The sequence below is a fragment of the Cebus imitator genome, unplaced genomic scaffold (genome assembly GCF_001604975.1).
Source record: "Cebus imitator isolate Cc_AM_T3 unplaced genomic scaffold, Cebus_imitator-1.0 Scaffold719, whole genome shotgun sequence".
NCBI lineage: Eukaryota > Metazoa > Chordata > Mammalia > Primates > Cebidae > Cebus > Cebus imitator.
The window spans coordinates 365229-437317 of record NW_016108034.1 but is presented as its reverse complement, the minus strand read 5'-3'; the positions used below and the strand labels follow the sequence as shown (position 1 = coordinate 437317).

The window sequence follows — 72089 nt, the reverse complement described above, 5'->3', positions numbered from 1 at the left end:
AAGGAAGGAAGAGAAAGAAGGAAAGAAGAAGGAGAGAAAGAAGAAGGAGGAGGAGAAAGAAAAAGAAGAGGAAAGAGAGGAAGAAGAAGAGGAAAAGAGGAAGAAGGAAGAGGAGGAGGAGGAAAGAAGAAGGAGGAAGGAAGGAAAGAAGGAAGGAAGGAGGGAGGGAGGAAGGGTGGGCTGCCAGTGCTCTGCAACAGTATGTATTTTTCATGGAGTATATAAAGTTATATTTTGGAAAAATAAGTGGTATATGTAGGTTATGGGAAATACAATGCATGCTTATTCTTCCTAATAGTATGAATGTGGCCAAAAACAAGAAAAAAACCTGTATTTAGCTAATAAGTATTTTTTCATGTTTCTCACTTGAGTTTTGCTAGTGTACTTATCATACAAGATTATTTATTTATTAACTGAAGAATTAGTAGAAATAATAATATTTAAATTATGAGTACAAAATAAAATAGGAGTTACCCAATACCTGTTTCCCACATATGTTCTTCCTTTCTTCTCTTGCACTCCTAGTCAGCCTTCTGGCTCCTACATCACAAACTCGTTCAGTAGTTTTTTCCATCTGAAAATTCAACTCCGACTCAATTCCTCTTCCAAGTTATATTATATGTTAATTACACATTCTTTCCCCTCACTTCTAGTATCTCACTTTCATATATCAAGTTTTGTTAGTCATGTCATAAGTCTACAAATTACATTGCAGTAAATTGACAATTTTGAGGTGAATTAATATCCAACATGCTATGAAGTCATTTTAGTAATTTCGGATAAAGCAGAAAAGGCAGTAAGTAACCAGTGTCAGACATTTGGATTTAAATAACAAAATTTGATTAAATTTCATTTTCTTAGCATTTTATAACTTAATGCTTCTTCCCACATATTACCCCTTTATTTAGTTAGAAAATAGTTATCTTTGTCATAGATATCTTATCTAAGCAGAACTGTAAGAAAAGCATTACATTAAAATGTGATTAGAGATATTTTGGCTGCAGCAAATAAAATTCCAGGCACAACAAAAATAAAAAACAAATAAAATGTTCCTGTGTAAACTGTATTTTTAAACTGTTTCTGTTGTCGTTGTTTTGTTTTCAGTGTGTATATAATTTTGCTAATATGGTATGAACGAGAAAGTTCTATTTACTAACGTATGAGAAATTCTCATCAGCATATTTGTCTTAAGCATGAAGATTAAGTTTAGTTCTCTAATAATGCCAGATGGTCTGCTATCCCTCTATATTAGCTCATAGTCTGAGGAGAATTCTAACACGTGGCAGACTCAGTGAAGAGATGAATTCCAAATTCTTAGCAGAGATCTGAAAGATGGCAATAACACTGACAAGGAAAATAATACACATATTCTCAGGCTCCCCCTGGTTCCTCCCTCTTTCTTCACCCACGTTTCCAACTCTTTTTCAAATTGGAGTTTTGGTTTTGAGAAAAGTGCAGAAACAAAAAGTCTCTTATTGGTCTACACATCCTCGAGAGTCCACACCACCCTATCTGTATCACTCTAAGGAGCCATTTCTGTTCCATTTAAAATAGCATATTCTTACCATCCCTCTAGCTTCTCTTTACTGCTTTATTTTTCTTTTCCCCAGTTATGACCCTTTGATATACTATCTATTTTACCTGTTTAATGTTACTGTCCTTATAAATGGAGATGTCAGGTGCATGCAGGACTTCCAGGTCCATGTGTACCAGGAACATTTGCCTCTGTTTCCTTGAAAGGCAAAAGCAAATAAGAAATTTGGGCAAACTTAAGGAAAACAAGAGGAGAGGCTAAGCCTTTGGTGGTTTGGAGTAGTTTGGGAAGTCCAAAAATATTAGAAGTATCCCAGAGAGCTTGAATAGATAGTTTTAGAACAATTGAGAACATTTATTTAACACAGTGACTGATAACTTGATTGCCCAAGAGTTGATGCTGCCTGAAGATGTAAGCAATTTAATAGTAATTCTTATAGTAAGAAAATTAAGGTAAACATACAGTTCACTTAAAATTACTTGATTAAAACATCATATTGAGACAACCTTTGAGAATCAATACATCCATTTCTAGCTATGGTGTCATTGTCAGTCTCTTGGTGAATACAAGTCTGGCTGTACCATGTTCTGGCCTGGAGGGCATTTTGAATACTCTCACTAGAATATAGTAAATGTATTGAACAAACAATCTATGTGCATTCACAGAGTTTGCCTCTATCTGTCTTTTGTATTAATTTTCAGATATTTATTTAGCACCTGTTATGGGCTAGGGAGAAAATTGGTTATTTAAACAAAAGAATGACTTAAAGATAACTGTTGAAATACTCTTTGCTGCATTTTAGACATGTTTTTATTATCCAATAAAAAACTTTAAGAAAAATTATTTCCATGGGTAATCTAAGCTTACCTTCTTTTAAAACAATAAAATCTAATTCCACATCCTCCCTTCCATTCATTCTTACTCTTACTTTCTTTTCCTTTCAATAAATATCAAACACATACTAGAAGCTAGGAGCTATGCTACCTTTTAGGGATCCAGGTGTGAGTGAAACAAACAAGATGATTATCTGCTTGATTCTTAGACTGTATTACAATTAACACAGAAATCATCAATTTAAATAACATGATAACTGATTTGACAAAATGTAGGTACTTATGGAAAACAACTGACTTTTCTATGCTTCAGAGAAAACTCACAGACTATCACCATCTGACAATGAAAAATGGTTAGGATATAGTCTGATAAAGTGGGTTGTGGGAAGAAAGTCAGGTAGAATGTATTTGACAATCTGGAGATTAAGAAAGAAGGTGACTAGTTTTGAGGAACGCAAGCAGGTTCAGCATGATCAGAATGAAGACTAGCATGTTGAGACCTGAGACAAGAAAGTGAGTTGAGGAAGAATTAGGAAATTCTTCTTAAGGTGTAAGATTTTATACTATGAGTGGTGAAATGCCATTGACAATTTATGAGTTGGAGAGTAGAAGGATGAGATTTGGATTTTAGAACAATTTCTCAAGAAAGTAAATAAAATAAATATTTTTTAAAAACTGGAAATAGGGCTAGAAACTTGGAGGATGTTACATAAATCTAGGCAAGAGATAGATTATAGTGATGATCTCTGGGTTAGTGATGTGCATAGATTTGAAATAATAAATTACAATGTTTAGAACATGGAATTTAAGTTGCCCATGAGATCTTCAAGTGGATGTATTTAATAAACAGTTGGATATGTGGCTTAGCAAGTGGAAAAGAAATCAGAGGTGAAGTCAATGTTTGAGTTTATTTTGTGATTCATTTATTTTAAAAGTATTTGTTTATGACTTACCATGTTCCATACTGGGGACTGAAACTAGCCATTGGTGCTGCAAAAGAGAACAAAGTAAACAATGATTATAAGTTTTTACAAGCCAGCTGGAAAGAGAACAACATAAAAAAATGTTAAAATAGATAGTATATCAAAGAATCACATGTAGTGAGAAGAAAAATAAAGCAGGACAGAGAAGGAAGAGTGCTGAAAAGAATATGCTATTTTAAATGAATGAGAAAAGTACTCACTAGAATTATGTTTGAGTGAAGACCTGAAGAAGATGAGGAAGCAACCCATGAATCCATTGGGAAGGAAGAATCCAGGTAACAAACGAGCAAGTGCAAAGCCTTAGGCAGGGATATGCCCGGCAAGTGCAAAGCCCTAGGCAGGGATATGCCCAATATATACATAAGGATACACTGGTAATTAAAATAATAGGATATGGTTTCAGGTCTTAGATTTAAGTCTTTGACCCATCTTGAGTTGATTTTCGTATAAGGTTAGAGATGAGAATCCAGTATCATTCTTCTACATGTGGCTTGCCAATTATCCCAGCAACATGTGTTGAATGAGGTGTCTTTTCCCCACTTTAGGTTTTTGTTTGCTGTTGAAGATCATTGACTGAAAGTATTTGGGTTTATTTCTAGGTTCTCTATTCTATTCCATTGGTCTATGTGCCTATTTTTATACCAATACCATGCTGTTTTGGTGACTGTGGCCTTATAGTATAGTTTGAAGTCAGGTGGTGTGATGCCTGCAGACTTGTTCTTTTTGCTTAGTCTTGCTTTGGTTATCTGGGCTGTTTTTTGGTTCCATATGAATTTTAGGATTGTTTTTTCTAGTTCTCTGAGAATGATGGTGGTATTTTGATGGGAATTGCATTGAATTTGCATATTGCTTTGGCGGTATGATCATTTTCACAATATTGATTTTACCATCCATGAGCATGGGTTGTTCCATTTGTTTGTGTCATCTACTATTTCTTTCTGTAGTGTTTTGTAGTTTTCCTTGCAGAGGTCTTTCACCTCCTTGGTTAGGTATATTCGCAAGTATTTTATTTTATTTTTTGCAGCTGTTGTAGAAGGATTTGAGTTATTTATTTGATTCTTAGCTCTGTCATTGTTGGTGTATAACAGAGCTACTAATTTGCATACATTAATTTTGTATTCTGAAACTTTGGTGAATTAATTTACCAGTTCTAGGAGCTTTTTGATGAGTCTTTAGGGTTTTCTAGATATACAATCATATCATCAGCAAACAGCAGTAATTTGACTTCCTCTTTATCAATTTGGATGCCTTTGATTTCTTTCTTTTGTCTGATTGCTCTGGCTAGAACTTCCAGTACTTTGTTGAATAGAAATGGTGAAAGTGGGCAGCCTTGTCCGGTTCCAGTTCTCAACTTTATCCGCATTCAGTATAATGTTGGCTGTGGGTTTGTCATAGATGGCTTTTATCACCTTAAGTTATATCCCTTCTCTGTCAATTTTGCTGAGGATTTTAATCATAAAGCATTGCTGGATTTTGTCGAATGCTTTTTTCTGCATCTACTGAGATGATCAAGTGATTTTTGTTTTTAATTCTGTTTATGTGGTGTATCACATTATTTATTGACTTGCAGATGTTAAACCATCTCTGCATCCCTGGTATGAAAACCACTTGATCTTAGTGGATTATCTTTTTAATATGCTGTTGGATTCAGTTAGCTAGTAATTTATTGAAGATTTTTGCATCAGTGTTCATCAGGGATATTGGTCTGCAGTTTTCTTTTTTTGTTATGTTTTTCTCTGATTTTGGTATTAGGGTTATAGTGGGTTCATAGAATGATTTAGGGAGGATTCTCTCTTTCCTTATCTTGTGAGATAGTGTCTTAGACAAAGACTTCATGATCAAGAACCCAAAAGCAAATGCAACAAAAACAAAGATAAAAAATAGGACTTAAGCTAAAAAGTTTATGCAAAGAAAAAGAAATAATCAGCAGAGTTAACAGACAACCCACAGAGTGGGAGAAAAATCTTCACAATCTATAGATCTGGCAAAGGACTAATATCCAGAATCTACAAAGATCTCAAATAAATCAGCAAGAAAACAAACAATCCCATCAAAAGTAGGCTAAGAATGAATAGACGATTCTCAAATGGCCAAAAAGCATACGGAAGACTGCTCAACAACGCTAATTATCAGGGAAATGCTAATCAAAATCACAATGCAATACCACCTCACTTCTCAAAAAACTAATAGATGTAGGCATGGATGCAGTGAAAAGGGAACACTTTGACACTGTTGGTGGGGATGTAAACTAGTACAACCACAATGCTAACCAGTGTAGAGATTCCTTAAGAAGCTAAGAGTAGATCTACTATTTGATACAGCATTCCCACTACTATCTATCCAGAGGAAAAGAAGTCATTATATGAAAAAGATACATGCACACTCATGTTTATAGCAGCACAATTTGCAATTGCAAAAATAAGAAACCAGCCCAAATACCCATCAATTAATAAGTGGGTAAAGAAAATGTGGCATGTACATACCATGGAATACTACTCAGCCATAAAAAGAATGGAATAATGACATTCGTAGTAACCTAGATGAAATTGGAGACTATTATTCTAAATTAAATAACTCAGGAATGGAAAATCAAACATCATATGTTCTCACTCATAATTCAGAGCTAAGCTATGAGAATGCAAAGGCATAAGAATGATACAATGACTTTGGGGGCTATGGGAAAATGGTGGGAGTGGGATGAGGGATAAAAGACTACAACATTGAGTACAGTTTACACTGCTTGAGTGATGGGCGCACCAAAATCTCAGAAATTGCCACTAAAGAACTTATTTACGTAATCAAACACCACCTGTTCCCCCAAAACCTATTGAAATATAAAATTTAAAAAAAAGAAAAAAAAGTCATAGGATAATAAGGAATAGAAGAGGAAGGACAAGGAGAAGGAGGAAAGGAAGACAGGCAGGCAAGAAGGAAGGAAGGGTTGGGGGAGGGAGGGAGGGACAGAGGAAGAGGAGAGGAGGGGAAAGGATGCAAGGAAAGGAAAGGCAAGGGAAGAAAACAGAAAAGGTATTCTTTACCTTAAAATAAAGGATACCTGTATTACTGCTAAAATATCCATTTAGATAAAGTCTTCTTCAAATGCATTACAAAATTGCCTGTCTCCTTTATGTCGTATATAGCATTCCACTTTTACTGGTAAACATTATTGACAGAACTGTGGGATAGGGTATAGTCAGGCTTTTGTAGATGTGCTTGCTCCAACACTGAATGTTTTAAGGATGCTGGGATTATGATCTATACATTAAAAAAAAAACTAGTCTGCCTTTTAGAGTGATTTTATCTATCCTATTTCCTATTTATCTCATAGACAAACTGTTCTGAAGTCCACCTAATTTTTTTCATATCAACTACTGCTGTGCAACCATATTTCTCTTCACCATATTCTTGTGCAATCAACTATTTTACAAATGCTTTTGCATTTATCTCTTATACAACTTTATTATGTTGGTATTGGTGACAATAGCCTAATAGAAAAATTTTTTCTTTTAATCTTAAGACTATCATGCAACTTGTAGCTTTGTCATACCTACAAACTTGATATGAATTTTTGTTATATCTACTAATTATTATTTTATGGAAATATTAGAAAATAATTTCATACATCTTATTTCAATAGCATTTCACCGAGAGGTGTTCACTTACCTATCAAGGGAAAATCTGGGCTTTGCCCAAATTCACTAACATGAGCCCTGCAGTATCAGGAAGTAGGTTGAGCATCTCTGCTTAGTCTCAAACACGTAGAATTGTCCAAGCATAAGGTAGTACTTTGCAATTTATGCCCCATCATTTTTAAGTACACTCACTCTTCTTTACACAAATAAGTTTACATCATGTTTAAACTTACCACTTTATAAGTGAGAGAATTTATACCAAGAGTGTACAAATAATCTGTTTAATATTAGCTAGATTATAATGTCTTTAAGGCTAGGGCTTATGCATTGCTTTTCTGCTTATATCCTGAAAAATTCAGTATGGTTCTTTGCACACAGTATGTATTTGAATAGCATAGTTAACTAACAGAAGGAAAAATCTGTAAAGTATACCACTATACAACCAGAGGGACTTACATGAAATGGTTGGAAAGTAATTAGGAGAAAATATGAACAAAGTGGATAATGCCCTTGAAAACCCAATAAAGTGAGAGTAAATGTCACATCTATCAAATGATTAATGTCTAAAAATAAATACTATAAAATTTGGAATTTGGTTAGCTGTCTTTATTTAATGTACAAAGTCCTTCAGTTTAATTGTCATTCATGTTCTTCAACTGCTTTTTGGCACTGCATAATTTTTATATAGGTGTATATACACATATATACATAAACACACATATATACATAAATATATATTTATATATACACACATATATACATAAATATATATTTATACATAATTTTATATACGTATATATACACATATATATTTATACAATATATTTTATATATGTATACATGTGTATATATACATATATAAAATTATGTATAAATATATATTTATAATTTTATAAATATATGCATATATATTTATATGTGTATATATATATATACACATATATAAAAATTATGCAGTGCCAAAAAGCAGTTGAAGAACATTAATGACAGTTAAACTGAAGGACTTTGTAAATTAAATAAATAAAGACAGCTAACCAAATTCCAAGTTTTATAGTATTTACTTTAAAATATTTACGTATATACTGTATGTATACACATATATGCATAAATATATATTTATATATGTATATATATGTGTATATATACACACATAACTATATGCACATATAACGATTAAAATGTTTGAAGCAAAAACTTTTCTTTGAAGAAACGGGAATTTATCAAGCTTGAAAAAGTGATAAAGAGACGTCTAAGTTGAGAAATGTTGGAAAGTCTGCAAGAGTGTTGTAAAGAAAAACCTATGATCCTTTTGGAAATACTTGCCTAAGTATGTCATTTCAGGACAGCTCCCTGCCACATAAGTAAGTTTTGCTGGAAACTGTGTTCATTTGTGCATGGTCAGGATGGGATCATTTTGTACAGTTTACAGCGTGGACAGGCCCTAAGGGGAGGGAAAGCCTAATTTTTCACTTTCTGTCTTTACTTGACTAACCTAAGCTTAATATTGACTACAGTAAAACTTGGATTATCCTAACAGATTTTTTAAAAAATAAAAAATAGGATTAAAAAATCTAGTTTAGTAGAAGAACAGGATTCTACTTATTTAGATCTTTTGTTTTCCATTGTATAGTTACAACACCTCAATTCAAAGCAACAAATTTAAAGGACCCTTCCACTGACTTTTAAATTTCATAGAGTACTGAGTTTTTCTCTTTTCTATTATTTACTTTTATTTTTGCAATCATAACAGAAAGGACATGTGTTTGACTGGATCCTCACATATTTTTCAAAAACACTTTTGGAACTATTCTATGGAATTTCCTTTAGGATTATTTTATGAAATATTCAAAAAATCAGAATTGTTTCCACACATTTATTTTTTTAATACAATGTCAAACCACAACTTGTAACAAATTGCTTTTGTCACTAAAAGAGAATTAAGCCTGCCCTCAATGGTTCCACCAATAGTAACATGAAAATAATATGTTTTGAACAAATAAGTAATTGAGAAAAAATTGAACAAAATGTAGTTATTTGAAATTATTCCATCGAAGAGCAAACCATTCATTTGAATATATAGTTTTGACATGTTTAAAAGCATATCGGGCGTGGTGGCTCACGCCTCTAATCCCAGTACTTTGGGAGGCTGAGGCCAGTGAATCACCTGAAGTCATGAGTTTGAGACCAGCCTAGCCAACCTGACCAAATTCCTTCTCTACTAAAAATACAAAAAATTAGCCAGTCGTCATGGCCAGTGCCTGTAATCCCAGCTACTTGGGAGGTGAAGGCAGGAGAATTGCTTGAACCCAAGAGGCGGAGGTTGCAGTGAGCCAAGACTGCACCATTGCACTCCTGCCTAAGCAACAGAGTGAGGCCCTGTCTCAAAAAAAAAAATTTTTTTTAAAGCATAGAACTACTAAATTCACATAATATGTGGGGGTTAAAAGAATGGATTCCAGAACCAGATTTCCTGGATAAACATTTTGGCTCTGTCATTTACCAAATGTGTAATCTTAGGCAAATCAGTTTGCTTATTTGTAAAACAGATATAGGTTGGACCCGGTGGCTCATGCCTGTAATCCCATCACTTTGGGAGGCCAAGGTGGGCAGATCACGAGGTCAGGAGATTGAGACCATCCTGGCTAACATGGTGAAACCCCATCTCTACTAAAATACAAAAAAACATTTAGCCAGGAGTGGTGGCATGCACGTGTAGTCCCAACTACCGAGGAGCCTGAGGCAGGGGAATCATTTGAACCCGGGAGGCTGAGGTTGCAGTGAGCCAAGTTTACTCCACTGCACTCCAGCCTGGCTACAGAGCGAGACTCCATCAAAACAAACAAACAAAAACCAAAAAAAGTACCATAGATATGAAAGTAGTACACATTCATAAGATTGTGATGAGAGTACTTTGTGTGTGTATGTCAGAGTGTGTGCGTGTGTGTGTGTGTGCGTGCATGCATGTGTGTGATACTTAGTATGCATAAGCCCTATTCTAAGACAGGCTTTATTGTTTTAATTATAAATAATCATCTACAATTATTTTTCCATAACAACTTTTTTCATACTAATAAAATCAAAATATGTAGCCCATTTCATAATTCATCATTAAACAGACATTCACTGAGCGGCAAACATGCCAGGAACTGCATCAGACATTAGATATTTAATATTTCTCAGATTTTAGTTTGAGATGATTGAAGCTCTCTGCATAACACTTTTTAGGGCTAACTGCTTAAATCACAGAGTCAAAAACCATTTCTGAGACTATTTTAATTGTGAAAGACTGTCTTCCTCTTCTTCGCTCAACCCCGTTTTTCCCCTTTATCTATGCAAACTAACATTTTCGAGCCAAGCTTTTTCTTACAAGCTTTTGGGAAAAAAAAAAAAATTATCTCTTGGATAAGGATCCAAAATAAACAGCTCAAATAAGATAGGCTTTGGGAAAATGTTAATAAATTTGCCTCTGGCAAATTATTTGAGTTTCCTTGTATTTCTTTCACTTGGCAGGGCTTTTAATTTTGAAGTTAAAAAAAAGAAATGAAGAAAAATGTCACAAGATTTCACAGATGGGTAGTATTTTTTATTATAAAGTGACAATTTTCTCATAAAACCACAACTCAAGATTGCAAATTTGGGGGCCTTTAATTTAAACTTAAATTATATAAAATGGACTGGACAAATAATGATATTGCCAGAAAACTTTGAATCATCCATATTTGACTAGAGTCTCAGCATCTCATCAGTCAACAGGTACTTACCAAATGCCTGCCCTTTTGGACTGCTTGCTAGGTGCTAAAGAAACAGTGGCCACCAAAACAGACACAACCCTTTCCCCAAGGAGCTTCCAGTCTTGTAGGAAACATAAAGTAATAATTATGGGCAAATTATTATAACTATCAGAAAATAAATGAAGCACTTTGTGAATGTAGCCATTCAATATGGTCCATATTTTGGTATTCTTCAATATTTTAAAATATCTTTATCCAAGATATTGTTGCCCATTGTCCCTAAATTCTAAACTTTTGAGAAGAAGAAATGAGAAGCATTATCTTTATCTTTTCTAGTGAAGAAAAAGAAAAGTTAACTACAGCAGTGTGGTGATGGGAATAACAGTGAAGAAAGCTGACACGGTGATGGGTACATTTAGGCACTGGAGATGCTGATGGACTATCACTACTGCTGTTGTTTCCTCTGGTTGTCATACTTTCTTCTTAATAAGAGCTAGGGAGGATTTTGCTAACTAGTGGGCTGCAATCATTAAGGATTTGGTGCAATTCCAAAATCCACAACCCCTAGGAATTTTCCTGGATCCCCTACTTGGAGAAACATTGTAAGCAACTTACAGCACACTAAATCAGAGAGGTTGGCCTGTAAAACCATTTATGTAATTTCTCTGCTTTTGTTTTGGGGAATCTTCCAAAAGAAGTGTCTAGAGAATCAGATATAATTTGAGCAGAGTATGCTAACGTGGCTTCAACAATGATTGTACTTTTCTTGTAATTTTGTACTCAACAATCATTTTTTCCAGTGATGTGTCATGCTGTCCCAATTGACTGTCTGGCCATATTTTGCCCTGGTGTTTGCAATAGCAAAAAGTGCAGCTATAAAATAATCTTCCTCAGCTTGATGTTAATTTCAATGAAATCTTCCAAGATATGTACCCTCTCTCTTTTCCCATCTATATAACAAAAGATCCAACAGTTCTTGATCATATTTTGAATAGGAAATATTGGTATCTTAAATAATTCAAGACCTTTATTTTAGTTACTTATTTCTTCGTAATTAGTCATCATAACAAATAACTGGCAAATATACTTTTGTTCTTCCCTTTCTCACCATAAAAAGTGTATCACTTATACCACTTCAAGTTAGGAAATGGGGTCAGGGAACTCTCACACAATCCTACCCAGTTTGATCACACATTACCTCCAACTGCTAGCCTTCAGCTGTTGATCTGCTACCATCAACCACACCCTAACTAAAATTTCAGAAGTCACTATTTCAGCAGGACACGAGGACACAATCAATGGAGACACAATCTGCTAAATCTAGGTCAATGTGGTTTCCCGCTTTGTAGCTAACCTCGCCCTTAACAACCAAAAAATGGATGCAATTCCTATAAATAAAGGGACCACTCTAGAACACCATTACCTGCTGTGTATATACAGTTGACATGCTCAACTAAACAGACTGAAGTTCCCACAATTCTCACGAGTATTGAAACTAATAAATGAAGCAATAAAAAATAAAGCTTTAGACATTTGTCTTACATTACATGTGGGGTGTCTGTATTTGTGGGAAGGTAAGGAATTTTCAGTATTTTAATTTGACATTTTGTCTTTTTTTTGACATTTTGCACAATTTTTTCCTTTTAAAAATTTCACTGTAAGAAATTGAGTCAAGAAAATTAAAAACAATTTGAACAAAAATTGTAATAATTCCTCTTTGAAACATTTTAATCTCATGATATTCATTTTATGCCATTTTTTCTTTCTACTCTAAAATTTGAATTGAAATTATAATGCATTTTTTAGTTCAATTATTTCAGTTTATTTGAAATTAACTTTTGGCTTTTCTGTCATTCTCTTTCATAACCCTTGGAAAATTACCTGTGTTTCTTTCTATTTTATAGTTTTTTTTAGTGGTCTCTCACTTGTAACACTTGTGGTGAACACAGAGTTTGACTGCTTTCAATTTATTTGCTAACTAGTTCTATTGTTTATTTTTTTCTATTTTATAAATAAATTCATAACATCTGGAAGTTTTTAAAATCCATTATAAATCCAAAGACTTCCTATGCTGGAAAGAGTAACCTTCCTTTTTGAGAGTGATGGAAATACTGGAAATAATTAACTCCTTGAAAATTACATGAGTTCTAAAGGGTACAAAGGAAATAGATTACTTCAGATGTGTTTTGCTGAATTAAGTGTTTCATATTTTAAATCACATGCCATTTGATTCTTAATTTCCTACTATGCACAAGGCCGCATAATAGCTATGACGGCGTATAAAGTGAAGGATAAATTTTAGTTTTTCCCTGGAATAGCTTTCAGCCTAGTAGAGAACATAAAAGGCTGTAAATTAAAATAAACTAAGAGGCATAGGAAAGGCAAGGTAAATTAGAGGAAGAGTAAAATGATTTTAACAGAGAGGATCAGAAAGATTTTGTAGATCAGCTGATCTTTGGGTTGAATCTTCAAAATAGATAGGATTTGAACATATAGAATGGGGAACAATCATTTTAGATAGATAGCATATGCAAAGGCATAGAAACCCATAAATATATATTAGGTATTGGAAAAAGAGAGCCATTTGATTTGGTAAGAAGGTAGTACTTGAATCAAGATGCATATTAAGAATTATGTAAAATAGTGTTTCGTCTCTTGCTGGGTTTGGATTGAGAAATGGAGAAATGGAGAGGGTGGCTGGACATGAAATAATAGAAATCAAATTATGTTAATCTATTTAGCATCATTATGGAAATGTTAGCACTTCAAATAATCAATATGGCATCATTTTTATGTGAGGACTTTCTACTTACAGTTATTTATTTTCATGAGTCACATGTTTTACCTTAATTACTTCATGAAATGTATTTGATATTTATAAAATAAAGAGGTGAAGGGCAGAAACTGATCCATAGTCTGGGTGCTATGATTTTTTTAAAGAAATGCTTATATTACTAAACACTGAATATTTTAAATACTATTTGATACCATTCTAATTCAGTCGTTCTCCTTTACATTCATCAGCGTCTGTTATGTACAAGGGACTGTGTTTACTACTGTGCATGATTTTTAAAAGTGGGTGAGGGTGGAAAACAAATAAGTTATAAAAAGGAATAAAATAAGTACATAAAGAAATAGTAAACAATGCTTCTAGAATGGATGTTGCCACAAGAAAGCCAAGACTCCGGAGGGCAGCACTTGGATCCTTGGAAACAAAAGGAGACTATTTGCTATGGACTCCTTCCTCCAAGAATAATGTCCATATACCAATAACGTACCTAAATATAGAGTTCTGTAAACATGTTTAATGTATAGACAAAAATGAAGGCTTTAGACAATTTAGTAGACTGTTTTTCAGATGAGCAATAATGTCGACCTGACGAGGGGCTGTGCGAAGTAGTAGTCATGGTAAGTTAAACACAGAAAGACCACATTTATGTCTGTTTATTTTAGGCAAGGGAGCCTTATGAGGAGGCATTCAATTTTTGTGTACTTAAGAATTATTTGGATTCAAAGATCCTAAATCTGAGCCCCCATTGTGTATCTGAATGAAAAAGATATTGGTAGGAATTAAAATCAGTCACCATTTGAAGCATGTAGTTTCCCTGTTTGGCTTTGACCTATCTCATGCATCTATCAGAAGATCATGATTTGGGCCTTCCTTTTATCTTTACACAGAATTGGCTACAGCTGAAGAGCTGTTACAGCTGTGTTGGATATTGCTGAAAATTCCTAAGGATGACTCAGATGACAAATTACATTTGATAGAGAGTCTAGTGGGATTTGCAGAGTAGAGCTTCAACCCTGAGAATGATTAAGTTAACTGAAGACTCAACAGGGAACTCCTAAGCTGCTTCACCATGTGGCATCCCAGCTTCTGTGTCACCCCTGTGGTAAATTTATAAAGTAATCACACTATTCAGGAATGAGATTAGGTAAGGCAATGAATTTAAATTTTCTATGAATTTTCAAATATAATTACAATAGTGATGATAGCACATAAAACTATAATTAAAACATAAATATAGAAGTAGTTTTTTCAAGAGAACATGCTTACAATACTTCAGAAAGTTTCACAATTCAAGTAGGGGCTGGCCAGTAGTTTCTCTTTCAATTATTAATAGTCTGTTATGTAAGTAAGACTTCAGGTGACAGGTTTATGTCTACATAAGAGAAAAATCATAGACACTTACCTACTTTTGTGAAGCAACATTGATATAACAAATTCAAATTACCTTACATGTATATTAAGGCAGTTTCCTAGAAATTTTTACTTGCTCCAATTTTTGTCAGCTTTTATACATATATATGTGGGGGATATATAAACATATACACACAAAAACACGTATGTGATTTGTTTTGCATGCCCTAAGATTTTACTTCATTCATAAGTGTAAAGTAATGAACTTTTACTTAAATACAATACTGAAAATTACTGAAAGATTAATGACAAGACAAAAATCAGAATAGTAATTTTTGTAAATTGGCCACTAACTCTATAACGTTATCATTTTTTTTCATCCTTTCACAACACCTCATTAGAAAAAATACAAAGTCAAGTGTCAGATTTGTATTTACCACACTCCTAAATTGCATAATAACACCTTTACCACAATCAGTGACTAGTGGAAAGCATGGTGAAAATATTCGGAAAGTGTGCTAGTTAGTCCCAATTGCAATGAGTTATTTTGAGGGTCATGTAACCTCTTTGAACTTTCTGTTCAAGCTTAGGATACTTTCCAGCTGCAAAATACAGATACAAAAATTCAGAGCCTTAGGTTTAACAGCAAATAACAGGACTCAAGATGCTTAGTTTTTTCTAACTAAACTTTACTGAAACTTTTTTTTACTAAATGTCAAGAAAATATGAATTTTGTAAAAAAGCAATTTTTTTTAGTTAATTCCAATTCCAGTGAGTAATTTTGAGAGCCATGTAACCTCTTTAAACTTTCTGTTCAATCTTGGGATAATTTTCAGCTGTAAAATACAAGATAAAAAGTTAGAGCCTAGGGTTTAATAGCAAATAATAGATAGCAATTGAGATATTTCATGTTCCTAACTAAATTCTACTAAAACTTTATTTTACTAAATGTCAAGAAAATATGAATTTTGTAAAAAAGTGAAATTTCTAGGCTAAAAAGAAATGGTTATTAATATAGTTTATAAGAACAAAAACAAGGGGTCAATGAACTCTACCTTGGGGACTAGAGGGAAATTAAAGAAAAGAGTCTTGAAGACTTGGTCATATAATCACTCAAATACTGGGACTATCATGTCCCACTGCCATTGTAATTGCCTCAATCTTGGAAATATCTAGAGTTAAATGTATTTAAGTCCTGCAAGTACAACATGACTTTTCAACCATATTTGTGGCTCTACCCTGCACATACTAGTATTTGTTCAAATTCTTTTAAAGGAAATACAACTCTTCAAATGTGGTTTTACCCTTATAAACTGAATGAACTGATCCACCTTTCTGGGAATAATAAAGAAGGCCTGGGTTGTATTTTACAATTGTATTGGTAGTTATGTTATCACAAGTACTTTTCAAAAGGCTTTACGGTGATTTGAAATCTAGAAAATGTCCCTAAAAATAAAGCATCTTGTTGGCTTCAAAAAGAAAATCACACATAAAGCAGCACAACAAAGTGGAGGGGAATGGAAAGACAGAAAGACTGAAACATTTCTGTTCCATGTGTTTTCCATGATGGAGATAATTGATTTTCTTAGTGCTCTTGTAGAAAGTGCTGCTGGCATTCACCGGCCTACTGAGTTCATCACAGCTGTGCTTGTGCATCTCTCCCAAGCTCCACTTTCCACTGAATTGGAAAAGATTTGAATTTTTGGTTGATAATCTGCCACACCCTTGCTTTGCCTCATCTTTCCAGGCACTCTCTTTGTTAAAGGAGATCCAGATTAACCAGTGCTTTATTTGGTGCAGGTATTTACATTTGTGTTAAAACTCCAAATGCAGTCCAAAAAGCAAAATGACATGTTTATGTGTCCTGGTTAACATCACTGAAGTCAGGGAGGTGTGGGAAGAAATGGGTGTCTAGATAACAATGAGGACAGCAGATCCTAGTTTACCTAGTTCAGACCCCGTATTAATAAATGCTTTGCCAGGAGGAGAAGACAATAGGATCTGAGACACAGGATAAAAAGGATCCTAGTGCGAAACCTCCAAGTAGTGAAGAATGGTAAATCAGAATATCTGGAGAACGAATTCTCTAGGTCTTGTCTGAAGACCTTAAAAGACAACAATCCTTCCACATGCAAAATATCAGCTAATATTTTGTAAGTGATTGCATCAATCATGAATTTTTGTCATGAGTATAAGGCTTTTATATGAAATAGCTAACCAAATTAAGAACTTCAGAATAATAGTAATTTTATTTATAATGGCTAAAATAAAGCATAACAGCATTATTTTTAAAATAACATTTCTAATTTTTTTATGGTGGAAAATAAATCTAATGAAGAAACTCAATAAATTTCAACTTTTATAGACCATCTAAAACAATGCGAGAAATCTATTTAATATAGATACGTCAATTATACGTAGATACAGAGACATGAGAAAAACTAAGATGTTTCTGAATTGGTTTGAACACAGGAAATATTTTTTGAGTACGGGAAAAAGATGTTTGAAGGACAGAAAGATGCATATAACAGTCTTTCCCCAACATCTCTAATGTGATCCAATAGAAAAGCTTATATTCATGACCATTCTCAAAAGTTACTTTCCCCCCACGCCCCCAAGCAAAAACTCCCCAATCCAAACTAAGAAGATACACAGGAGGTTGGTCTTGTTCTAGTTTTCCTTTCCTGTCATCAAATGATGTCATTACATTGAGATGTCTTGGTTTGTGCTCCTTGTGATTAAAGATGTAAGAAAGCAAGTGTTGGACTGACCATGCTTACAGGACTCATGTACATCTGGGAATGTACATATGACATGAATTGAGTGAAAATTGAGTAACACAAATTGGAAGAAAGAGAAAGATGAAAATAAATTTAAAGGAAGTAATTTACTTAAGGAGCAAGGTTTTGCATTGAGGCATGAGGAAGTGACTTCCATGAACAGCTGTAAAATGGGGAGAATTTCATGTGCACAGGCATAGAGATGGACATGTTTAGGTTAACATGGAAAAAATTCGTTCAAGTGACCTCAGTTACAATTGAAATGTCCACTGTAGATTATGGAGATAGATGAACTTACAATTAGGGTATAAAGAGATAGATAACTATGAACTTATGCTTAGGGTATAAAGAAATATCTGCATTGCCGGATATATACTTATACTTTGGACAGGCATATTTTTCCTGCAGAGATTTATCAAAGACCTATAAATGGTATTTGCCCCTCTTTCAAATATGACACAAAAATTGCTGCTTAGATAGATCCTGAAATGCATTGGAAAGTTTTGTGGATGAGGATCTGGAAAGTATCCACATGAAAGTCTCAATTAGAAATATTTATACTGATCTTTAGAGTAATGCAGAAAAAAATGACAACTTTCTCTGGTACTCTTTTGCCATTCTATGTGATAAACTCTTTCTCTTCCAGTTTCCTAAAAAGTTATGTCATGAGAAGGCTGAATTTTTCTCTAGAAAAATCTGTTCTATCTTTCCCAGGCAACATAAAAATTGGAAATCTCACAAGAAAGCACTCTAGCTTGCTAAAGAAATTTGTGAGAAATGGAAGCAGCTATAGATAAGTATCTCACTTTCAGGAAGCCATTCAAACATAGCCCAAATACTTTGTATTTTGACATTTGCCTGAAACCTAACTTCTGGGACCAGGGTGGGTGGATGAGTCGAAAGGGCAAACGGAGGCTTTTTTATTTCAGTGAATCTCTTACAGTTTCCTATTTAAATTGAGTTAGAGTTAATTCTGGCAAAATCCCAACATAAAAATCTTCTGGGAAGATCAGGTCTGCAAATTAGACCTACCAGAGAAATGGGCATCAAACAACCATTCGAAATTAGGCAGTTGTTAACTTTATAAGGGAAAATAAAAATATATACCTTTAAATTATATATATTAAAACATAAGGCAGAGCAAGCATTTCTATATACATTCCTAAGTTATACAAACATATACGTAAGACTGAAATATGTAACAAACTTTTACATAAGCAGATGTATACAAACTCCAGATGTACTCTTTCTTACTCTGGGTTGTGTGTTCTATAAGGGAAAAAGAAATATTTATCATTTCTTTTACTGCTGAGGGGATGGGTGCGGCTCTCATATTTCAGAAAGGGGCTGGAAAGTGAGGGAAGCCAAACTTTTTCCTATTTAAGGCCAAAGCAAAGGAATCTCAGTGGCTGAGTTTTATGACGGGCCCGGTGCTGAAGCGCAGGGAACAACTGATGGTGCTACTTTGAACTGCTTTTCTTTTCTCCTTTTTGCACAAAGAGTCTCATGTCTGATATTTAGACATGATGAGCTTTGTGCAAAAGGGGAGCTGGCTACTTCTTGCTCTGCTTCATCCCACTGTTATTTTGGCACAACAGGAAGGTGAGTAGGTACTGATTTCAAGAAACTTTATGGGATTTTTGTCTTTTCTTCTCCTCACAAAGAAGGGTATAAAAGGGAGTATCAGCTGCCTGATTAAAAATAATTTTCTCTATAAGCTCCCAATTGTGAAACATTGAACTGACCATGACTGTGTTTTTCACATTTGTTGAAAAATCATAGTATTATGTTATGTGTGTATTTAGGAGTTCTGTGGTTGTTTAAGAAAAGATGTTCTTGTACTAACTGGTTTTCATGTTAAAGGCACTGGAAACTTTTTAAAATGGCTTTAAAATTTTTCCCTCCTGGATTGCTAACATCTTGGAATGCTTCCCCAGGCAGTCTGGAAGTTATTGGTCTCTTGTGATAATTTTATGTTCCTCTTTGTCTGCTGGATTTTTTGTAAGATTAGAATATTGAACATTGTTTTCTAAATAAGAATGCATTTCAAATAGCATGGATTAAGAACAGTCTAAAGGAAGGTACTATGCATTCAGAATCATTGAATACATTTCTGTAAAATGGCAACAAGATATCTATAAACATTCCTCAAAGGGATCAGACTGCTAAAATATTTTATTATGCCTGTTTTATTCTATTTCAAGAATGACTGATTAATTCATATTTTTTAGTAGCTTGTTGTTAAGGGACTAATATTTTCCACATATTCTACATTTTAACTGCATTCGCATTAATGAAGAAAATCCTTTTTAAAAAATGTTTTCAACAGGAGTTTTGACTTTTCTACAAACAAGATAAAGATACTAGTACTGTTTGACTTCAGAAAGCTGTTTTGCTGTATTTTCTAATAATCGCATGTAAAGTTTTTCATATTCTATTTTCTCCTAAAAAAGATATTTGTCTCATTATTTATGTAAAAATATTATTTTATTTACCATAGTCATGAAAATACTGAACAAATTGGAATACAAACTTCCATAGAAATAAATAATTAAATGTTAAATGTAAAGATAGGAAAGCTTATTAGACAATTTTTATTGTACATAACTAAACATGGTTACATTTAAAACTATAGATTTTGCAAAGACATTGTATGAAAATTTGTCTTTTGTTTGTAATATCAAATCTTTGTTGTCCTCTCAAGTAATACATGTAAATGTATGTAAGGGGGCAGGAGTAGATATACAATGAAATGTCTTTAGTTACCTTCAGCTCATGGACACAAAAGAAAAGAAACACCCATATTCCTTGTTCCCTTAATTTCCTCTCCTTCTTACCCCTCCTCTCCTTCCCTTCCCCTCCTCCTTATCTCTCTCCGCCCCTTTTGGCTCCTTTAGACTCCTCTTCACTCATCACCCCACCCCTTCCTAGGCAAGCCCATCTCTACTCCTCCTCTGTCTTCCCTGCCTGTTATTCTCTCCCTACTCCCCATGTGGCCTCCTTATGTCTCCATTTCTTTTCTCAGTTCTCTCTCTCCTTGCCTCCTCACCCTTTCTTTCCCCAGAACTCTCAATCCTTCTTCCTTTCTTATTCCTTTCCCCTTTTTTCTCTCTATCCTGCTCCTCCCAGAAGATGCCACAACTGCCAGCCCTTTCTTAGGATAACAAATGACTGCTATCCCCCACCACCCATTTATTGAGAAGACTATGAACTTCGGGATTTTAGCTCAAAAAATTGCAACACATTTATAGTTGCCTACTGGTTACAAGCTTTTTATAACCACTGTGGCTCTTTTTTTCCCCAATCTAACTTTAGAGGGGGAGTGTTTGATACTTACATCACATTAAGCTCTATTTATTTTCCTTTTTCTCTTTAGATGCAAAAAATAATAAGATTTTGCTGATATGTGTTTGTGTGCTCTTAAGCTCAAAAAGAATTGAAAGAGATCTTGTTCAGCCAATTTTTTTTTTGTCATGAATAAAATAAAGTTTCAGTGATTTAAGACAGTACATCTTATGTTCCCTATGGGTTTTACAAGAAAATTGTGTGAGTAGATAAGCTTTGGAAAAGTTATAGTAGGTATCTGAATATACAGCATACTGGGAGCTGTCATAAAATTCTGGGGTGGGGTTTCTTATATATGCCCTCATAACTTCGGAGACAGCACAGCTCTAATGGACACTCACTTCTAGTTCACACACGGGCAATTTCTGGAACATAAGTCCTCAAAAAGAATTTTGGTCTTTTTACAAATTTGTGAAAGTTGTATTTAATTCACGTGTTTTATTTCACCAATGGAGAAACATGGTCTGTTTTATATTTCCTGAAGTTTTTAAACATGTCGAATTTTAAGAGCAAAGATGCGTCACCTAGTGGCTGACAAGCCAGGTTACCATTTACATGATGAATGCCAATATTAATGCTACATAGCTGGCTTCAGTAGTTTATAATGTGCTTTAAAAAAATAACATGCATGAATTTTGAATGTTAACACTGCTTTCCTAAGGAAATTAGTATATTATGGATAAAATAATATAAACACACATACTGACACAAAAACACAATGGTAACAATATTCAGAGACTTTTTGGAAATTAGCTTAAATGTTATGTCTATTAAAAAATTACACATATGACTATATTTTAAATAAATTTTTCATATCTCTGATATAGCCTTTATTTGACATAAGTATTTTATTCACTCTATTTGCTAGATAGATTATAGACAGCTGTTACTAAGTAATATTGCTTCATTAGAGCAAAAACAAACTTTATTTTAATTAAATGTGTACTAATATTTGAGTTTCTATATTTTGCTATAGTGATAATTCCAGTAAAATGAACTGTGGGCCTTTAGTTGTTTTAGAATTTTAAAACTGTAAATAAACTCAGAGAATCAGTTTCTTATTAGAGGTCATGAGAGTCTATTTTTCATTACACTTTAAGAGAGAATTTGTAACTTAATCAAGATTTCTGCTTTGTGTTTGTCCCTGCAATTAAACATACTGAACTAACAGAAAAATGAAGCAACAATTTAGAAACAATTGCACTTTTAAGGGGAGAGGATGCATCCTTGCTCACGTATCTCAGGGTCAGTCATCTAACATGGATCAGTGCTTCATTTGAGATTACAAAATTAGAAAATGACAGAGTCAAGGTTAGGACCAAAATTCTGTTAAGTCCTAGATAATTACAGAACACACATTAAAATCACAATATTTGAATTTTTTTAAACTATTTGTCATTGAAAGAAGATACTAAAAAAATTATCATCCTAGAAAGTACATGAGCTAATGATACATTTCTAAAGGTCAAAAGAGTAGGTATTTTTCTGTTTAATACTCAACTTTATAGAGAGCAGTAAATTTAACCCCAGAAGCTCAGGATCTTATGATTTTAAAAGAAATTATCAGTTCCATGTGAGTAAATAAAGTATTATAATACAAAATTTTGTGTTTTTGTATCCATGATACCTTGCATTTCCTTACCTGAGCTTGGAAAAGTTTGGATTTTCAAAACTGTCTATTTATGTATAGGTCTTTAGATCACCTGATGTTGAATATTCTTTAGATGATCTAAAGGCCTATGCATAAAAAGATACTTTTATTAAATTCTGGAATTAAACATTTCAGCATTATAAGAAAAGAAAGCAAAGCCACTGAAACAATTCTAGGAAAGAAGGAAAGACTGTGTGATTAAATGCCTTTTAACTAATTCAGATTCCTGGATCGATGTCTTATCTACAGGCTTCTTTTTAAAAATCAAGAATGATTGGCTGTGAGTTTGCCAGGATTATAGTTGAGACTAAAGGACAGCTCCTCAGGAAATCCCTGTTCTACATCCACAGTCACATGCTGGACCTTGAGTTGTCACTCAGAGAAAAGAGTGCCATCTACCGAAACGCCACGGTTTCCATTGTGAAAAAACTCTGAAAAACTCTGGCTTCTTTGGTGCAGAGTTCCAAAAATTATGTAGCCCAGCTCTTTTATTTTGTAACATCTAGTGATATCACCGTCTTGAAGTGATTAAAGTAGATTGCTTAAGAATTAAAGCTTTAAAGATGAAAGATGTTATTGCTTTTGCTGGACATGAGGAACAGTTGTAAAGTTTCCAGGTCTACAATAACTTTCTGGAACCCTCTCAGTGAACTGTTTCTTGTAAAACAGTTTTCCCGAGGAAAAAAAGCTCAATCTCATTGTTTCCACATTCCAAAAAAAAGGTCATATAGTGTAAAAAAACTATCCAGACTTTTCAAAGGGGAAACTTTGCCTGTTTCATGTCAAGATGACAATGGAAAAAATGAGATAGCTATTCTTACATAAATCATTTGTGAACTGCAGTTTGGGGAGTTACATTAACCACTAAAGTTTCAGTCTGTGTCTAATGAAAACACAGCAGAAGTGGATTCCTTTCAGATTAACTAATAAAACCCTTGTTTTTTTCCATGACTGAGGTCAAGCCCTGCTGTTTAAAATGTAGTCTTAATGAACAAAATGAAACATTGAAAGAGGATGAGTCAAAATGTCCAAAATATGTAAACATAAAAGAGAAAAGATCCAGAAATTATTAAAAGTTAAATTTGCCTCAAAAACTAGTATTGAGAAAGTACTGCTTCAGTAAAATGACATATTTTTCTGAAACTGTTTCTCTATAGTATTTCACATTGGAGGATGACAGAGACTGCATTTATCAAGTAAATTAAGATCATAGAAATACTCTTTGGAGTTGCATAGCATATTCACAACTTTCAAGTTTCATTCAACAAAAACATCTAACGAACATAGATATGCATTAATATGAATCATTTAACAACTATAGTTTCTGAAAAATAAGGTGCTAATGAGACATCTTAAATATATTTTTGTGTTGGATCCAGAAATCTTGTCTGTTATTAGAATCCTACTTGTGTGTATATAGCAAAACATATGCTGGGTTTCTGAATCACACATTTATTTTGTTGGTGGTCTGGATGTCATCAGAGTGGCTTTAGAGATATAACCCTTCTTCATAAGGTCAAGAGAAAATAAACAGGAGAATTTAACTCCAAATGGCATCTTCCTGTTTTGAGGCCAGATAGAAAAGATATTTTGCAGAGAACTGTTTTCCTTAAAAATACAACTATCTAGACTCAGATTTTAACCTTGCAGGGATAAAAAAAAAAAATCACATAGGACAGAGCTTTGAAGCTGGCTTCTTTAATTGTACTCAGTTTTGAAATAGCAGAAAGAAAATAGAATGCAGTAATTAAGAGTATCAAATTTAGAGAAAGCCTTCTTACACTCAAATCTTCTTTTTTACCCTGGCTGTGTAACCTTGGGAAAATTACCTAATGTTTCTACGGTTTAGATTCCTCACCTGCAAAATTAGGATTATGACAGCTCTAAGCTCACAGGGCCTTTGGGAGTATGAAGCAAAACAGATATGCAAAGTACTCAGACCAGTTCCTACAAGACAGAAGGTACTATACAAGCTCTGCCTACCACTAGTTTTACTAACACTGGCAAATAAAATGAAGGAAGAAATTAAAGTACCTTAGTAACTCAGTGATAAGGATGGTGAAATGTAAAATTTTATTTATAAGAATATAACATTTAAAGTTATTTTCCAACTGTAATGAGACAAGTAGAATATATTCTCTTCAATGTTTTTATAATTTGACTCTAAGCAGATTTTATTATATATGCAATTGTTGGTGGTTAGATATATGATACTTTAAATTTTCTAATTATCTAATTATTTTATTTTAACAGAATAAAATACTAATCAACTTAAAGGAGATTTCTAATTGAAGATTGAAAATGATATGTTTATAAAATATGAAACAAGAAAATATCTACGAATGCTAATTTGTCAATTTATTTTTCCTGGAGAGAGCAAGAATAAATAGAATCTTTTTTGTTGTTGCAAAACAATGCTTTTAAATTAAAATTATTCACCTAGAATGTCTACAGATATTTTCTTCAGAGTCCTTTTTGTTAAGTCATCTAACATATGTTAAGATACTCTAACAGATACATAAGCAGCAGAAAAAAATATTTTATTAAAATTTATGTTTTCCAAACAGTATCATTTTTTTTAAACAGTAACATTTAAAAACCAAACCAAACATGTTTCAATTGGAAACTATATGAACTCCGATTACCCACATGTACAAAATATTCAGCTTTCTAAACTAATAAAAATAAATTATGATAATCTACATATCATATCTGTGATTCTAAGATTTTAAGATTAAAGAACACCTTTTCTCAGATAAGGGTTCAGCAAGAAGAGAAAAGGAAAAAATATTCACTTGCTATTTAAGTCAAATTAACAATTGTATCAGGTGCTTTAGGGAATAATACTATTGCTCCAAAAATAGTATTAAGATAAAGATAAGTTGCATTTTTTTGGTCCTAACAATATGATTTCTTCAAGTCAGCATGATTTAACATAAAGAATAGAAACAAAAATCACAAAAAAGTAAGCTTTATGCATGTCTAAAAATATAAAACTATGTTATCTGGCTTTATTTTTCTCAAAAATTCCAAAAAAGAAAACTAGGAAAGAGCTAAGAGTGGTTTAAGTCATGTGATAGCTTCAACATAGTTTATGTTATAGATCCCAGCAAGGAGATGATCGAGTCTAATGCATTGCTTGTGTGGTCACAAGTAAATTTCTTTCAGAATTTACTCTGTAGTAAGGATAGAAACACCAAACAACATGGGAGATGGAGTTTAAAATTAATTACAAATTGGAACAGAGAGATTTAGTTTAAACAACCAAAATAAAGGAAGTAATTGGAAAATCCATTAATTTCCAATAGTAAAATGAAATCATTTGCCTTTTATTTAATCTTTTTGGGAAAAAAAATAAACTTATTTTTTTACCAAATCTACTCTGAATACAGATATCTAAGAAATGAAGAGAATAATATGAGATGACTTATTTCTGAATCCCATTTTCTATTCTATTTCTGAATGTTGCAAATGGCTAACTAGAGCATTTTTATTCCTCTTGAAACAAAACATTTTCTTCCTTGACTTTGCCATGATTTTCCCACATATTACCAGGTATTAAACTAAGGTCCATGAAACACCAGTCTAAGAGGTTTAGCTTTCAGTAGAATATATTACTAACCATATTTTTTCATGCATAGAATAATAAAGAAAGCTACACAAAACTCTATTTATTCAGCAAAGGTAAATAAGTTTGAAAAACACAGAAAGGCCTAATTTTCAGCCGCAAGTTTTTACAGGAACTGATTTTTCAGGAGAGCCAAATTTATTTCAAGTGGACGTGAAATAGTTATGGCAATAAACAAAGTTGCATTAATTCTTATTTTTTAAGCATTCCAACTCTTTTCTTTTTTTACTTAAAACAATATGACTTTCTAAAGTAAAACAAAGTATGCACACACCATGTTGACTGTCATGTGCAGGTCAGGAAGAAAAAAATACCTTAAGAATATGACAATGTTTTAAATTGCACTAAAATAATCTTTATATTGAGACCTCTGTGTTTTAAAAAAGTACTATAATATGCTTCTAATTAAATTTGGAAACAATAAGCTAAATAACTACTTAAATTTTTATAACATTGAGTTTAACCCAATTTTAACAAATTCATTTACAATTTTAATGTCAACATTGTTCTCGTTTATTTAATAATTAGCGGGACAAATGGAAAGTACTGTATTTCTAATGATGTGAGGACACCCTTAATGAGGCATAAACATAGAAGAATGAATACAAAGAAGGTAAAAGTATTTATGTTAATTTCTAGGCAGATCAAGAACATACAGAAGATATTTAAAATAGGAAATGTTTGACCCTAACTTTAACTATTATCCTCATTTGTCTTTAATATGCCTTCAGTATTTAAGAGCCGCTTTTTGTAACCCACATGCTGTATTAAATGTAAAAAGATATTCCTGATCCAGAGGCAAAGAGCTAAAAGACTCATCTGTACAATCTAACTATGTTTTTGAGGATGGATCTGGGAGGGCTTAAAATATACATTAATGGGAAAATCTTGAGTTGAAACTAATCTGTAGGAACATTTCACATAAAGTTGATTTAGAGAAAATTTTTAAGTGGTTCATTTTAATAAAAAGTACCAATGCAAGGCATGTGTTCCATGTAATTTTACGGCACAATCTTCCAACCCCAAATCTTCAGGCTTTTCCTGTAAACTGGTGAACTTAGGACTTAAATATAAGATGCCAGTTCTGTCTAGAGAACAAATGGGTTTAAAGCATTGACCCTCCTATGTTATTGGTGTTCACAGCATGTGTAAATGATTAATGTGCTATTCTCTTAAATATATTTTCCATAACACCATTCAAATAGGCCTACTTCATTTGCACTGAGATAAGCTTTCTGGTGTTCAGCTTTTAGATTCACTAAGAATTAAGAAATGCTCCTTTAAAAGCTTAGGAAATGTATACAGAAAATATAGCCCGTCTTTTCATGTATGTGTTTCAAGCATAAAGGAGGAATTAGAATAACTTTTTTAAATAAACAAATTACTTGCCTACTTAAAATTGCAATTAAAAAGTGAAGCTTTCCTTCAGTAGCTGTAAACTACATTGAGAAATTATAACACGAAGAAAAAATGGATTTTTTAAACTTCTCGAATAGATCAAGTGTGTTGTATAACATCATTAAATTTGTATCAGAACAGGAAAATGGAAATGAAATGGGGAAGCAATTTCAGTACTCTCTAGAGTCTAGGCTTTGAAATTCTTTTTGGTAAACATTTAGTAAATCAACTAAACATTTCAACTTATTTAAATATGAACCTAAATTATTATTTCCCCAGATAGAGTGATGATATAGAAACAAGAATTTGAAAAGGTAATCTTTGTGGATGCATGTAGTGCCCAGATGGAAAAATCTCAGGAACACTGAAAGGCCTCTTGACCACTAGGTAGTAAAAAGTAGTTTTGAACTACTTGCCTACCCAGAAGCAGACCTCCTTTAGTAGACATTTTAACGGTCATGGCTTTGAGAAATAAGTTTCGCTGTCTCAAAAATATAAATTACTGAACAGTACATCATTTGTTGTTTGCAACAATTTTTGCAGATGCTTAGAGACTTATTTATTTACTCAGTTACTGGCAAACTATCACACTAATTGTCAAGAACTAAAGTTGTGTTTAAGCACAATCCACAGCTAATGCTTTAAGAATTGAGACCAGGTTTTGTTTTGGCAATTCCTAAGCTGATTCATTGTTAATAGCTGCTGAAATTTCAGGACCTTGCATATAATTATGAAGCAAGTCTAAAATTTTGGTTGAAGCAAATTTTTTAACATTTCAAGCCACAAATACAGATGGTTGTGATTCATATTTTCCCTATTATTTTTACCAATTCCTTGCCAATATTTATTTTAAAAACATCTTTTTCTTTCTTTTTGGTGATTTGGAAATGACTTTCCATCCATATGGGATATACAGTATATTATGTCATATCATGTTGACCTACTAATGCCAAACAGAGCTAACAGTGACATTCAATACACACAATAAGTTCTGTTAAAGCTTTCCCAGGAAAATCTGGCAAAGTTTTATGGTGCCAAGATTAGCTCAGTTTTCCCCTGAATTGCTCAACTAGGTTAATAAAATCCAGAAAGTCTTCAGAGTTAGTGACAAAATCATCTTTTTAGTTTAGTTTAATGCTCCCATCTGCTGTTAAAGCAAAGAATAGCAATGGGTAGAAAAGCTTATTTTCAACTGTGCAATTAATCCATACATGTTTAAATATTGTGTGATATACATTGACGTTAAATCTTACTATAAATGAAATTAAAATACCTGCTAGTATTAAGGAAAATTGACTGTGGTGTGCCAATTTTATGTTAATAAGCAGATATGATATTTTAATTAATTTCTTTCTACTTAGCAAATTATGCAGGGAAAATACAATTTTCTAATGAAAGGAAGAAATTATTTGTTTCAAACCATCTCAAGTTTGGCTATTGTTAATTAATAGTCCTGACAGAGTAACAAATATCAAATTTCAGCAAAATTAAAGGGAACTTCATGTCATCTATCTTGTTTTTCAGCTGTCGAAGGAGGATGTTCCCATCTTGGCCAGACCTATGCGGATAGAGATGTCTGGAAGCCAGAACCATGCCAAATATGTGTCTGTGACTCAGGATCCGTTCTCTGCGACGACATAATATGTGACGATCAAGAATTAGACTGCCCCAACCCAGAAATTCCATTTGGAGAATGTTGTGCAGTTTGCCCACAGCCTCCAACTGCTGTGAGTTTAAGATAAACTGTACATCTTCAATATTCATATTTAGACACATGAGTAGTTCCTATATCATAGGAGCCTAAAGAAAATGAAAGTCATGTCTGTCAAACAGCCATGTTGGTATTCCAAGTAAAAAGCAGACGTTTCAATTTAGAGATAAGGATTGGTTAGAATCTGGGTTAAGAAATAATGCGCAAATTCTATGCCTATTTTAAATTGTTTCTTTTCCATTTATTAGCCTACTCGCCCTCCTAATGGCCAAGGACCTCAAGGCCCCAAGGGAGATCCAGTAAGTAAACATTCTTCAGTGGAATAAAATTAATACTAATGATAATTCTAGTAAGAGTTTCCTTTTTTCTTATCATATCCCTTCTAGATTTGAACGTCCATCATACATTCTCTTTAGTACCACATATTTGAATAATGGCACCAAACAACAAACTGAGAATCCATAATTGTACATGTAAAGATTTCAATTCCCCAAAATTCATATTATGTCTTTACCCCCATGATCAGTTTGAAGAAAACATATAGGTCAATATACAAAGGAATACATTATACTTAAATTATTCACAGATTTTGATTTAAAAGTATATGAAGAAAATATATTACTTACATTGATTCCTAATATTATAAAGCAAGGAAACAATAATATGATAATGATTCTGAATCACCAGGATTTTTCACTATTTACCTCTTTTTTTTTTTTTTTTTTTTTTAGGGCCCTCCTGGTATTCCTGGGAGAAATGGTGACCCTGGTATTCCAGGACAACCAGGTTCCCCTGGTTCTCCTGGCCCCCCTGGAATCTGTGAATCATGCCCTACTGGTCCTCAGGTATAATAAATTACAGTATTTCCTTATAAAGCTATCTGGTTCATCTTCTTTCTTTATATCTCACTATTGTGAGTTCTTTGTATCTGTTCTCTGATTCTATGTATTTAATAAATCCTTATTTAGTGTTTTTATGTATTAGGCACTATTCTAAGTGCTCTATAAGTATTCATTCTTCCTCATAATGCTAATGTTATTGCTACTATATCCTTGGAAAATTTGCCAATTTCTCAGTAGATATATAGCATACACATTATGTTTAAGAAGCGAACTATCAACTTAAAAAAAAATTAACCTACATAATTCAGTTAGTACTACATCTATACTTTATTCCCTTAGTAACATCAATGCCAAAGCCTCTAAAAGTTTAGACAAAAAGCAGTTGAATAACTGCAAACATTCATATTGAACTCAAATCAACAGGAAAATTTCTGCCTATGAAACTGCTCTTGCTAATACTTCAGAGCACATCTTGGTTCTCCTGAAGCATAGCAACCAATTAACTCTACATGTAAAACAACCAAACAAATAAATATGACAAAATTTCTGTTGCATGGAATTAGGTAAAATAAGAAAACGTATCTTTAGGAGGTTAAAAAGTGCTTTTCAAAAAGCAACTCAGCAAGAGCCAAAGATATTGTCTAAATTCTTACTCTGGTAACCAAATAGAACCTAACTCTAGGCCTAGAACTTAGAATAAAGTTTTGAAGAAATCCAATAAGCATATGAGCTTTTCTACTATTTTTTGATTTATTTTCTACAAAGATGTTTATTTGAGTGACTCTTTTAGTCATATTAAGCAGAATCCAGGGGATATGAATTTTACTTGTATCATTCACTGTTGGAAAAATAATTTGACTTCATTTTTTTTTTTTTTTGCTCAAAATGAAAAGGTATATTATATGATCTCAAGATTCTTTTGGCCTCAAACAGCCTATGATCCTATGTTTGTAGTGATGGAGGTACTGCTTAGAAATAATAGCTGTATAATAGGAAAATTGGGAGGAATTAACATTGAGCACAGTGGAAAGATCTGTGCATCAAACAACAAAATGTTTCTGTAGTATATCTAATGTCTAAATCTACAAAAAGACAGGATAAACAAGATAATTAGTTAATACATACCACATCTTTTGCCACAAAAAAATCTATCAGTGGATAGTAGATGTTGCATGCCCTTCTAAATGCTTTTTAAAAGAATGATGAACTGTATATTAACATGATCATATCTGTTTGGTCTCCTTGCCACAGAACTATTCTCCCCAGTATGATTCATATGATGTCAAGTCTGGAGTAGCAATAGGAGGAGTCGGTGCCTATCCTGGGCCAGCTGTATGTACAAATGTTTCTTAGCACTTTAGAGCTTTATTATCTTTCTGGTTTGTTAAATTTTGAATGGTTGCTCTTCTAGGAATTCAGCATTTTTATGGAATTGTGCAAAATAGCTTATTCTTACTAAGGTTGGAAAAGAAAATGATAGCATTATCATGTTTTTTCGATCTCAACTCATTTTTTCTCATATTATGCCTGTATTGCCACTTCTCCTTTATATAACCACCTGGTGTGCAGAGGTCCATCTTCCTTCATGCTTAGGTCTCACACTCACATATTCTCTAATTTTAATCACATTTTGTTACTCACTTCCACATTTCCTGTTTCTCATCTAAGTTCTTCAGAATCTTCCTTTTATGTCTTTTCTTTCATTAAATGCTACTTTACAGATGACAGTCTAGATAATGAATGTCAAATGCCACAATCAGTCTCACCTCCAATTCTCAAATCAAAAATAAATATTTCCAGAATTCATTGATTCTTCAAGTTTATCTTCTTTAAATAATAGCTATTCATCTTGTACCTGAAGGGTTTTCATCGTTGTAAATGACCTAGAGTTTTTATAGAAGAGAATAACTAAAATAATTGAAATCTGGGCACATGTGCACAATATGTACTGGCCCATGTGCATGACCCTGGTTATAGAACAGGCTCTCAGGAGAATCAATAGTAGTGAAAGTTATAATTTCACTGCAGACAACAAGTATGTAAGCGTAAATAAAGCATAGCTCTGGATTCTCTGTTATTGAGGAGGATTGCTGCTCAGACCATTGGATTGTACATTCATGCCTTCCAAAATTAGAGAACAAAATTTTTCCCAATAGATTTAAATGACATATAAAGGAAGACCTTTAGCATTAACATAAAGCATATCACAAAAACAGAATTTTATGTATCTTGACTATTTTAGGAACTGTGATATTTTTGTATGTCTTTCAAAGCCAGAAAGAAAATTATGTTAATTTATGTATACGTTGGGTCTTACTCAGCTACATTCACATTATTAATCCTATTTTTAATCAAATATAAAGTTTTTACTAAAAAACAAAAACTAAAGTCAACACATACCGACATTTCAGAAAAGTGTTTTTAAGAGAAAATGTAAATATACAAATTATTGTTTTATAAATTTACTATTGGTATTTAGAAACAGCTTGCTACAAAACTGAAGCATGCTGCTTTCAGCATGCTGAAGGTTTTCTAGTTTAATCTGTATTTTGGAACAGTAATAAATCAAGTGTTCTATGTAATATGATTCTTGTGTGATCATATAAATCTCTATGTCAATTAATTATGTGATATCTATATCAACATAATTATGGATTTAGGGTTAATTTACATTATTATTTTAGATACCTGATACAGTATTTATAATGTGGCAATAAATATTGCTCCACACTGAGTTTGACTGCCAAGCGAGAAATTGTTTCTTCACCAGTGCAATATAATTCTCATATTGCAGGGATTTTCATAGCATTGTGTACTAATTTTTCCAGATTTTCAATTCCCCTCCTTAGGAGTTCAGGACAACATTTTATAACATTTATTAATAATTTATATGGAATCAGTGAGAATTTCATTAATGTTTGCTTGCTAATATCTTTATTGTAGATCTTGTGAATCAAAAATAGTTATTAAAAATGATTTATAATTGGTCACAGCTTTAACAATGCCAGTATTATTCCCAAAGAGTGTTATAGCTTTGAAGCATGGATAAAGTGGATTTTACATTCATTTATTTTGCTTTTCATTCAAATTTACATTTCAGGGCCCCCCAGGTCCTCCCGGTCCCCCTGGTACATCTGGTCATCCTGGTTCCCCTGTAAGTATAGCCATTAGTGGTGTTTTCTTCATTTTTAGAAAAATCAAATTAATATATATTCTGCTATACTTTAGTAATTCCAGCATGCATAATCCCAATTAACTAGAGAAGTCATACCAAGAAAATGCCTAAGGCTTCAAAGATGGAATTCCATATTTAATTCCTTTCCACCAACAATTATTAGCAATTAAGACCTTGGTAAAATTAAACCACATTAATTTGCATGTGATATAGCTTTTAGTCCAAAACCATTCTTTGTGAACTAAAAGCCATATCACATGCAAATTAATGGAATGCAATATATTAACTTCATTCTGATCTGAAAAAATTTTGGTCTCAATATTTATAAACTGGAGTAAAATTTTGCTGATTACATTCACAATCCTGATTTCTTACTGTCAAGACATAAGTGAATTAAACAAAGATTTTTTGTTACTTTTAAAATATTTACATATTCTACTCACTAGGGATCTCCAGGATACCAAGGCCCCCCTGGTGAACCTGGGCAAGCTGGTCCTGCAGTAAGTAACAATTCAATTTATATTTAATAAGCTGATAATTCCATACAGAACCTACCTTTGTTTTCTCAAACAAGTATAGATCCTTACAAAATGAAGATTACATTTGTCTTTAAATGTGTAAATAACAAAAAGCATTTTATCGAGTCTTTTGGACTCTTTCAATTGTTTAGCCATCTTACAGACACTCCTTAATAAAGGAATTCCCTCATGATTAGCCATCAAAATAGTCCACTTCCCAGAGCTGATACGCATTCTATATATATTAAATATAGATTTCATTTTTCTGTAACCACTCAGTTCATATTATATTTACCCTACTGAAGTAGTAGTTCATTATATCTACTCTACTGAAAAATATGTATAATTATATATATTTACATATGTAAATATGACATATGTAAAAATGTATATATGCATATATGTTAGACAGTAACATATGATCTAAGAGAGTCCTCCAGAAGGATATACTGTGTAAATAAGCAAATAAAAGGGAGTTATTTAAATATAATATTTCATGAAATTTAGAAATACCTTTATATTTAAATATGTTTAATATTCCAAAAAGTGTAAAAATACATTTGAATTTATAAATACACACATGTAATATCAAATACAGATATATGATGCTTTTAATTTTTATTAACAATAAGTTGATATAATGGATGTATAATATTAACTCAGTAAGTATCATTTTCATTATGCGAAACATTAAAAGTTTTTTCTAAAAGGAGGTTCCTTCCTGGAATACATATTGTTTAATAATAAATTGTAACAGAAAACCTTACCAGTCTGTTTGTTTTTTATTTCCTTATTTTCAGGGCCCTCCAGGACCTCCTGGTGCTATGGGTCCATCTGGTCCTGCTGGAAAAGATGTAAGTTTTTAAAAATTCAATAAGAATACAGCAAAATTTAACTTGGGATATTCTAAACAGCATTTGCTTTATGTCAGAATCCCAGAAGAAAAAAATATTATTCAAAATATTGTTGTCTTAACACCATTTTAGCTCATACTAATCTTTGAGTAGCTATACAGCATTTGCATACATACATATAGATAGATCTCATTTGTGGAATTCCAAAATAAAGCCTCAAAGTGCCTTTTGACTGTTGAGATGGCTCATCCCATTGAACATATTATTTAACTGGAGGAGAAGTAAGCATTTCTGTGTGCCTCTTGTAATCATGAAATTGATATCACTGCTTAATGAACTTGAGAACTTATAGATACCTTCAGTTCTATGGCATTCTTTCTTTCCCTTTTAATTTCCAATAGCAAATTATCTTTACTGGGTTGAGGAAGGGCTATATTATTTCAGTGATTAAAAGCACCTGCATTATCTTTCATAAGCTTATGTCAACTTAAGCTTATAAAAGGTGGGAAAGGGCCTCATCATGCCTTCTACCAAGAAAGCTGGTCTCAACTATACGTTTTGGGTAACGATTTTAATGAGTCCTTCATGAGAAAAATGCAAAGTAATCACTGCTTATTGGCTACAATGTATTTTCTCATACATGATCACCTAAATATTCTTTATTTCTCCACCTAGGGAGAGTCAGGTAGACCCGGACGACCTGGAGAGCGAGGATTGCCTGGACCTCCAGTAAGTCTTCAGCATCTACTAAATTAATTGTAGTAATCTTAGCTTGAAAACTATTATGCAACTTAATTGAATTAAACTTAAAAACAGAAAGTGTTTTACTACTAGATTGTGATTCTATTTGAAGGTTCATTAATATTTTTTCATTAATTATTTTTAGGGCATTAAAGGTCCAGCTGGGATACCTGGATTCCCTGGTATGAAAGGACACAGAGTAAGTAGTTTCTCCCTTGCTTACAAGATATCCCATTGGGCTATGTTTACTTGCCTAATGAATTTTACTGGGCAATTATGTACCGAAAAAGGTAATTCTGACAATGAGTTAATTTGGGTTTTTTAAGTTTACGAAGTTTATTTGTTGACCAAACTAGTCATTTTATGCAAAATAAAGGAGTTGATTTCTGATGTATAAAATAATCTTGAAATATATAGTTTTCTTGCTACCACTGTAAGAAAAAATAAAAACCTTTTACGAGTTACGTTTTTTTTTTAACTTACCATGATTTATAGATTGAGTTGAACAACTTTATTCTATTCAAAACCTTATGTACATTCAACCAACTGGGCCTAAAACCTATCAACTTAATTATAATAAAATCTATGAAACTCATGTTTGCTACTCTATAGTTAAGACAACTTTCTTATGAGACTAAATTGCACTTCCTAGTTAGTTCATGTATTCCTGCTGTAAAATCAGTGTGAAATATCTTCAACCCATTTAAACAAGTTTTAAATTATTTAAGTTAATTTTGCAAGTAGTGTTATAAAGATCAATTATAAAAATTCAATGTAAATTTTATCAATCATTCTAGATTATTAACAGATTTTAATAATTTTGCTATTTTTATACACTTTCTAGGGCTTTGATGGACGAAATGGAGAAAAGGGTGAAACAGGTGCTCCTGGCTTAAAGGTAAATCACAACAAAATCATATTTTATAAGTAAAGTCATTAAATATTAAAGCTATATTTAAGATTCATGTTGTGAGGCTTAACTTGTTTTCTGAAATTTATCTGAGTTTCCCTATTAGGTGTGAAAAATTGTAACTAATTGAGATATTAACGCTTCCATGAAAACTGATAACTTGAAGAGTCTAGATTAGAAATAGTTGAGCATCTTAGTATAATTTATCAATTACTTCTCTTTAGTCTTTAAGTTTTTAAATACAGAAATTGAGATTTCTGGTAAATAAAATAGTAACAAAAAATTAATATTGTTAAAATGTATATCTTTTTCTAGGCTCCGTAAACTTTTCCATAATATTCTATATTTAAACATCGATAATGTTCTCTTCCTCTTATATAAAATACTAACATATTTTATATGTACCTAGGGTGAAAACGGTCTTCCAGGTGAAAATGGAGCTCCTGGACCCATGGTAATTATGTTTTTTACATATAATGTTCAGTTTTATTACTAGCCTCATGGTTACCTAAAACTGGCTTTGCTCCCACCCCAACTGTTCTTACACATGTTAAGATTAGAGTAAGACCATACTATCAATTTTTCTCTGTAGGGTCCAAGAGGGGCTCCTGGTGAGAGAGGACGGCCAGGGCTTCCTGGAGCCGCAGTGAGTATTGTTACTAACATTGCTCAACTGCACCCAAAGTGACACGTCAGTGTCTCAGTAGTTTCAGGCTGTACAAATATGCTAGGAAAATGGCTTTCCTACAAAATCATACTCAAAGATACTGTGATAAAGTTTTGGCTATAGTTAAAACAAAATAAATAAATGTTTTACAATTATTATCTATCTCTAGTGAGAATTTTTGTGTTAACTTTTCATATGCCATTAGAGCTATTATATCTGCTTTCATCCCTGAAAACAGAATCCGATCTTTCTACATTTGAATGTTGCTGTATATATCAGAATTGTAACCATTGACTGTAAAATGTATCATTAGTAAGCATATTTCAATGTACTTGAAGAAAACTCAACTCACTTGAGTCAGAATTTTAGTCAAAATATTACTCATGACCAGTCATTCAGAATTAAAAAGATATTTGATGTAAACTTCTCTTTTTAGGGTGCTCGGGGCAATGACGGTGCTCGAGGCAGTGATGGTCAACCAGTAAGTAACTTTATATCTAACTCTTATTTGCTCCAGGATAAAGAGAAATTATGGATTGTGGATTATTTAATATTTTATAAATATCAACTCAGGTATATACACATATGTATATGTGTGTATCTAATACACACATTAGCATTTTTAAAATTTAAAAAGTGAAAAAATATTGTAGACCCAATATTCAATATTGTAGACCCAATATTCAATATTGTATATATACATGTGATTAAAACTGGCACTGAGCCCATAAACAAATCTAGGTTCTGATACTGATTCTGCTTGACCAACTGCTAACATTTGAATGGTGCTCTCAATGTTAGTTAATATCCAATATAAGACACGGCACTTAAAAGAGCCCTACAAAATTGATACAATAGATATTATGTCCATTTTTAAACTGGAGTACATAAGCTCAGGGAAAAGTAACCTGCACTAAGCCACAGAATTCATGGCAAAGTAGGGAAAAGCCAAAACTTTCTAACTTTAGATTTCACTCTCTTCCTATTTTACCACATTGTTTCTCCACATTATATCCATAAAATATAAATATCATTTTAATCTGCATAAATATCTTTTTTACTTTATGTGTGCTCACTTATTTACTAGTATGTCAGCTTTCATTTATTTGAAAAAGAGCTCTTGAAATTGTATTTAATTTTTTCAGGGCCCTCCTGGTCCTCCTGGAACTGCCGGATTCCCTGGATCTCCTGGTGCTAAGGTAAACATGTGTTCCTATAGAAGGGTATAAAAATATTTTGGAGACAACAGAAAATCATTAGATTGCTTCTTGCAACTGATTTTTTTGATCAGTCAAATGAATAGCTTTTATCTACACATGTCTTTAAAGCCCTATTCTTGATTCTAAGAAAGGTGTCCCTAGCACTCAACTATCTTGACATTTCTTCTGATGCCTTCTCTCTTTCCCCAGACTCTTTCTAGGAAACAGATAACACAGTTACACACATAGTTATCATTTTTCTCTGCCTTTATGATTAATGATTACTTGCTTTACCAGCAGTAACCTTTGGGAGATGTGTTTAAACAGAACTGAAGGGTGAATTGGCTAAGTGAATAGAAGTGGTAAGAGAAACTGACTACATAAGGTTTTCCATTAGGGTGAAGTTGGGCCTGCAGGGTCTCCTGGTTCAAGTGGCGCCCCTGGACAAAGAGGAGAACCTGGACCTCAGGGACATGCTGGTGCTCAAGGTCCTCCTGTAAGTATGGTGGTTGAAGGAAGAGTGCAGCTACACTTGCTCCATGAAAGCATGTGCTTCAATACCGCTATCAATGAAAATTACTTTGAAAAAAAGTTGCTTAGTGTTCTACAACGATCCTCCTGTGATACATATTGATTTGATTAGGGGTAAAAATGATAGTTTTTGACTGTTGTACTATTCTATAATTCATGATTTTTTATGTATACATAAAAGAATAGAGGATAGTTTTCTGATGTTTCAAGAATGTGCCCCAAGCTAATCACCAATCAAAAATTCAGAGAAGAACCAAACTCAAAATCTCTTCTATTTATGTATTGTTTAATAATTTATACCAAGTACATATTATCTCTAATTTATTTAGATAATGATTCTTCTGATTACATTTCATTTGTGTGTTATAGTTGGAGGATTCACCTAATTTCTACAAAGCATGACGCTCACCCATAAATTTATTTTCACACAAACAACTTCAAATATATACGAACTATTTGCGTTACTATTAATACGTTACCTGTTTTTTGTATACTTAGGGCCCTCCTGGGAGTAACGGTAGTCCTGGTGGTAAAGGCGAAATGGTAAGCTGCCCCCACTACTCACCCTTACCTCATCCACACATTTGTGGCTTTTACATTTTGCGTGACAATAGATTTGTGATATTTAAGTGAGATATTCAGAAAAGAACATTCAAGTTTGGCTAATGTTAGTGTCTTTGGTTTGTTCTCAGGGTCCTGCTGGCATTCCTGGAGCTCCTGGACTGATTGGAGCCAGGGGTCCTCCAGGACCACCCGGTGCTAATGGTGCTCCTGGACTGCGAGGTGGTGCAGTAAGTTCCCTTCTTTTTTCTCTATTTTCTGAAAGTTATAGTTTAATTCCAACAACAAAAGCTTAATAGCAAACTTTTTGCTCCTGTTCAGTTGAATTTATATTGATTTCATTCTTGTCTTATAACTGAATTATGTGTTATTGATGACAATTTTGTTGGTTGAATCTTCCCTGTTTTTCAACCAAGACTTTGTTATACTTTAGGGTGAGCCTGGTAAGAATGGTGCCAAAGGAGAGCCAGGACCACGAGGTGAACGCGTAAGTATTACTCCAACAGATCTGGTTATTTCTTGGGAAACTGCAACATAATTAGAAAGTAAACAGGTAAAACTTTGAACTAAGTTGATTACTTTACCTTTTTTTTTTTTTTTTTTCTTTAGGGTGAGGCTGGTACTCCAGGTATTCCAGGAGCTAAAGGTGAAGATGGCAAGGACGGATCACCTGGAGAACCTGGTGCAAATGGGCTTCCAGGAGCTGCAGGAGAAAGGGTATGTTTTCCATGGGGCATAAATAAACAAAAAACAAAACAAACCAAAAAAAACCAGCATCATTGTCATCTACATAAACCTAACTTCAGGGTGAAATAGCCAATATTTCTTATGTTGAGTGCTCAATGGCAAATATTGTTTAAAGCATTTGTAACATAAAAATATTATTTGCCACTCTATGAAAAAGAATTACAATCTTTTGGACAGAAATATTTGTCTTTCATTATTTTCAGGGTGCCCCTGGGTTCCGAGGACCTGCTGGACCAAATGGTGTTCCAGGGGAAAAGGTGGATAACTTTAGTTTCTATATTCCTAAATGCTAGCACCACAAATAGGTATTTCTTCTATACAATTTCCCATTAATGAAAACCTAAATAACTGAAAAACATATATTGGAGCTTAAAAAAATTCCTAATGTAAAACAATTGCAACTTCTGTTCAATCAGTTTAAGCCACTTACTTACCCTCTATGAGAATCCTCACTTATCTGTTAATTGAAAAGTATTTATCTGAGCATCATTGCAAGAGTACAATAAACTAAAATGCCTGAAAGGTCTTTAAAAACGCTAAAGTTTTATGCAAATATGATTTTATATCATTAAGATATTTGATTTTAGGTGCACAAAGTATGTTTTTAACCACACTAAATATTGTTTTTTTAAGTATGTGATGTTCACGCAGTTGCTTCAAAATTTTTTCAATATGGCAATCCAAGCCAAGATAATTGATTTTACATAGAAATTTTTCAGCAACACATCACCCCTTTTGAAAAGTCCAAATGATGTTCTCTATTTGTAACCAAAACATTGTTGATATCTAGGTCAGTGAAGGCTATGTTAATTTTTTTTATTTCTTTCACTAACTAGGGTCCCGCTGGAGAGCGTGGTGCTCCAGGACCCGCAGGGCCCAGAGGAGCAGCTGGAGAACCTGGCAGAGATGGTCTCCCTGGAGGTCCAGGCATGAGGGTACAGAGAAACATTTGTTTGAATGACAATTTAGTAAGAAGAAATACAAGACAAATGAAGACAGATCAAAAGTAACTTAATCAGATTACGTCTTTTGTAAGGCCCAAAACAAAGCAAAATTATTTTAAGTTAACTAAAGCCAGGATAGTTCAAGGAAAACAGAACATAGAACACTTCCCTAAGATTCTTTATAGACAGGGAGAGGATGTGCAAATCTGAGGGCTTCACATGTAAATGAAAATATCAAAATTGTACAAATAGTATATGTTGTATTTTTTTTTTATGATTTCATTTTAAATCGCCTAACAACTGACTTCTTTACTTCAGGGCATGCCTGGAAGTCCAGGAGGACCAGGCAGTGATGGGAAACCAGGGCCTCCCGTATGTACATTTTTTAAATCTCATTTTAAAAGGCCAGTTAAAATGGAATGTATATGTCGGCCTATCCTTGATGATGTTATCTTTATCAAACCTTTATTAAGATAATGTTTTTCTCATTAGGGAAGTCAAGGAGAAAGTGGTCGACCAGGTCCCCCTGGGCCATCTGGTCCCCGAGGTCAGCCTGGTGTCATGGGCTTCCCTGGTCCTAAAGGAAATGATGTGAGTTTCCTCATTAATTTATTCAATAAATATTTGACAGGAGGGCTTTTATTTTCCATATGGAGTGTAGAGATGGTCAAAGCTCAGTCTCCTCTTCAAAGCATGGAGGAGTATATGAAAATAAAATTGTATGTAGGAAGGGAGCTGAATATATAATTGGTTATGGTTGTATGAGTATATATGGAGCAGGCAGATAAAAAATATGAGACAATGATATGATGAGTTATTAGTAAATACTGACCACTTCTTCTTTAGGGTGCTCCTGGTAAGAATGGAGAACGAGGTGGCCCTGGAGGACCTGGCCCTCAGGTATGTAGCTTTCATCAATTTATTTCTAGTCTTCAAATAGATGCATTCATCTCTAACCTTATGACTTCTCTCTGTAATTTGTATTATTTCTACTTCCCTAACGGCTCTTGTTTTTAGGGTCCTGCTGGAAAGAATGGTGAAACTGGACCTCAGGGACCCCCAGGGCCTACTGTAAGTTTATTCACACAAAATTGGAGATGAAAATAGGGTGGAGGGGGGGCAGGAGGAATACTTCAAAAATTACATAATCTCTGACACTATGTTATTATAGCTTACTAAAGCAATGATGAAACTTGCTGATCTAGTTATCTAGCTAAATGCTGCACCGAGTTAGAGCTTATATGTGTGCTTTAGGCCCAGATCCTCTCATTTCTTCACATCACTACTTTTAAAATGAAGCAATAGGCCTGTTGAAGTGGATACTGTAAACTAGATACAAAAGGATGTTTATAATAAAATGTATCATTATACTTTTGCAGGGGCCTGGTGGTGACAAAGGAGACACAGGACCCCCAGGTCCACCGGGATTACAAGTAAGACTTTGTTTTTGAATGCCATGGCATACCTGACTATTCAAATTGTGTCCCTAATAGATTATAAATTATCTGAAGCTTAATCTGTGAGTCTGCCTTTCATCTGAAAATAAAATGTCAGGCAATATTAATAGATAGGCATATCTTCCATCTCCATTCCAGAGTACATTAATAAGTTATTTAGAAGAATTAATGGAACTCATATAATTCTATTTGCTTATACTTATTTTTATTATAATATAAATCTATATAGCCAAATCTATCTTGCCATGCTTGTCAATACATTTTTATATGTAGCAACTGAAAGAATGGAGAGAGATGAGCATGGATTTGTAAGATATGATTATCCCATATGTGTCACTGGATTTTGAGTGGCACAACGTTTCTACCCCAAAAAAGATCACTGAAAATATTTTTTTAATATCTTGCAGAAACATGTGCACATATGAGAAACTTTTCTATAAGCCGTTTTTGAAGTAATTGCCTGATACAATCATGATTCTTTCTAGGGCTTGCCTGGAACAGGTGGTCCTCCAGGAGAAAATGGAAAACCTGGGGAACCAGTGAGTAACATTTCATTTCTGAAAACTCAGAAAACAAAAGAATACATAATAATTGTTTGTCAACTATTAACTTTTTAAATATCTTATGCCATGATATCTGAGATTTAACATTTAGTTTTGAAATATTATCAAAACAAAGACAAGTTATTTATAAGATAACTATTATATAGAGTTTGAATTTTTCCATAGAGTTCATAGTTTCAGGATTTGAAAAATTATATAATATGCCAACATAACAAATGTGTATTTTGCTTATATTTACATAAAATGCATTCTGATGTGGGCCTAACCATATAATGCCAACCTCCTAGGGTCCAAAGGGTGATGCCGGTGCACCTGGAGCTCCAGGAGGCAAGGTAGTATTTCAATTTATTCTCTAACTTCTTCAGTATGTTATAGAGCAATTCATTAGTGGTATATTTATAGTGTAACAAGCCAAATACTCTTTCTTTAAAAGAGCGTTGTTGCAAATATTTGATAAGTATGCTTAGAGAAACTCAAGACATTTTCAATACATTAAATTTGCTTTAATCTGGAAAGTCCAATTCTCTGACATTCATCATCACTACAGAATCAAATACGGGCTTAAAATTTCAAATGGAAAGTACTGCCAATATGTTGACTCTATGTAGGAAAACTATTCTTGTAAAAGAATTTTAAAATGTTGCCCTTGTGAATAAAATAATAATATGTGTTTCAATGACAGCTCACACTTAAGCAGACTAAGTATCCAAGTTCTCTTTTATACACTCAATCAAGTGTCCAGTTCCCACTCAGCTGATCAACTGTTTACAAGTATATAAATTTCCAAATTGTTCACAATATAAATTAATAACCTAGTGGCCTGCTTCAAAATGGTGCAATTTAAGGTGTTTTGGTTTTAGCTTTGGGTTTTCTAATACGGTTATTTATATATTTTTATCACAGGGTGATGCTGGTGCCCCTGGCGAACGTGGACCTCCTGGACTGGCAGGGGCCCCAGGACTTAGAGGTGGAGCTGGTCCTCCTGGTCCTGAAGGAGGAAAGGTACCTCCACATAATTCCATTCACCTAGGTTTTAAAAATGCATTTGGTTTCCTTCTGATCATTTATTATTTCTCACTTATTTTCAGGGACCTGCTGGCCCTCCTGGGCCACCTGGTACTGCTGGTAGTCCTGGTCTTCAAGGAATGCCTGGAGAAAGAGGAGGTCCTGGAAGTCCTGGTCCAAAAGGCGACAAGGTATTGACATGCTTTCTCTTACTTCTTCAATAAATCAGACATTGTACGTTTTTTTAAAAAGCAACACTCCTGGAAAGTAATTAACTGTATTTTCAAAATTAATGTTATCATTTTATAGTAAGTGCAATTAAGAGGGATTCCTAGAGCAACAATGAATTAGAACACCCAATATATATATCAACGAATGCTAATGGTTACTCCTCTTCTTGGCCAATTTTCTCTGAAGATGCTTTGAATCTGATGACACTGGATGTTATTTGACAGGGTGAACCAGGTGGTGCAGGTGCTGATGGTGTCCCAGGGAAAGACGGTCCGAGGGTAAGTATTTGCAGTGAGGAGAAGCAGGCCTTACCTATATGTTATATGGGACAGTCCTGCACTTCAACTTTTATTTTTTCCAAAAACTACTCAAGATAAATTAGATCGTTTACCACATTTCGAGCACTAAAAAACCCAAATGACGTGATTTATAATTAAATTCTTGGTTTGTATCTATGGCTACCTGATAGGTCTACAGTGATAAAGAATGAAAAAAAAACTCAAAAGTATGAAAGGTCACAAACTAGCATTTGTAAGTCACTAAAATCTGAGATAATCACCAAATTTAAGATAATCAATGCTGCTCATTAAGAAACTAAAAGTCATCAAAATTCAATACAATAAGTGCTCCTAATTAATAGACTTTATATTAAAGAATTATAATAGTATGATGATTCTCACTATGGAACCGTATTTAGCAACAAAAGGGGATGAACAGTTGATGTACACACAGCAAATTGTACGAACCTCAAGTACAACATACTCAGTGAAGAACATTCAGTCTCCATGGGATACATACTGCATGATTCCATTCCTATAATATTTACAAAATAACATGCTTTTAGAGCTGTAGATTAGTGGTTGCCAAGAGTTAGCAATGAGAAAGAAAGAGATGAATGTGGCTATGGAGATGTGACACAAGGGAGTCTTATGATGACTGAACATTTCAGTATCTTGGTTGTGTGGTAGCCATGCAAGTCTACACATGGAATGAAATTCTACATAGCTGCATACACATACACACATGAATGAGTGTGTGTATCACTGGTGAAATCTGAGCAAGCTCTGTGGATGGTATCAGTGTCAATTTCCTAGTTTTGATATTATACTATAGTTGTGTAAGATGTTAACATTAGGGGAGGCTAGGAGAAAGGTGCACAGAAAGTCCCTGTGTGTTTCTTTGCAACATCCTGTGAATCTGTAATTCAAAGAAAAAGTCAAAACCAAAACAAAAAACATATTCTAAATAGGATTATAATTAAGTCAGTTAATAAATGTATATAACAGTTACCTTAAAGAAATTCATAACTACTTCACTTTTGACAGACTAAATAGATAAACCATCATTCAAGAAAAAAAAAGTGCTCAATACTTTACTTATGTAATATAAGTAAAACTACTATTTGGACATTTCAAGTTGAAAAATTTAATATGTATGATAATACTTTGAGAAAACATTTAAGTTATCAATCAATTGAATAAAGAAATGTACTTTAAAAAGACATTACTGGAAGATCTTACATGACATCCTATTTATCTTCTACAATAGAGATAAAGGTAAATGAATCAATAAACCACTGCTGAATCCTATTTTCTTCTGTAGTCATCTCCAAAGAATCTTGTATTTACTGAGCTCTGCAGTATTTACACATTGAGTGAAAAGCATAGCATTCAAGCCATAACAAATTTAAAAATTATGTTATCTAGTTTGTTAGATATCTATGTCTGTACACTCACTAATTATTACAAAAGAAAGTTGTATCTTCAAAATCAAAATGTATTTTTATTTTCTCTAGGGTCCTACTGGTCCTATTGGCCCCCCTGGTCCAGCTGGCCAGCCTGGAGATAAGGTAACACTTAGTACTCTCTGGAAATAAAAAGAAAATATCTGTGTCTATTGGATGCAAGACAGTGACACTCTTTCTCTTTTTCCAGGGTGAAGGTGGTGCCCCCGGGCTTCCAGGTGTAGCTGGACCTCGTGGTGGCCCTGTAAGTGTTAAAGACATTCTCAACATATTTTTAACCCCATACAGACAGTATGCTTCCCTTTTTAGCAATTCTGCCCCGGGTTCCTTAAGCCTCAATTTGGAGATAACTATCTTCAGGAACCATATAGCATGCAAGGGAATGTTAAATTTCTTAAATCTAAAATTCACAAGAGATCATTTTAAATCAGGATTTCTTTCCTAAATAACTTTAGAAAAATATAGAAATCATACAAGTAGTATATGTTTGTAATTATGAATTTCTTAATGTATAGAATCTCTGCCTGAGACTTCTTTTGGATTTAAAATTCTTGACCCTCAGGATTTAACACTCTGGAAAGATATTTAGTAAATGTTTTCTAAAAATAAATCAGTTATAACTTTGGAAAAATATAGAAATCGTACAAGTAGTATATGTTTGTAATTATGAATTTCTTAATGTATAGAATCTCTGCCTGAGACTTCTTTTGGATTTAAAATTCTTGACCCTCAGGATTTAACACTCTGGAAAGATATTTAGTAAATGTTTTCTAAAAATAAATCAGTTAATTAACTTTTCAATTGAGTCTCTACCATACATTGAAATACATATATATCTCTATGTATAATTAAATATGTTAAGTACTTTAAAATTCTCAAACTATTTTTCTTGCAAATAATATCACAGTAGGAGGCAGAAGGAATCTGTGGTTCTGATAATGGCCACTCATAATTTTGTTGAGAAATGGAAAAGTCTTCAGAAGTTTATTCATTACTCTGCACATTTCCTGCTTAAAGGAAAGAAAAGATAAGATGATAAGATGACATTTCCTGCTTAAAAGACGTGATGCACACTCCCATCAGGATATCTTCACTGTGACTAAGGAGGATATTTTTCTCTTCAGGGTGAGAGAGGTGAACCTGGCCCTCCAGGACCTGCTGGCTTTCCTGGTGCTCCTGTAAGTGTGAACATTTACATGTACATGACTCATAGCCCAGAACCTCTATCTTACTGAAAAATCACAAAAGTACAGTCAAGTTTGGATTCTAGTCCCATTTTAGCCACTCATTCCTTATAAGATTATTGTACCCCTATTTTTTTTTTTACTTTACTGCTATTGTCACTCTTTAAAAGATGGAAATTAAAACATCTGTCCTGCCTTTATGACTGGGTAATGAACTAAAGCAGCACCATAGATTTAAATTCACTCTGAATTTTTGTGAATCCGTCCATTATAAAGTGGCACTAATTAAAATTTGCTCTTAAATCCAGTCTTTCTCAAATAAATTTACTGGTGCTGATTTTCAAATGCTCAATCCTTAGAGAGACTTCCTCCCTAAAGGCAAATAATATACAGTTTATGCTTTCTGGGTCGTGTTCTTTGATCATGAAAATAATTTTGATTGGCTTTGTTTTGTCATGTCTTCAGAGAGCCTTATTTTGAAATTTTATTTCAACTCCTTCCATCTGAAGAATTCTATATTCTGAAGAAAAATAATAATAAGCCAAGTGAATCATAAAGAATGTCAGCTGAGAGATTGTTGTTGTTGTTGCGTGTAGGGACAAAATGGTGAACCTGGTGGTAAAGGAGAAAGAGGGGCTCCAGGTGAGAAAGGTGAAGGAGGCCCTCCTGGAGTTGCAGGACCCCCTGGAGGTTCCGGACCTGCTGTAAGTTCTCTCCTCTGTCTATCTATCTATCATCTATCTATCTATCTATCTATCTATCTATCTATCTATCTATCTGTATATCCTTCTCTCTCTCCCTCTCTTCCATCTCTAAGTGCTAAGTGTTCTAATGGAAAAATACAGAGGTTTGTCAGTAATTTAATACTTTATACTGAGATAGCATGTCATAATGGCAAGAGTATAACCTTTATATGAATATAGTCGGAGTTTGAATCTCAGCACCAGCAGCCTAAATGTTATTTTAACTTCTTCACAGAGTTACTGGTTTTCAAAGGCTTAATCCTTTCCCCAAATTTTGATGTTGGTACTATACTTATCCACCTTCCTTCCATTTCATATAGGGTCCTCCTGGTCCCCAAGGTGTCAAAGGTGAACGTGGCAGTCCTGGTGGACCTGTAAGTATTGATTCTCTTCACTATTATTCTCTAAACTATTACTGAAATGCATTCATTGATATTAACATGTATAAAAGCTGCATTTGAGATACTAGATCCATAAAGAGAAAGTAAAAATTGTAATCACTCATTCATACATGAGTTATATGTAAATTCCAAGGGGAAAGAGCAAACCATAAATGAATTTCAGGTACAATGCAGATCATACCACACATTGTACTTTTTGTTTGTTGTATAGCTATTTGTTCTACTTTTGAAATTCAAAAATGTATTACCATTTCACAGGGTGCTGCTGGCTTCCCCGGTGCTCGTGGTCTTCCTGGTCCTCCTGGTAATAATGTAAGTACATTTTAAAGTCTTTTCTCATCATATACTTCGGAAAAAGCATTCATATATGTATAGGATGAGAAACTTACACTTTGCTACTTATTTCTCTATTAAGTCTCAAACAAAATTATTTGAAGTAAAAAAGGAAAGAAAAAAATGCATTTTTATTATAAATATTCAAATTTCAAACAATTCTTTGTAGGGTAACCCAGGACCCCCAGGTCCCGGCGGTTCTCCAGGCAAGGATGGGCCCCCAGGTCCTGCGGGTAACACTGGTGCTCCTGGCAGCCCCGGAGTGTCTGGACCAAAAGGTGATGCTGGCCAACCAGGAGAGAAGGGATCACCTGGTGCCCAGGGCCCCCCAGTAAGTAACTTCATTTTTTTTATTGATTGACAGTACTATTTTGGTTTTTATCACAAACTGATTAGAGAAAAACATTGTCACATAAAGATGAGCTGAGTCTTCATTATCTGTATTAGGGAGCTCCAGGCCCACTTGGAATTGCTGGAATTACAGGAGCACGGGGTCTTGCAGGACCACCAGGCATGCCAGGTCCTAGGGGAAGCCCTGGCCCTCAGGGCGTCAAGGTGAGTATAGACATTTTTCACTACACTCTTGCTTTCTTTGGTAGCCTTCGGAGATCACTTAACCATATCCAGGATGAAAGGTTCTCCTGTAATTGGGGTACCAAGTAGCCAAAAAATTATTTTAAAAATATTTTTAGACTTTTCGAAGCACACATTTTACTAAATAACTCCAGAACACAAAAACAGCTCACATCACAGACCAACCTTGAATATACACACAAATAAACTGAAACAACTCTTTTAGGAAACTTGTGAATACTCTTCAATTTGTCGACTGTCAGTTTTAAAGGAGGAAATGGTGTTAGCTTATAGATCTAGGAAAGTCTTTCATCGATGCCCGTTATCCATCCATTCAAGTCATCTTGCACTCCTGGCTCTTTTTCACTAGTATTATATTCTTATAATATTGTAGTGCTTAGCATCTAAAACATTCATTTGGTAAATAGAGTAATAAAATTGCATTTTTATTAGGCCTCATATTATGACACTTTAAGCACTTATTTCAACAAAAAGTTATATAATATTGTCATAAAATTAATATTTAAGTGTATTCAATTGATATGATATTTCTAGTAAGTATATATTCTTAAGATAGAGATAAATAACCTAATTTTAATGGTCTCCATAAATCTAGTTTCATGATGGTTCATTATTATTTTTTTCTTGTAATACTCATGTCTATGTATATATCTCGTATTAGAATGTACAGTATTCTGAATTAGATAATCAATGTAACTTTTCAGCCCTTTGACATCCAGAGTCACTGGGCAAGTTAGGAAATGCAAGTGGCTTGCTCCCCCAAACTTTTTCCCCATAACTGGTATAGTTTTAATTTTACAGTTCAATAAAAATTGAATCAAATAAGATTTTTTTCCTGAAAATAAAGATATCTGGTAACACCATATTAATTGATTTCTTAAGTTAAAACAAAATGTCTTTCATTCCTTTGTATACAGGGTGAAAGTGGGAAACCAGGTGCTAATGGTCTCAGTGGAGAACGTGGTCCCCCTGGACCCCAGGGTCTTCCTGGTCTGGCTGGTGCAGCTGGTGAACCTGGAAGAGATGTAAGTAGTCCTTCTTGGGAAGTGTTCAACCAGCCAGGTATAATTTGATAATTTATTTAAGCCAAGGTGAAATTGAGCCTTAATGTCTATGAGTGCAAATATGGCCACATAGCAAAGTTCTTCTTTCTCTAATAATAGAAATTCTTTCATTACAGCTTAGAATAGGCTTAAAGCCTCTTGTTCATTAATATTTACCCAATAAATAATCATTAGTGGAGAAAATATTATCTCTAAGTAAATTAGGAAAAAAGTTAATGGAGAGAACCACAATTTACGGTTTCTGAGTGAAAATGTTCTGCAGTATCTGTGATCAGTCTTTTATTAATTTTAAATAAATATTATTTATAATTGACAAATCATAATTGTATACCTTTATAAGGGACAATGTGATGCTTTAATATATGTTTACAAGGTAGAATGATTAAAGCAAACTAATTAAACTATAGATTTCCATTAACAGTTTAGATAACTATTTCTAGACCTTTACTGTTAAGATTCTTTTTGGATATTATTTTTCTAATCACCTCTCCTCCTCTCGTCCTGTGAAATTTTAGTACCACAAATATGCTAAATATCTGTTTAGATATTGTGACCCTTTGAAAGACCACACTTCATTGTAATATCTAAGAAATTTTACCCCTGAGAACCAGTTTTTACCCCCTTGAAAATTATATTGCCCTGCTGACGATGCATGGCTTAAATGGCATTTTGGAAGGTTTCAAGAAACTTTATTTCCTTTCTCATTTTTTAATCAGGGAAACCCTGGATCTGATGGTCTTCCAGGCCGAGATGGATCTCCTGGTGGCAAGGTATAATAAACATATATGCAATAGATTTGTGTAATTAAAAAAAGTGATCATCATGTTTATTTTGGACCTGTGAATTTGTTCACAGGGTGATCGTGGTGAAAACGGCTCTCCTGGTGCCCCTGGCGCTCCTGGTCATCCAGGCCCACCCGGTCCTGTCGGTCCATCTGGAAAGAGTGGTGACAGAGGAGAAACTGTGAGTTCCTGGGAGCAGCATCTCTTGTTTGTCTATTTCCTTCAATAAAGATATTTGTAGGTAGAAGATACAATGTCAGATCTGCCAATCAAAATATCCACTATCATTTATTTTACAGTTTTCATGCTAATTGTTCCTTAGAAAAATGTGTTAATAAAGAAATACCAGAAGTACCTGGCAGTAGTCAATGAAGAATTCATTACTAAAACCCAAAATCATATTAATCAAACCGACTATCTATTTGCTGGGTGAATACAAGGCCAAATTAACAGGGCTCTTGCGTAGTTTTTCTGTTTAGATCACGATAAAGCTGTAAACAGGGATGTAGGACTTTGAAGGAAAAACAATATTAACTTCCAATAATTGCATACATACTATAATTCTATCCTAATGAAATTATTTACTTTTGAAAACAAAGTTGTGTCAACACGTAAAAATAATTCCTTGTATGTTAGCTCATTTGAATGTTTTCATCTTAGGGTCCTGCTGGCCCTGCTGGTGCTCCTGGTCCTGCTGGTGCCCGAGGTGCTCCTGTAAGTTTTGTCATGTTATTTTGTTGGTTTTTTTGTTTGGTTTGTTTTTAAACTCATTCTACAGGCAGGAAAAATTTTATTTTCTGGCATGTTCAGGAACAAAGGATGAGAAAAAGAAATATATATATATATATATATATATATTTATGGAAGAACTGTAAACTCTCCTTTGATGATAATGATATGGAAAACAGTTCAGGATCTAAAAGTTCTTTGGAGCCAAGGATATAAATATCAGTTGTTAGGGATCCATGCAATTATCAGTCCAAAATTAAAACAACCACAAAAACAGTCTCATTTCATATATCAAGTGTCTGTTGATGGGGGACTTTTTAGCTGATAGAAAGCCATATAATATAATTATTATAAATTCTATTTTATTTTTCCAATACGTACGTGTGTATATGACTTCAATTCAAAATGTGTTTCTAAAGGGTCCTCAAGGCCCACGTGGTGACAAAGGTGAAACAGGTGAACGTGGCGCTAATGGCATCAAAGGACATCGAGGATTCCCTGGTAATCCAGGTGCCCCAGGTTCTCCAGTAAGTGCATTCATTTTGTTGGAAAATCCCTTCAATGTATAACTGACAAATTTTAGAGATTAAGAGAAGAAAGCTTTCCATCTCTAAAAGAATGTGCTACAAGAGATGAGAAATTGACTTGAGGGCTAATTCGAAACAATGATCAACATGAAACAATGGGGAGATTAACGAAAGAAAAAAAAATTCATCATGATCCCCACGTTTCTTGATATGATCTTGAATGCAGAGTTTCCCAAAGTTTTTTAAGGCCTTCACTCATATGCACACTTCCTTTCCTTCCAGGGTCCTGCTGGTCACCAGGGTGCAATCGGTAGTCCAGGACCTGCAGGCCCCAGAGTAAGTAGTAGAGAAAGATGTTAGAGGTCCACGTGTTTAAAATGCCTGCACTTCAGAAAAATATTCCAGCATTGTGGTATCATGATACTTTTTTTAGGGACCTGTTGGACCCAGTGGGCCTCCTGGCAAAGATGGAACCAGTGGACATCCAGGTCCCATTGGACCACCAGGACCTCGAGGTAACAGAGGTGAAAGAGGATCTGAGGTAAGACATCACTTACACGTATGTGTATTTAATTTGCTGTAATCTTCCAATTTTCAGAAACACTGTGCATTATCTTTAAACTGAAACAGTAAGTTAGACACAAGGCAATCACTCAATTTAAAAAATGAACAATGACTTTAAGACATTCTCCATCACATTAAAAATTTTTCTACCACACTATAACAGGAGAAAAATATCTTTTTTACAATTTGATGAAGTAACCATGGTATCAGAATAATGACATCTGCCCAAGTTACCAAATGAACCCATGCCACACTTGTTATCACACTAGAAATCTCGGAATTACAACATTCATAATTATTTGCATTTATGTAGTGACTTTTACTTCTCAAACAGCTTCTCTGGTTACTAATTTGTTAATGATACCATCACTCATAATACTGTCTATCCCATGCCTTTGGGGTAACTGACATAAAAACCATTATCCCAACAAATTACATGCCCCTTTGTCATGTCAATATTACAATCACAGCTCATGGGTATTTGCTTACATCATTCATCCAGAAGGAAGAATGATAGAGAAAACTTGTGCTCTGACACCACTGATTCTTACATAGTGGAATAACACCTTTCTTGGTAATGAATTGTAATTATTATAAATCAGTGATCGTGTTACCCTAAAAGCACCCAAATAAACCTTCAGTAAAATAATTATGATGACACAATGAGTGAATGATTTGAATTATTTTTAAGTCATTTTCTTGGACTGGCATTGTATTCTTAGATTGGCGACCAAACAAGCATACCTCATTGATGCATGTTTTACTCATTCTAGGGCTCCCCAGGCCACCCAGGGCAACCAGGCCCCCCTGGACCTCCTGGTGCCCCTGGTCCTTGCTGTGGTGCTGGAGCCGCTGCCATTGCTGGGATTGGAGGTGAAAAAGCTGGCGGTTTTGCCCCATATTATGGAGATGAACCAATGGATTTCAAAATCAACACCGATGAGATTATGAATTCACTCAAGTCTGTTAACGGACAAATAGAAAGCCTCATTAGTCCTGATGGTTCTCGTAAAAACCCTGCTAGAAACTGCAGAGACCTGAATTTCTGTCATCCTGAACTCAAGAGTGGTATGTTTGGGAGTCTTTGACCTTAATGGCAACAGGATTAGAGAGAAGGCTGCTTAGATTAGAATGAGAAAGAAAAAACATTCACTTTCAATGGAAAGCTGAAAAAGTACTTTAAGAAAGTTCAAGAAAGTTTACTTAAGAAAGTAAACTTTGCAGATGTAAAATATAACATAAATAACTTCAGAATACGCCAAATATAGAAAGACATAAAAATAATTTTGTAGAAGTTGCAATATAAATCATAAGTTATTTGAGTATAAAGTAACATATCATTTTTTCTCAGGATTAAATATACATAATTTGATACAGACAATTGTGCAATATTTACTAATAATAATTATTTATCTAATTATTATATTTTTAAAATTAAACACATGAAAAATTTCAGAATACTGTACAAAATTAAATAGAATATTATAACAGTTTAAGGTTTTGCATATATTGGGTTAAATATTTCTGTAAAGCAAAATTATTTCAGGTTTCCAAATATCTTGTATGGAACATTGCATTCAATAGGAGTCATTTCTATAAATTAATTAAAATAGGAGACAAGCATCAATCATAGGGACTTCTGCTTTGGAACTACTGGAATAAATCTAGGTTAGACAACCAGCTTATATTATTAAGCAAGATTACACGTAATAATTATCTTTTTTTAAAAAAAAAAAAGAGAGACGTTTGCTAATATTATACAACAATGAAAAGGTCTTAGCTTAGTGTATCATCTTTATTAGAAACCTTGATGCTACATTTTATTTCAGTGCTTTCTATGGTCATAGCTAACTCTTTTACCTCAGCAATTTCAATCAAAAAGTCTGTCTATCATTCTATACATAAAATGCAGACACATTAGCAGTCAACATTAGAAATGCTTTTACAGGTAGACAAACAAAATCATTTTATTGCTGGATTTTATAACCAAATCCCATTCTTCTTTTTCGTGACTATTCAGGAGAATATTGGATTGACCCTAACCAAGGATGCAAATTGGATGCTATCAAGGTATTCTGTAATATGGAAACTGGGGAAACATGTATAAGCGCCAGTCCTTCGAATGTTCCACAGAAACACTGGTGGACAGATTCTGGTGCTGAGAAGAAACACATTTGGTTTGGAGAGTCCATGGATGGTGGTTTTCAGGTAAGAAAGGATATACCTTTTTTTAAATAAGTCATCACCATTTTCTTTTTGTTCTTCCTATATGTTTATCACAAAGCAAAGTTATTAGGTTGGTGCAAATGTAATTGTGATTTTTGCCTTTGAAAGTGACAGCAAAAACCACAATTACATTTGCACCAACCTAAGAGCTAATAACTAGAAGAGCTCAAATGATTTTATATAGCCAGGTGACTATACTTTTGTAACCTTATTCTCAATAAAACCTAAGCTATATTAAATTATTTTTGTATGCAGATAACTTTCTTTCGCATCTTAAGACCTTTTTTACTCTGGCATGCAATAAAAAATATGTTCACACATAAAATAGCATACATAAAATATATAAAAAGCCCATACTACAATATGCATACACATACTACTTGAATCCCTTGCATGCAGTTCCAGCTAAAATGGTTGATCTGGTTTATTTGTTTCCTATTACAGTTTAGCTATGGCAATCCTGAACTTCCTGAAGATATCCTTGATGTGCAGCTGGCATTCCTTCGACTTCTCTCCAGCCGAGCCTCCCAGAACATCACATATCACTGCAAAAATAGCATTGCATACATGGATCAGGCCAGTGGAAATGTAAAGAAGGCCCTCAAGTTGATGGGGTCAAATGAAGGTGAATTCAAGGCTGAAGGAAATAGCAAATTCACCTATACAGTTCTGGAGGATGGTTGCACGGTAAGAAAGAACATTTTTCTACATATAGGTCATAATGCAGTCAGCATTTCTAGTTTAATCATGAAAGTTATTTTGAATAGATGAAAAAAATTAAAATTAATAGGATGAAATAAAGATAGCATTTGGTATGAATTACATACATTGCATCTCCTGATTCATTGCAAGGAGTGTTAAATGCAACAAAAAGTAAATGGATTTTAGACTCCAGATGAAAACCAGTTGACATAAAAGCATTTGAAATTTAAATCCATAATGCAAACGTCGTCAGATAATTGGGACATTTGCTACATGTTTTGAATAATATCTGTCACATTAACTAAATCTGAAATGTCTGCTTTTTTAAATTTTAAAGGTTAACTTCAAATCTCTCCTTTGTTATTGTTATTTGTGAACAAAAGGAATACTCACTTCTAATATTAGCAAATTTCATCCAGAGTGACCTATTATAAAACTGTTAGCAATGACCAGAACCAGGTCTCGTGAGGATGCACTGGTCTATAGCAGTCTCCCTGCTGCAATCATTTATTAAGAACCCCTACAAGGTATTTGTTTAAGAATAGTGTTTATCAACTAAGAAGATTACAGCTTTGAAGTGGAGCAGATCTCATATACATGAATAATCACATGGCACAATGAATGTTCCTTTAGAACAAAAAGGTTTTTTTAACTTGATCAGTCAGAGTTGTCTTAATAATTTTAATGTCATGGTCACTTATATTTTGTCCTTTTTAACAGAAACACACTGGGGAATGGAGCAAAACAGTCTTTGAGTATCGAACACGCAAGGCCGTGAGACTACCTATTGTAGATATTGCACCCTACGACATTGGTGGTCCTGATCAAGAATTTGGTGTGGACGTTGGACCTGTTTGCTTTTTATAAACCAAACTCTATCTGAAACCCCAACAACAACAAAATTCGCTCCATATGTGTTCTTCTTGTTCTAATCTTGTCAACCGGTACAAGTGACCCACAAAATTCCAGTTATTTATTTCCAAAATGTTTGGAAAGAGTATAATTTGACAATGAAAAATGATAGATTTTTTTTTTTTTTTTTTGCTGTTCCTCCACATACAAGTCAAATGCTTTTTGTTTTATTTTTTTACCAATTCCAATTTCAAAATGTCTCAATGGTGCTATAATAAATAAACTTCAACACTCTTAACGATAACAACACTGTGTTATATTCTTTGAATCCTAGCCCATCTGCAGAGCAATGACTATGCTCACCAGTAAAAGATAACATTTCTTTCTGAAATAGTCAAACATGAAATTAGAAAAGCCCTTCCTATTTTAACTACCTCAACTGGTCAGAAACACAGATTGTATTCTATGAGTCCCAGAAGACAAAAAAAAATTTATAAGTTGACAAAACTTATAAATTTCATTGATTAATCTCCTGGAAGATTGGTTTATAAAGAAGAGTATAGTGCAAGAAATTAAAGAAATATTTTAAAGCCACAATTATTTTAATCTTGGATATCAACAGCTTTTAAAGGTGCTTCTCTTTTTTCTTGTCATTGCTGGTCAAGATTACTAATATTTGGAAGGCTTTAAAGACAAATGGTGCTAATGTACTTTCACTTCTAAACTCTAGATCAGAATTGTTGACTTGCATTCAGAACATAAATGCACAAAATCTGTACGTGTCTCCTGTCAGAAAGATTAATTGGCATGCCTTGGGGGATTCTCCCCCTTCATCCTGTAAAAGTCAACAATAAAAACCAAATTATGGGGCTGCTTTTGTCACAATAGTATAGAGAATGTGTTGAAATTTAACTTTGTAAGCTTGTATGTGGTTGTTGATCTTTTTTTTTTCTTACAGACACCCATAATAAAATATCATATTAAAATTCTCCTGGTTTTTGTCACTTTTCAGAGATTTTAAAATTCATATCTACACTAATGAACTCCAGTAATCTTGAAAAAGTATGTTGAATTCTAATTCTATAGATTAATAATCCAATAACATTTAAGAATATGAAATAATGTAACATATGTTCAGACTAGAGATAATGCTCAGTGAGGAATCCTGTAGATTTTTAGATCATATTTGGAGACCCCCTGTGGGTCATATTGAACACTGAGAGCATTCTGTTTGAAAGGTTTAATCCCTGGAAATGGTAACATAGTAAATCAAGGTGTCCCCAAAGTGGGAACAATAAGAGAGGAAGACGTTGATAGTTTATCAGAAAGTCATTGTAATATGGATATCTGGAGAAACACATTAATATTAAGAAAAATTGATAAGTGGCCGGGCGCGGTGGCTCAAGCCTGTAATCCCAGCACTTTGGGAGGCCGAGGCGGGTGGATCACGAGGTCAAGAGATTGAGACCAACCTGGTCAACATGGTGAAACCCCGTCTCTACTAAAAATACAAAAAATTAGCTGGGCATGGTGGTGTGTGCCTGTAATCCCAGCTACTCAGGAGGCTGAGGCAGGAGAATTGCCTGAACCCAGGAGGCGGAGGTTGCGGTGAGCCGAGATCGCGCCATTGCACTCCAACCTGGGTAACATGAGTGAAACTCTGTCTCAAAAAAAAAAAAGAAAAAAGAAAAATTTACAAGTACCACATGATCTCATTTCTATGTGGAATATAAAAGAATTGAATTCGTTAATGTAGAATAGAACGGGTGAGGGAGGGGTGAGGTTGGGAGATGTTAGTCTATGGATACAAATTTTCAGTGAGATAGGAGTAATAAGTTCAAGAGATCTATTGTACAATATGGTGACCACAGTCAATAATTATGTATTATGTTTTTAAGAATTACTAAGAGTGTAAGTGTTCTCACCACAAGAAACAATGAGAATATGAGCTACTGCATATATATGTATATATGTATATGCATCTCTGCCTACATATATATACACATACTCGTATGTATACTATATATGTAGAGAGAAACAGAGAGAGAGAGAGAGAGAGAGAGAACTCAAACCAATAGTATGAATTAATAAACTAGATATAGATACTTGGAGTTTTATTTTAGGCCAAGAAAGATAACTAGATCACAATGTTCTGCCTCCTGTATTTGTAACATAATATATCATGGAAAGTAGTTCATTTTACTATATAGCTCTAACTTATTGTGTGTTATTGATCCCAATACTCAGCTTAGTGAACATACTAGAGTTAAAATTACTTGTTTGCCTATTTTTTTATTTATTTGCTACCAAGCATCTAAAGTCTTATCTCACTGCAGGGAATTTACAATCAAATGAGTCTTGGTTGAGGTTGGAGGCCATAGACCCTTGCTTTCCTAACCTCTCTTCAGTTAGGCTTTAGGCAAGTGACCATGTGACCTGAGCTTGACAAATTAGAGACACACGCCTGAAGGTTTCAATCTGTAGATAGTTGTATTCATTTCATCTTACTGTGATAGCAAGTTACCATAAATTTAGTGACTTAAAAACCACACAGATTTGCTGTTTTACATTTCTGAACATCAAAAGTCTAAACTGAGTCTTGCTGGACTAAAATCCAAGTGTCAAGCAAAGTTGTCTTCCTTTCTAGGGACACTAGGGAGAAACTGTGGGTTCCCATTTTCAGCTTCCAGAGGCTACCCAGCTTCCTTGGTTCATGAGCCATTTCCAGCATCAAAGCCAGAAATATTTGGTCGAGTCTCTGTCACATTGTGTCATTCTGACATTGGCTCTTCTGCCTTCCTATTTCACTTATATGTAACAGAATTATTGCATTGGGCCCAATTGGATAATCCAAGGTACTCTCCCCATTTCAAGGTCAGTTGGTAAGCAACCTTAATGCCTGCTGCAACCTTAATTTATCCTTACCTTGCCAAATAAGGTAATATATTTACTGGTTCTGTGGATTAGGATATGAACATATTTGAGGGAGTATAATTTCACCTACCAATGATAGTGATGCAAAGAAGTCAAAAGGATTAAAAATCCAGTTTGGAGGTGATCACAGCTAACAGTTGGGGAAGTGACTGCCAGATATCACAAGAAGCATGGCCAATAGTGCCAGAAATGGTATCCAGTGTCTTGTGTTTATGATGGCTTTGCCAGGTTGCTTTTAGGATATGATTTTGAAGATGGCTCTGAATGTCAGCATTCACTTCATTTTTGTTGATTTTATGAACCTGGATTCTATAGCTTTCACTGAGTTCCTCTGAACTTCAGATAAAAATCTATAAATTACATTTTTACTTCAGTCAGCCAAGCACAGTTTAGATTGTTTACAACTAAGAAGCCTGACTAGACCAGCAATTGGTAACAGCAGAGCTGGCAGGAAGCAAAAATGCAAGCAAATGGAAAGACTCTGAGATCATGTTTGTACTAGTTAAGGGTGAAAGTAAAAAATCCAGCTTGTATCCAGGAATGAGAAATTGGAAGCCCATGGAAATAGGATTAATCATTTATGATTGCATGAAGTGATTTGCACTTTAAAGACAAGGCTTAGGGAGATAAGTGGCCTCTACTACATGACAGTATGTTTGAATTTTATGAGAAATTGCAGGACTGCATGGGAATGTGGCTGCTGTGAATGGTGGTCAACCAAAAGAGAATGGCAAGTTCAAGTCCCTAACTTTTTTGGTTTAAGACACAGAAGAAAATCTATGCCCCTTCCCTGACTATGCTACAATAAAGACATACTATCTTTCTGGAAAAAATAAAATCATATTTTTCCAAAGGTTTGATATACTAAAAACCAAATACAAATCTTAATTCTGCAGATCACTAGACTTCAACATAAATCTAAATGGATTTTCCAATTCTCTATTTGATTGCTCTATAATTGGGAAATAGTAAGACCCTGGAAATTTAAATGGGGTTTATGGAAGAATTCCCTTTAAACATTCCAGTTTTACATTAAGTTTCTTTAGACATCTGAAATGGGATCTGCATTTCCTTGCCCGGTAATTGTTTTCCCATTCTTAAGATGCAAGATGACAAGAAAAAGCGAATTTTCTTCAGACCTCGTTCTCACCACTGCTTATTGTCTTCAGATTTGTAACTAAAGTCAGATCCCAGAATGCCTCAGGGGTAGCTATTTAAAGGTCAATCTCAAGAAGAGGTTTACACATAAAAAGAATGAAAGGATTTAACTAATTTATATTGTTTATAATCTGAGAAATCTGTGTGGGTTTTGAGATACTAGACAAAAAAGAACTGTGAAATTTGGACAAAATGTATCAATATATGAATGTAACAAAGAGTTATAGGGACATTATAATTATTGACATGGTTGAACCGAACTCAGGCCTCAGAGGTTGCCCAAACTGAGTGAATTTGAGACATCACAAACTTTCTGAGAGGTGGAGAATGTAATTCAAAAACAGAAGATAGAAATATTGGAGTGAATTTTTCATACGTGACACAATCATTCACCTTCTGAGTACATTCTCAAGGTGGACCAGTAGAGTGTTGAGAAACACTTGGTGGGCTTCATGCCGGCACCTTTGAAAATCTCCTTGTGTTTGTGCAGTCTGGAGATGGAAGTAGAAAAAAAAATCTAGCTGAAATAGGCTTCTTGATTCCAATGGAGGTGGCAGGATCCAAGCTTGCAGAGGACAAAGGAAAACTCTAGACTACCAGAGACAAAGTGAGGATGATATTGTACAAGATAGCAGGACTGTCATGGTAGAAAAAAAAATGGCGTTAACTCAGACGTAACGTTGTTGGTGGCTGATTAATAATGAGAATGAAGGGCTGCCGGGGACAGTCACACTTAGGTCTTTTATAAACAATAATAATTAACTTACTTAGTTCAGGTGCAAGGGATCTCAGATCAGCAACCACACAGGCCTCAATACTTTGCTCAATTCCCAGACTATAAGATGGTTAATAAACCCAGTGCCCTTAAGGAAGCAGAAGTTCAGTGCTCTGGAGGAAATCTCCTGCAATAGAATCGCAATTGATAAGCACTTACCATGGGCCAAGCATTGTTCTAGGCACTTTAAACTGATTAATTTATGTATTACTCACTTTAATTCAATGTGGTACTAGCATTTTCATTTTACCAAAAAAGAAAGAAAGAAAATGAGGTACAAGAGATTAAGTAAGTTGTTCCAAGTCCCCTAACTAATAAGAGAGAGGGCTTAGATTTTAACCCAAATATTTTGGCTTTACAGCTAATACTCTAAGCCATGTTACTAAACAGTCTAAAATATTTACTATATTCTTTCTCCAAATGAAACCTATGTTAACATTTTTGTGATACACTGAAAAAAGATCAGTTGCCTGACTTTGGGGGAACTATGGAAGAGTAATGATAAATTATTACCAGTTACTACAGATTCATAATGCCACTCTAAAACTTGAATTGGAATTTTGATTACTCACTTCTAGGGTTGTCATAGGTCATTCAGGTACCATAATTCAGGTAAGCATGCATTTACCTTACTTGGTAAGTCACATAATCATAAGAGGTTTATTGAGCATCTAATGTGTACCATGTGTGGACGTCATATCTTATCCTAAGTGAATTTCCTCCCCTTTTTAGGCCATGCCTTCTCTATCTCCATTATATTCCTCTACCCAGTCATTAGAGTGCCATCGGTCACTCTACTATCTCTCTTTGACAATCTCATCTATTTCCATAACCCTACTCATTAATTAAATTAAAGATAATTCACAAATTGACTTCTGGCTTCGTGGAACTAAAGATCCTCATGTTCTATGGACTAATTACAATTCCCATTGAAGTTTTGAAATATCTTTAGTGAAGCAAGTAATATAAAGCTTTTAAAGAAATTATTCCAAGAAAAGAGAAGAGCAATAGCATGAGGAGAGGAATGTTCCAGATGTGTTCAAGGAAAAACAAAGGGAACATGTTGGGGCAAAGTTAGCACCTGGGGGAGGAGTATAAGAAATCTTGAATGTCATTTTATTCCACCCACACTTCGAAAATATTAGTCATTCTGGTCCAAATGAACACATTGTCTAAATTAATAAGAGAAGGACAAAGAAAAAGAGAAGGAGACAAATCATGTGGAATCCTACAAGAGGGGTGATCATAGGTGCAGCTTTGCCTGGGATAGTAACAGTTTATGCCTATGTTCCTAATGTCTAATAAGATTTAGCATTGTAGAGCTCGGAAATATCCTAGTCTGATGACATTATATGGTCACCCTAATTTTATTTGACCAGGGTGAGGATGGCCGTTGCCTCGGTGAGATGAGAAACCACTATGATAATGGATGACACGATTTGGCTTACAGCTTTGGAGTATTTCTGTGACTGCTCTTTTAAGATGACTGTGTGTTAAGGGCAGAAACGGTGAGAACAGTCATGAGTCCATGGCAGTATTCTAAGCCAAGAATGATAGTCGTCTACACCAGGATGGTAATAGTAGAATTGATTAATAGTCATGTTCTGGATGCATTTTGAATACAGAGCCAACAGAAACCACAGACAATTTAGATGCGTGGCTTAAGAGAAAGAGAGAGATCTGGTCAGGCGCGGTGGCTCAGGCCTATAATCCCAGCACTTTGGTTGGCCGAGGCGGGCGGATCACTTAAGGTCAGGAGTTTGAAACCAGCCTGACCAACATGGTGAAACCCTGTCTCTACTAAAAATTACAAAAATTAGCCAGGCATGGTGGTGCATGCCTGTAATCCCAGCTACTCAGGAGGCTGAGACAGAAGAATCACTTGAACCCTGGAGGCAGAGGTTGCAGTGTGCCGAGATTGCACCATGCACTCCACCCTGGGCAAGCCAGACTCTGTCTCAAAAAAAGAAAAAAAAAAGAGAGAGAGAGAGAGAAAGAGACATATCAGGCATGAATCCAAGACTTTTGGTCCACGTAACTGCTGGGAGAATAGAGCTGTAACTAAGATGAGGGAGACTAAGATTAAAAAATTTAAGGAACTCAAAACTTTGAAGCTGGGCATGTTACTTTTTGGATGCTTATCACTCTTCTAAGCAGACTTGCTGGAAATCAGAAGAGAGGTCAAGGCTAGAGAAACAAACTTGAGAGTTTCAGTATATGGCTTTTACATCCTTAGAAGTAGAGGAGATCATCAAATAATGCAGTGTAGAATGACAGAAGAAAATACGAAAGCCTGGGATACTTTAATATTCACAAATTGGAGAAGTGAAGAAGAAGCAACAAAGGAGACAGAAAAGGAATGAAAGGAAATCATGAAAGTATAGTGAGTTAGGTGCCAGGTGAAAAGGTTTGTTGTTTAAATTTTAGGATTGTGGCAGAAATGAATTTAGAGTCAATGTAATCCAAGAGCACTAATTATAGATTTTTAAAAGTGAGCCAAGTGAGGTTCTATGAGTTTTTCTGTCCATAAATGGCAGATAGTGATGCAATACAATCCTTTAATTCATAGTTATGTTATCTCCTTATTATCTCTTTCGTGATGGAGGATTCAATACAACTTTCTTCACTCTCAAACTGGCATTTTAACAAAAAGTATTCTACTTCTTTGGCTGAAATAAAATGTGTTTTATGAGGATTGTGGATGAAGTTTATACAACCATTATAACATAGTTAGAAAATGCAGAAAACTAAGGAGAAAAGTTGAGAATCATGTTCTAGATCAGTATCTATTTCCTTAAAGTCTTCTTTGCATATTCTAACATAACTGGGATAATATCACATATGCAATATTGTATGCTGCTTATTTTACTTAACATAATATTATTTTATTCATAAACATGTATTTTTAAATGTTTGGTCAAATTAGGAGAAATATAGAGGAAACTGTTCTTACAGAGCAATGGCTCCAAAGTTAGAAATCACTTCAAAGGAAACTTCCTTTTATCTAGTTTATACTAAAATCCTGTTTATCTAGGTTCTGTCCTAGAGGAATGTGCCTATTTTTAAGAGTGAGTCAGAAACTATGAAAAAATATTTTCTTTTCAGACATAATTCGTCATTGAGTCATAACTCACTAAGATAGCTTGATACAATATTGGTGAAAACATTTTAAACAACACAGAATACTTGAAAGATCTCCACAAATCTCCACATTCTCTAGTCTGCTCCATTGAAGGTTTTCAGAAACCTTGCAAAGAATGACTTGTTGAGTCATTGCCATAAACAAAAAGACTATCATCCATGGCTAATATTTTTTATTAAACAAGATTTTCTCTGATATTTTGCTAATCCTTTTTCTTCTCATTGCTTAGTCTTCCTCAAAAACATCTTTACCTTTAAAATACCTGAATGCGTTCACTAAAATGCTTTGAATTACTTTGTATTTTTAGACCATATCTGCTATAGTGTTTATTAATAGAAGTCAGGCTGCCTTTAGAGGTCCATACAATTTAGAATTAGAAGTTTTGATATTTCACACCAGTTTCGTGATGATGTGAGAGAAACGATATGCTTTCTTATATCTTGAAAATGAGATACTTTATAATGGAGTAGAAAAAAAGCAAGAGTTAAGCTCTGTCTTTGGTTGAATTCCCTGAAAACAGACTCTAGGGCAGCTAGTGATAGGCAGAAGATTTAGTGATAGGCAGGGAATTACTTTGGGAGATACATCTGCAAGGAGATGAGAAAAGTAGGTTTAGACAGAGGGAGAAGCTGACCCCATGCAATTGGTGGATGTTTCAGGGGATTCTACAGGAAACTCTGGAACTAAGATGGCCCTTCAGAGTTGCTATAATTCACAGTAAGAGGGATAGGTCTTTGTATTCCTGAATCAGACAGTCATTGACTGTGTACTGAAATTTGGAAGGGGTGGAGGTTACATATGGTTAAGCAGTCTTTGTAACTGGGGGCAATTCTGTATGAGAGACACTGCTGTGAACCCTCAGTAACAGCTATTTTCATTGGCTGGTAGATCAATGTTTTGGCTTTGCAAAGGGCATACATGTGGACTGACAAATTATAGGCTCCTCCTATATGTTCAGTACTCTTCTGAACACTATAGGGAAATATAACACATGATTGTTCCTCTTTAGGTGTGTGTTGTCTAGGGTAGATAAGTTGAACCCATATGAAGTGGCACAAAAGCATTCAAGACAAGCAATTAAGTGCTAAATTGTGCTGGGCTACCTTACCTATAAGAGACATAGGTAGTAGATGAGAAAAAGAATTGGCTAATGATTATTACATTTTCAAGACTGTCTTCTTTAAAAAGATAAAATGTATTGTGCAATTAAAAAGAAGTGTTATTTGAATAAATGGTGGAGAAAAGGAAAACCACTTTGGACTAATAAAGATAAGAAGAGGACAAATAGAAGAATGATTATGTTCTGTCCATGGCACAATAAGGAACCCAGCCTACCTAAATCCATTCATTTTAATTCAGAAACAATTTTGAGCAATTACTAAATGCAAGGCTCAGAACCAAGTACCCAAGAGGACTCAAGGAGAATAAGATATTATGAATTTTAGTATAAGTATGATGGCACAAGCATGTCACAAGACTTAATATGATAATTTGAATTAAGGAAATACAAGGTACTAGTGATGGCAGTGGCTGTAGTCATCTTGCAGGCTGCAGCAGGGAGGCACAGGGAGACATGGCTGGGGCTGCACACTCCATGGAGCTGGTAGAAGCCCTGCCTCTTCTGGGTTGGTGCAGGAGCTCGCCAGGTGCCACTGCAGCTGCCCAAACTGCAGCTGCAGACGCAGGCCTTCTACTCTGTGGAGCAGGCAGGAGCCCTGCCCTCCTGGATTGGGGTACACCCACCGAAGCTGTGGCTGTGGCTACAAGCCTCGCTATGTTCTTGGAGGGGTCAGGGGCTTCTTGGATGCAGGTGCAGCTGCCCTCCCAGGCCCAGGACCTGGGCATCTCTGTAGCCTGCATCCTTGGGGGCCCAGGAAGTTCCCTTTCCCCGCACAACCTTGCAGGCTTGGGAGTGTCTGCTCTGACTACCTGGCCTCTTTCCTCTGCCACCCTGGCTCTGATCTCGCCCCCAGTTGCAGCTGAGTCCTGGGGTCCTGAATAACAGTGAGACACAGAGTCTTGGATAGAAGTTGGTGGGTCCCTGGCAAAGTCCCACGGATGACCTGCCTGCGGAGAGGAGCTACTCATTGCGGGTCTCCTCTGAGTGTTGTAACACTCAGTAAAGCTCATCTTCATCTTGTTCACACTTCACTTGTCTGTGTACCTTGTTCTTCTTGCATGCAGAACAAGAACGTAGGCCAATGCACCATGGCCACAGAGGTTTCCAGCCAGAAAATTGACACCCCAAAGATCCCGTAACACTAGAATGACACAAGCAATGAACAGACATGTCTACTTGGAGGCTCTCAAGACAGGCTACATGAAGCAGGTGATATGTGGGGCCAACTTCAAATAATGCAATGTTTTTCAGGGAGCAAGAGAAAGGAAGACCACGGAAAATACCGTAAGGAAAGAGGTGCAGAGTTTGGAGGCATACTTGTCAATTTAAATTAGCCCAATTTCAGATGGAGCATGGGTTTGAAGCAGTGGTGTTGTGAGAGATGAGGCTGGAAATACAGTCTAGACATGAGACCTTAGAACAGCAAGGTGATGAGCTTTTATTTTGTCTACTTGCCAATCTAGAGTCATAATAAGGTATGAAATATTGGAAGGCTAGAGGAGAGCACAAAATTAAGGGAAACACAGGGAGCCATGGTCAGATTTACAGGCAATGAAGAGATACCTATTGTGGAAAGAAGGAGGCAGACTGGATCTCCATTTTAGGAAGGATGAGGATCAGACAAAACAATTTTAGCAGGGAGTCAGAGCACATTTTCTTCAAAGACTAGACTGAAGAAAGAGCCACAGAGTGTAGACATACTTGCTGGGAAAATTAGGTTAAGGAGGGAAATGGGGTCAGGCTGAAAGAGAACATCAAAAATCAGGCAAGGGATGTTTCTTTTTCATACGGACTGAGCGGAAAGTTACACAACTTCAGCCTTACTCGCAGCTTTCTACGTGGCAGTTAAACATGACAGTGATTCATTTGGAAGGGTGGTTGAACATGATAAAATGTGTGACTGATTGGAGAATACTAGGTCAGAGGCAGCTAAGTCAATTTGGAAATTATCCTTCTGCAGATGGTGTATGAAATCATCTGGCTCCAGAATGAAATCATCAGGGAGCAAAACTTTCAAAGGAAAGGGGAAAAGAACAGCATGGTGTGTACATGGTGAGAAGGAGGATGTGAGGGAAGCATCACTAAGGGTCTGATTAGGAATACTATAGCTTTTAATCATTTTTAAAAAGGAGGATTCAATTTTGAGGTCTGAGGTTGTGATTAATTCAAGGGCTATGAGGAGAGACAGGAAACTGAACAGAAGGAGGGCTTCATTAGTGCTATTGATAAAAATGGTTTGGGACTGATTTTCAAATTTGTCTTGAATTTAAACCACCTGGAGCCTGTCCTCAGCAGAGTCAGCAAAGCACAGCTTTGAAAGAGGCGATCACTTTCCTAAGAACCCAACAAAGCACAGCATTATGCAAGGAAACATGGCAAATGTCTCTGGGAGGGGCTTGTACTTTAGCTTTCTTTGAGTCTTTAAGGCTCAAATTCTAACTACAGATGTTTTCAATTTATATTGCATTTTTTTCTCATTAAATTGGCTAAAAATTCTGATTATTCTGTATCTCCAGCTGCCTTTCATTATAGGCTCTATCACATAACAGTTTCAACTGCTGGGAAAATTGTTCACATTACCATTACAGTCCACCTATCTCTGTCTATTACCATTTGAATCTACATTTGTACTTCACATATATGCAGACCAACTTTCTGCCCTATCAATTTAACCATAACTGCTTATATGCATATGCTTTTGGTATGCACTCTTTAAAATGTGGTGAATCATATTCTTTTATTAAAAATAAATGCATTTGGGAGGCCAAGGTGGGCAGATCACTTGAGGCCAGGAGTTTGAGACCAGCCTGGCCAACATGGTGAAACCCTAACTGTATTAAAAGTTAGCTGGGCATTGTGGTGCACTCCTATAATCCCAGCTACTCAGGGCGCTGAGGCAGGAGAATCAATTGAACCTGGGAAGCAGAGGTGGCAGTGAGCCAAGATCCCACCACTGCTCTTTAACCTGGGCAACAGAGCAAGAGTCTGTCTCAAAGTAAAATAAAATAGGCAATTCTCAAAAGAAGATATACAAATGACAAACATATGAAAAAACTGCTCACCATCACTAACAACTAGAGAAATGCAAATCAAAACCACAATATAATACCATCTTATTCCTCCAAAAATGGCCATAATAAAAAAATAATAGATGTTGGCATGGACACAGTGAACAGGAACACACACTTCTACACTGCTGAAAGGAATGTAAACTAGTAAAACCACTATGGAAAACAGTGTGAAGATTCCTTAAAGAACTAAAAGTAGAATTACTATTTGATTCAGCAATTCCACTACTGGGTATCTACCTAGAGGAAAAGAAATCATTATACCAAAAAGATACTTGCATGTGCATGTTTATAGCAGCACAATTTGCAATTGAAAAAATGTGGAACCAACCCAAATACCCATTAATCAACAAGGGGATAAAGAAACTGTGGTATGTATATATGATGGAATACTACTCAGCCATAAAAAGGAATGAATTAATGACATTAGCAGCTATGTGGATGAGATTGGAGACTACCATTCTAAGTGAAGTAACTCATGAATGAAAACCAAACATTGTATGTCCTTACTAATAAGTGGGAGCTAAGCTACGAGGATGCAAAGGCATAATAGTGACACTGGACTTTGGGGAATCAGTAGAAAAAGGTTGGAAAGGGAGTGAGCTATAAAAGTACAAATTGGGTGCAGTGTATACTGCTTAGATGATAGGCGCACCAAAAATCTCAGCAATCACCACGAAAGAACTTACTTATGTAACCAAACACCATCTGTCCCCCCAAAACCTATGGAAATAAAAAATTTTTAAAAAAAAGAAAAATAAATGCAATCTCTAGGGCATTTTTAAACCTATAAGATAGTCACATAATGTGAATTAAATATCATTTGAGGTTTCTGTTGATAGCATCAAAAGAAAATCCAGCAGAGAATTATAAGCAAATTTTTATAAGACCTTGCTAAATTTTTAGTTTTATCTCTAGAGCTCCCTCTTATGTCTCACAAATGCTTTTGTCTAGTTCAATTTTCAAATAGAATTTTCATTTCCTTTCATATTTCATTGTGTCAGTTTTATTGAATTGAGTCATGAAAGTATAAAAATGAGAATAAGAGATGCAGTATAGCGTTAGACACGGCTTCTAGCTCTCTTTTCTGACTTCAGTTAATTATAACAACCAAGGTTTAGAATTTTATGACTAAAAAGTAATATTCATACAATATATTCCCCTTTTACTCTTTCCAGTGGTCTGTTCTGGGCCCACTATTCTCTGTTGTGAATGACTGCACTCACATTTCAATCTCCAACAACTACTGGATGAGATGGCTCACATATCTTTATGTATAACCCTGACTATCTCCAGCTAGATGCTCCATGGACGTAGAACACATGTCCTCAGGCAGCCCCCTTTGTTAGTCCCCATCTCAGTATATGCAAGCACCTTTCTTCGAGATACCTAAGCCAGAAACTTGCAAATGATCTTAAAATCCTTGGTCCCTCACTCTCACTCTTTCATCAGATTGTGTTGATGTTTTTTCTTAAATATCTCCCAAATGCATCTCTCTCCACCTGCAGTGACATGAACTGCTCTTTCCTGCTTCTTTAGCTTATATATTGTTCTAACCACTCTTTCTCTTTTCAGTTTTACTCACATTAAAAATTCTTCCTTCAGTATTGCTGCCAAGGTGATCTTTCTAACATGCAAATCACAATGTGTCTTACTTGCCAAAACACTTCAATATTTTTCAGTGAAACTTCTATTGGCATTTTAGGTGGTTTGGATTGTTTTTTCAAAGGGATTGGCCTACATGCAAGAATTTCAACATCTTTGGCTCATCTACAAAATGCCTAAAATATTCCCCAATCTTTATTACAACCACAAACACCCTCCTCACACATTTCCAAGGGCTCCTCTAGAGGGTATGGTTACACACCCAGTAAGAACCACAGATAGTTTCCTTAAAGCATCTTCAAAATAATTTTTAATTTCTTTATTTCTACTTATAAATCCCTTTATGATACCTTTTCCTGCTTCTCTAACTTCTCCTACCAACCCCTTGCCTGCAATGAATCATAGAAACTGCCCACTAGTGGCTTCCCAGGCAAGGCCATGACTTTTAAGAACTTCATGCCTTGATCTATGTTATTCTCTGTGTCTTACCTTCTTTCATTGCTCAAGACACTGTCTTTTACCCTCAAAAATAATTAAGAAAGAGTGTATTATAACTACTCTTCCTTGCTTCCTCTCCTCTCCAAATTCCAGCCTAGTTTACATGGCTAGGTCCCATGCTTCCCATGTACATACCTAATTTATATTAGTTATCACCATGTATTTATTCAGCTTAGTTGGTATGTTGGTCTGTTTTACCCACTAAATGGTATTAACAGCATATAAAGCATGGAGTGACCTCCTGTACCACGTGCTGGGTAATAATTTTACATTCCAAGGTAAAATACCAGTATCTGACATGAAATCCACATGAAAAGCATGTACCCACAATAGATTCCTAGTGGTGCAAAACCATTGTGAAATTGGTTTGGCCATGTTAAGTTCTATTCTATCTTATATCTATATTTATTTTATGTAATTTGTTGGGGATTTTGTCTTTTGTTGTTTTTTGTTTTACAAATAATGTTTTAAGTTGCTTGTCACCGGGTAAAATCAACAGCCCCAGAGGACATCCTAGTGTGTACTACTCTATCCTCAACCTCTGACTCACTTTTGGGACTATGAACTTCTCACATTTATGGGAACTATGAGTAAACCAACTAGAGAAGATGAGTTTAACTATTCTTTCCACATTCTGGAGGGAAAAATAGACAAAAGACATATATGTTTTTCTGCATCTTCTCTGACACTTAATACTATCAGGCATTTAATGTTAAGGTCTGATAGAATTTAATATCTCATTGTATCTGTTGTGTTTTTATTTCTAATGATATTAAATATCTTCCACATTTATCAGTTTTTATATTGTGGCTTTTGTAAATTACATGTGTAAGACTATGCATATTTTGGAGGTTTTTACAGAAACTGTATTAAACCATTTCTGTAATATATATTACATAAATTTTCCCAACTTGAACATGCTTTGAAGCGTTATATATATATTTTAGGGTAGGATCTCACTGTCTTGCCAGGGCTGGCCTTGAACTTCTGAACTCAAGTGATCCTCCCACCTCAGACTACTGAATAGCTACA

At 34.5% G+C, this 72089-nt stretch overlaps 1 protein-coding gene across 1 annotated transcript; it reads left to right on the top strand.

Moving 5' to 3' along the window:
• The first annotated feature begins 18993 nt into the window (after positions 1-18993).
• Positions 18994-57746, top strand: COL3A1 (collagen type III alpha 1 chain). The gene is made up of 51 exons (XM_017518966.1): positions 18994-19236; positions 29181-29383; positions 29616-29666; positions 30099-30212; positions 31461-31541; positions 33310-33363; positions 33831-33884; positions 34703-34756; positions 35432-35485; positions 35643-35696; positions 36342-36395; positions 36817-36861; positions 37000-37053; positions 37511-37555; positions 38220-38273; positions 38671-38769; positions 39303-39347; positions 39497-39595; positions 39799-39852; positions 39975-40082; positions 40316-40369; positions 40949-41047; positions 41375-41428; positions 41549-41647; positions 41903-41956; positions 42074-42127; positions 42436-42489; positions 42999-43052; positions 43364-43408; positions 43980-44078; positions 44165-44272; positions 44537-44590; positions 46108-46161; positions 46247-46300; positions 47181-47234; positions 47837-47944; positions 48304-48357; positions 48643-48696; positions 48887-49048; positions 49165-49272; positions 50229-50336; positions 51092-51145; positions 51231-51338; positions 51818-51871; positions 52306-52413; positions 52696-52749; positions 52847-52954; positions 53751-54045; positions 54998-55185; positions 55648-55890; positions 56626-57746. The coding sequence occupies exons 1-51, from the start codon at positions 19158-19160 to the stop codon at positions 56770-56772; spliced, it is 4398 nt and encodes a 1465-aa protein (XP_017374455.1). The 5' UTR covers positions 18994-19157; the 3' UTR covers positions 56773-57746.
• The last annotated feature ends 14343 nt before the right edge of the window (positions 57747-72089 follow it).

Excerpts from the sequence above, each read along its gene's own strand:
- COL3A1 (XM_017518966.1), top strand. The coding sequence starts at position 19,158 with ATGATGAGCTTTGTGCAAAAGGGGAGCTGGCTACTTCTTGCTCTGCTT. Across the intron at positions 52,750-52,846 it reads CAGGACCTGCAGGCCCCAGA|GGACCTGTTGGACCCAGTGG; the intron begins GTAAGTAGTAGA and ends TACTTTTTTTAG. Across the intron at positions 55,891-56,625 it reads TTCTGGAGGATGGTTGCACG|AAACACACTGGGGAATGGAG; the intron begins GTAAGAAAGAAC and ends CCTTTTTAACAG.